General features: G+C 40.8%; 4 protein-coding genes across 8 annotated transcripts; all 4 read right to left on the bottom strand.

Moving 5' to 3' along the window:
• Positions 1–8,947: 8,947 nt before the first annotated feature.
• Positions 8,948–28,641, bottom strand: LOC103478064 (myocardin). Of its 4 annotated transcripts, XM_008431546.2 has the most exons (17): positions 28,118–28,641; positions 27,021–27,158; positions 25,009–25,158; positions 19,659–19,712; positions 18,112–18,167; positions 17,579–17,645; positions 16,697–16,822; positions 16,394–16,584; positions 15,151–15,291; positions 14,452–14,617; positions 14,194–14,365; positions 13,393–13,537; positions 12,725–13,312; positions 12,546–12,641; positions 11,682–11,804; positions 11,550–11,604; positions 8,948–11,467 (listed from the first exon to the last, which is right to left on the bottom strand). In XM_008431546.2, exons 3-17 carry the CDS (start codon positions 25,061–25,063, stop codon positions 11,052–11,054), a joined length of 2,451 nt encoding a protein of 816 aa, XP_008429768.1. In that variant the 5' UTR covers positions 25,064–25,158; positions 27,021–27,158; positions 28,118–28,641; the 3' UTR covers positions 8,948–11,051. The 4 variants fall into 4 exon arrangements, with proteins under 4 accessions (XP_008429768.1, XP_008429767.1, XP_008429766.1 ...); XM_008431545.1 differs by lacking the exons at positions 27,021–27,158; positions 28,118–28,641 and adding an exon at positions 26,065–26,371; XM_008431544.1 differs by lacking the exons at positions 27,021–27,158; positions 28,118–28,641 and adding an exon at positions 25,307–26,003.
• A 3,033-nt stretch (positions 28,642–31,674) lies between these two features.
• Positions 31,675–38,776, bottom strand: LOC103478065 (zinc finger and BTB domain-containing protein 38). 2 transcript variants are annotated; one of them, XM_008431548.2, is made up of 3 exons: positions 38,315–38,776; positions 35,452–37,719; positions 31,675–33,252 (listed from the first exon to the last, which is right to left on the bottom strand). In XM_008431548.2, the coding sequence occupies exons 2-3, from the start codon at positions 37,693–37,695 to the stop codon at positions 32,893–32,895; spliced, it is 2,604 nt and encodes an 867-aa protein (XP_008429770.1). In that variant the 5' UTR covers positions 37,696–37,719; positions 38,315–38,776; the 3' UTR covers positions 31,675–32,892. The 2 variants fall into 2 exon arrangements, with proteins under 2 accessions (XP_008429770.1, XP_008429769.1); XM_008431547.2 differs by having other exon boundaries at positions 38,660–38,776.
• Positions 38,777–38,872: 96 nt separating this feature from the next.
• ntd5 (ntl-dependent gene 5) lies at positions 38,873–54,631 on the bottom strand. Its single transcript, XM_008431549.1, has 8 exons — positions 54,525–54,631; positions 52,680–52,817; positions 51,595–51,786; positions 45,423–45,546; positions 44,885–44,961; positions 42,092–42,274; positions 41,790–41,987; positions 38,873–40,534 (listed from the first exon to the last, which is right to left on the bottom strand). Exons 1-8 carry the CDS (start codon positions 54,592–54,594, stop codon positions 40,452–40,454), a joined length of 1,065 nt encoding a protein of 354 aa, XP_008429771.1. The 5' UTR covers positions 54,595–54,631; the 3' UTR covers positions 38,873–40,451.
• A 2,355-nt stretch (positions 54,632–56,986) lies between these two features.
• dbpb (D site albumin promoter binding protein b) lies at positions 56,987–66,326 on the bottom strand. Its single transcript, XM_008431555.2, has 5 exons — positions 65,357–66,326; positions 64,916–65,197; positions 63,945–64,400; positions 60,910–61,169; positions 56,987–59,030 (listed from the first exon to the last, which is right to left on the bottom strand). Exons 2-5 carry the CDS (start codon positions 65,103–65,105, stop codon positions 58,815–58,817), a joined length of 1,122 nt encoding a protein of 373 aa, XP_008429777.1. The 5' UTR covers positions 65,106–65,197; positions 65,357–66,326; the 3' UTR covers positions 56,987–58,814.
• Positions 66,327–67,478: the final 1,152 nt, after the last annotated feature.

Below are 67,478 nucleotides of genomic sequence, written 5' to 3'. Positions count from 1 at the left end.
TCAGAGTTCAAACGAAATATTTACTTCTGTTCCTAAATGAATATCAACTTGTTTTCTTTGCATTATTTGAGGTCTGAAAGCTCTGCTTCTTTGTCATTATTTGGACCATTTCTCATTTTCTGCAAACAAACACTCATTTTTTTGCTTAGCATTTTGGAGACATGGTGTCAGTAGTTCATAGAATAAAAAAACAATGTTCATTTTACTCAAATATATACCTATAAAAAGTTCAATCAGAGAAACTGATCATTTCAATTGGTTTCTTAATTTTCTCCATTAAATATGTGTGTGAACGGGGGTTGTTTTTTACCATAATTTTACTCAACAATATCCCATTAAATTCATAATTTGAATGAGAGCATAATTAATATAATGTAGGTGCTCATATGAACCACAGCAGACTGCTTTTAGAGTGCCTAAAAGGAAGTTTTTATTAATGACTCACGCCCCAATGTCTCAAATTAGTTCAACATTAGTGGAAACAGAGGAGGATAATTGAAAACTAATTGTAGCACAAAGTAGATTTTTATTGGTGAATGGTAAATTCAATTAAAGCTTGAAACGTGATTAACAGAAGAAAAATCATTCCCTTCACCGTCTCCTGGATCCAGGCTTTCAGACACCGAAGTTGGTAAAATGATCAGTTTTTAGTCAATAATTAGGCCGTATTGGCTTCACATTTTATAGGCTGCATGATTTTTGATATGTGCTAGCAACGTTGTATCATTCACATACTGTCACTTTAAAAATAAAAAGCTGTGGACCAACGTAATGGATAAAAACACCTTAAAGTATCGATGCCTGAGGTCTTAAAGATAATCTATAGTTTCCCCAACAGACTTAGTCGAACTTACAATCATTTTCTTGGACGGTTGTGGGAGGAAACCGGAGTACCCAGTGAGAACGCAGCCACACAGGGAGATCATGCAGAAAGATCCCAGGCCGGGATTCAAACCCAGGACCTTCTTGCTGCTACCTGAAGTCTGTATTTGAATAACTGGAAGTATGTTGTACTACGTTTTTGCCATGACTGTAGAGCTATGAATCATTAAAATGGCATAATGGAGTCCCAGTGTAGCAACACAGAGAAGAAGAGCACGAAGGTCTTCTTTAAACACTTGTAAAAGCCCGGGGAGACCTAAAACAAGCTGTCTTTGGGTTGTACAGCAACCTAAAACTGCATGTTGATAAGTGTAACAATATCCTAACTGTCTAGAGACAAGGCGCAAGGAGAAGATGAGACAATCTACCCTCTTTGACTTTTACACCCAGGGGTGAGTGTGTGTTTTCGGCAGAGTAATACTCCAACACTGTGACCTGGGTCTAATCAGACATTTTCTGTTGTGGGCCTTCTGGCCGTTCCACATGACTTCCCTTCTGTTCTCTCTGGTAAAATAACTCCTTCCTGCACGATTTCATGGGGATTAAAGGGTGTTCTTCTTATGTAAAGCAGGTAGCTCCATCTGCGGCGTGATGTGTTATGTGTGGATTCTCGCTCTGCCTCTTTTCTCCGTCTTGCTCTCTTCTTCTTCTTTTTTTATCTCCTGGGTCGAGGTTGGGTAAGCTTTGATCACTGGCAGAGGGTCGCTGCAGTTCGATTTTCTGTGGCTCTCCACTGAGAGGTTTTTGCTCTGCAATTAAAAATTATGTGAGAGACGGCAGGGATGATCATTTTTCTGGAGCGTCTGTGGTTTCGCGCGTCAGGCAGCGGAGAATGGTGACCATGCGAGCGTGCAGTCTGAGCTCGAAAAAGAAAAAAAAAAAAAAACATTTAGCATATCAGCATCACAACCTGCCATCATCTGCTTCTTAAGGCGACGTTTGGTTTCAAACAGGCGGCAGAAGATTAACGTTTGCACATAATTAAAATATATTTGGTTATATATAACAAATGATCTGAAAGTAACTATTCTTCAGCTCAAGCCAAAAAAGGTTTTTTAATTATCTGGGGGAATACACTCACACTCTGCAAGAGGCTACGAAGGTTTAGCTTATTAAAAATATTGGTTGTTTGCTCTGGACAGATGGTGGAAGAAATGTTTTTAATTCTGTTTACAGAAAACAAAAAAATGGTAAAGTGAACCTGGTGAACAACTTACAAGCAGCAGTGAATAAAACCATTTATTATGCGAGTTACAGCAGCATGTGTGGCATTTCTGAGTTGAGACGTCGATAATTTCTTGGCACGGTCAAAATCATCTGAGTTACGCGAGTGACGCTCTGCACTCGTGAGTTTTTGGAGAACTTTAAAAATGGTTCGGTTTGCTTTCTTGGTGCATGTAAACATAATCTAACGTCTATTTAGAGATGAATAAAAGAATTGAAATATATTTCTCAACAACACAGTTCGGATACTTTGTGCAGAAAAGAGAAGCAGCCGTAACATTTTTCCCTCAAAGCAAGCAAAATGCCTCCAGACTTGATGTTTTGGCTTCTCTGTAAGGGCCGAATTTATGGTCTCTGCTCTTGGCTTTAAACTTGGGATATTTTTATTTATACATTTTTTAATGGAAGAATTTTAACACAAAGCTTACTTTAGTCTATTCAAAGCTTGGCTAGTCTTGAAAAGTCATAGTTTAATTTGAGCTTTTTTGCTTTCCTTTTGTATTGTATAGCTTGTCTCTCAGACCATCGAACAGGTAAATATGGATAAAATTACAGCATATGTGTCGTCTTTAATTTACATAAGTGAAGTTTAATATGCTATAACAGAGAGAGGGTTTTGTTAAAGAGGAAAATTGTGAGGCTTTATGTCTTTTGTGACCAAAATTACACACAGACACCTGGATTTATTAAGCTTGTTTCTAACAGTTTGAAGTGCGTAACGAAACAAGCTGTGTGCTCTGAAAGGACAGTAAGAACAGGTTGAAAAGTGACCACAGTTACAAAAACTTACTCTGGAGAGACAACTTAGCTGTCAAGATTTCCTTTATGTTGTTTTCCAATAATAAAAACGTAAAAATATGTGAATGAGAGCAGTGTTTCATGGGGAAATTTGGTCATTAAGAAATAAAACCTATGCAAACAAAGACAAAAGCTGCAAATACAATGACATAATCCATATGCTGCTGATTGATGCCATGAGCTACGTTTCTAATCTGCACTGCAGACGACATACGATTAACAAACTCCAACCAGGTTCAGGCTGGACCTGTGAACTTAGCTGAATGTTTCGGTGGTTAACTATGAACTAATTTATCTCAACTTGACTCAACTGAATTTTAGAAATAGTTCTCGTTGCAGATGAACTGGCCCAGCACTCCGCAGTGCATTGGCTGCAGAATCAGACGTGTGGACAGGCGGTGATAAATCTTCATCTGGCAGAGAAAGGCAGACAAGCAGCAGTGATGCGGCTCTACAAAATGCTCTGGGTTTGATCATCGTTCAGGTGTTACAATCAGATAAATGTGTTTCCCCTGCAATTTATGATCAGTCAACGGGAGATGGTCACAAAAAATGTTTATGAAACGTTCTGAGATTTAACTTTTTTCTAACGTGGATTATATTTACATAAGTGCAACTCGTTATTCTAAATTTCCAAGATGATTGGTGTTTAGGTGTCACTTTAGTTGTATTGTATTCCTTACAGAGAGGGGGCATCAGAATGGATCAGTTAATTAAGTAATAAACTCTCCTGTTTCAATAGAGTTAGCTCATTTAAAACAACATGATCCGAACCACTGAGGAGAACTGCAAGTCTGATGATGAACAGAAACACTCACTTTCATGGGATAGCAGGAGGAAACGTCTGGCAAGACATGACAGCAGAAAAAACACGACTCATCTTTTAGGCTCACATAAATCTATTAGCTCCTCTATTCATTATAAGATGCAGTTTAAAGAAGAGCCAGTTTGCAGGAATAATTGCAGAAATCATGCATTTTACAGAAAACGCCGGCATCAAAACACATTAGTGAAGCAGCTTTACCGCTGAGCTTGAATATATATTTAAATATATTTGAGCCGTGCGGCCACGCTTTGAAGAAGCATCAGCTACGTAACGATGATTTATGTAATGTGTTTAGTACAAGCGAGGTTTTAATCCATCAGTCGGTTTTCCTTTGTTTTAATTAAAAAGCCATTTCTGACTTCTTTTTTTAAAGTTGTGAATCCAGATAATTGATGTGGCAGCCATTTTCCTACGGTCAATTTCAAAACCTTAAAATGCTGTTTTCTGAACTCCACCACATTTATTTACATGAGACTCCGTGTTTTTTTCTGTACATGGTGGTCCATTAACGGTCCATGAACCAACTCCTACTAGTAATGTTCCATGAGAGAAACATGTGATTTAAAATAAAAGTGTTAAGCATAATTAACTATTTGGAAAAAAGCAGTGCAGTCTAAAACCCAACAAAACAGCATTATTGACATTTACTCTGCTTGGCCACTCTAAATAAATAACACATCATCTGCAAATTAAATGGTCTGCGCATGGTTGGTTTTGAATGCTGTAATTAGAAACCAGAGATGAAAAACAAAAATAAAGTCCAAAATGGGCAAAGTTTGATTGTCTGAAGGAGGTTAGTCAACCTTAAAAATGATTATGTGAAGACTCTAATGGCATGGATTTATTAGAACAAAGGAATGATTTACTCAACCTGACAAGAAGAGTAAAAACAAATCTCCAAAAAACTCTGAATACAGTTTCTCTAAGAGCACACAGTTTCCTATATGACTTTATAACTTTAGCAATAAGACAGTATTTTCTGCAGGTTCACTCTTTCCCTCAGCTCGTAGCTTCAGTGTGTCTTTAGCCCTGTCAGGCATTCACAGCTTGTTTTCTGTTTGTTTTTGTTGCTCATTATAAGGCTCTGTCTTAGGAATACGTTCCTGATGCCTCAAGATCTAATTTGCTATCCGACACTACAAGTTAAAGCTAACGCAAACAAAATCCCCAGAAATAAAATAAAGCTTGTCCATTTATTTTATTTCAATACGCTGTGCACCCCGTCTCACACTAGCTCTGTGAGTGACACGAACAGTAACTTTTTTTTAACACCAGACTTATGTAAAATGAGAAATGCTAAATATTTTTAAAACTCATCATTGTCCAAAACAATCAAAAATTTAGATATGTTACTTTTATGTGTTCTTGTCTGTGTTTTGTTACAAAATAACCCAAAGCATTGCAAGCTGAGTCAAGATCACCTTTCATGATTCCACAGTTCAAAAAATATGGCAAAAATGGAAAAGATCCGTCTTACATTTGCCAAAAAAACGTCATGGTGATCTTTAAGACGGAGAAGACAGCAGTGAATCTCATCGTAACAAACATAAAACTTACAAAACACTTCAGATAAAAAATATTGTATCAAACATGGTGGTGGCAGGGTGATGGTGAGGGATGTTGGAGCATCAGAACCTGGATGACTTCAAGAATCCCGCTCTCTAAAAGCAAAACACTAAAGGAGAACGTCAAAGAATACTTTTTATCATATTATGCAATGATGTAAAGCACACCAACACGTTCGCCTCTGAATAGTAAAAAAAAAAATCCATTTGAGTTGTCGTCTCATGACCGTAAACAGCTTGAAAACCTTGCAGTGTAGATACTGTAAATCAAAGCAATTCCTCCAAGATCACGCAAAAGACTCACTCGCAAATTTCTGACGGTGGTTGTTGCCACAAAGGTTGGGACAACTTGTTGCAAAGTGTAGGAGGCGATTACTTTTTCACGTAGTGCCTGGTTGTTTGAACAGCTTTTTCAGCCAAAAACAGATGAATCTGTTAGTGCAGAAATAACCACGTCCTGCAGTCACTTACATCAAACCTAAGCGTTTTCTACCACAGTTCAAAATGCAAAACTAAATCCCGTCCCGTGTTTAGCTTTGTGTACAGCGCACACGTTACATCGAGTGGTTTTTACTTTTAATAATCACACTTGATGACGCAATCCCTGTCGGATTGGCCCGCCTCCGATAACAAATGAGTCTGTAAAACCCTCTTTAAACGTCTCTATCCTAATTGTATGAACATTTAACTGAGCTAGCATAAGTTATTTATAATGCACCATAAAGCTGCACCAGCTGTGCCAGAAACGCTTCAACAGGTCTAATAAATTTTTAATCACATTAAAGGTTTATTTCTCAGCTCAGAATCAAGAGGACTATAAATAACCTCTTTTGAAAAACATAATTTTTGCAGAGAGAGAGGCCTTTCACAGAATAAATATGATTATACAACAAATTTTGCATTTCGGTTCCTCAGTGGAGCCAAAGAAGTTGCGCCTTCAGATTAATCAACTGTGTCATTACGAAGATTAACTATCGAGCTTTGTCTATGTTACTGAGGCTTTAAGAAAGTTTAAGAACTACACTGGTACAAATGAATGTTTAATTCACTTTGTGATCATCCATATTTGATGAAACAAAACGGGACGGCTGAAAAAAGTGATCATCAGTTCTGTTCTCACTCGTGGCTTGAACACACGAAGAAATACAAAAAAAGAGCAGAAACGGGAAGAAAATCTATTAAGACTTTAATTTTTCCCTTTTCTTTTAAATACATTTTGCACAGAAATTGTGTTTTTCCATTAATAAGTTACATCATAAATAAAAGCGAACATACAGTATTTTGTCTTTTCACAATAAGTCAATTGTAGCAGCAACTGGCAAACCGGATCACATTTATCTAAAACACTCCAACGTACCCAGTCAAAAATCTCTGTCGTTTTAAAATAGAAATATTCAACCGGTTACACTTTCACTGAGGTTTTACAGCAAACTCTGCCCTAGTTTTTTTTCTTTTTTTTTTGGAAATGAAATAAGAAACAATAAAAACTGGAGCATCAGCCCTTAAAGCAGTGGAAGTCACAGGAGGTAGCATCTTACTCTCCCGCCTATCAATTTTCCTGTTTTTTTTTTCTTGCAGCAGGCAACATTTATTGATCGCTATGATTATCATAGCCATCCATCCACATTTAACTGCATTTTTTCCCCGTGTCTCCATAGTGAAAGCTGCACTAGAGCTACTTCATCATAAAGCTGTAGCTCCGTGCTGAAGGTTTGCCGATGTACAGATAATCTTATTTTGATTCACTGTCCGTTATTTATCATGAGAAACAAAAAGGCAGAAACTCTGCATGGGAGCATCATGGTCTGAACATTCGCGGGAAGGTGGATTTTAAGAAGTCTGCTTTCCAGAGATCGCAATGCAGATGACATTTTCCTTTAAGGAGAAGGAGCCCAGCAGAATATAAAGTGATCCCACGGAGAGGGTGGCCAAATGATTAAAAGGATTCAGTCCAAACCTTCCTACATAACAGATGGGACACGCAGCCAATTAAAATCAAAGCATAACTGAGCTAGGTTATGTTCTGTGGATGAGATCCTTTATCTGGATTACATTAGTGAGGCACAGAAAGGTTAATGCTTCCTGACCTTCGTCAGACTTTGGTTCATTTATATAGTTTTGTTCAGCAACGTTGGAAAAAAAAAAAAATCTACATCGGTACCTGAATGTTTATACGCAAACAAATGACAAGTGAAACTCCTCAGTCAGTAGACTGCATGGATTATGAAATCAGCAGGAAAACAGGCTGGAACACAAAACGTTTGATTCGTTCATTAATCTATTTTTAGCTTCAGATCTCCCTCAATTCTGGCCTAAAGTTAACAAGGTGATGGAAATTTTCCTCAGGTTTTGGTCCATATTAATGTGAAGTTGCTGCAGATTTTTTTAGTTGCACATTCATGATGTGAATCTCCCATTTCACCACATCCAACAGGTGCTCTGCTTATTAGAGATCTGATGACTGTGGAGGCCACTGGAGTGCAATAAAATCATTCAAGAAACGACAGGAAGATTTGAGATTGGTGACATGGAGCCATCAGAAAACAACCACATTGTCATTGTAAAGAAGTTGACACTGTCAGCAACGGTTCTGAGGCAGCCTGTGTTTTTAAAAAAAAAATTTTTTATTATGCTTTGTTGATAGAAAGGGGTCCAAAATGTGCCAGATATCCCTCACAGTATTACATCACTACCGACTGAATCGGGGATAAGAGGAAAAACGGATCCATGCTTTACATCAAATTCTGTCTCAAACATCTGAATTTCACAGCTGTGATAATTTCCCAATCTGTTGCTGTCCAAACGTGGTAAGTCTGTGTGAATTGCACCCTCAGTCCGCTGTTCTCAGCTGACAGGAGAGGCACTGGATGTGAACTCTGGCTGCTGTCGTCTGCAGTCTCTGCATTCAGAGATAGTATTCTGCACACATTGGTTGTAAGAAGTGATAATTTTTCCAATTTTCCTCTAACATCAACAATGTATTTTGTGCCCGCAAGATCTTTGGATTGATTTCTACAAATCCAAAAGATGAAAATCCCAGTAGCTTCTGAAATACTCCAAAATGTCAGCCTTGCACAAACAACCATAAAAGTCACTTAGAACCTTTCTTTCCCAGCCTGATGTTTGGTTGTAACTTCATGCCAACGAAACAACAAACAAAGTTTCTGTCATGTGATTGGCTGGCCGCTGATGGTGTTGGCAAACAATCCAAATTGTACACCTAATGATGCATTTTGTGTTTTGCGTCTTATGACATACAGCAGTCATTTCATTAACGCATGATAACATCCATCCATCCATCCATCCATCCATTTTCTTGACACCCTTGTCCCTTTGTGGGGTCGGGAGGGTTGCTGGTGCCTATCTCCAGCTAACGTTCCGGGCGAGAGGCGGGGTTCACCCTGGACAGGTCGCCAGTCTGTCGCAGGGCAGCATGATAACAGTTGTAAGGAATTAATTTTCACTAAGTGAACAGGTGTCACCCTGGTGTTTGGTGACAACTTGTGCTAAAATTGGATTAAACTGCCATGGGGTGAGCACTCAACAGGAGGCAGAGGCCACTGAAGGTTAATCAGGGAACAAAATGACCACCTGTTTTTGCTACACGATGAAGAAACTCTTACTCAGCTGATTGGTGCATTTGTATAAAAACTTTTTTTTTTCCCGGTGGTGGTTGCCTGATTGCTCTCCTGTGGAGTCATGACTTCAGGAAGGTAATGTGTTTTTTTTGTGTTTTTTTTTTCCCCTTCTGATTGGAGTTTGTGCTGTAAAAACACCAGTGACCATAAAGGAAGTGAGGACACCGAGGTTTTCTGCATCCTGCTTCATTTCAAGGACCCTTTAACGGTAAGTAAGCAATTAATTTTGCATTACTTGTAAGTAAACACGGAGAGTTTGTACATTTATGCAAACATAAGCAGACTTATGTGCAGAGTACCACATTAAGAAGAGCAGTAAAAGCATACATACCTTACAGGGATATACAAGTACATTCGCAAGGCAAGCGCACACTTCTTGTTCGGGGAGTCTGCCAGGTTTTTCCCTCCGCATGCCGACTGTGCGTCTGGCAACAAGGTTAAGGTCTGGAGACACACGCAAGCTGTGTGCTCTGTCTGGCTTTCACATACTCTGAATGGGCTTTATGAATGGCTGTGACTCAAAGACTGAGTGAACACCGGGGTGCCGCTGCACTCAACCCAATCCGACAACGGGTTCTGGAGGAAAGTCAAAAACCCACTTGTCTCCCAGCACAGCCAGCAACCGTGTTCAACTTAATACCCCGACAGGTTTTCTTTTGCTGCTTGAGCCAAAGTGCTTTTTAACACCCCTCTGCTGCGTCTCAGTGTTCACGGGGCGCATGACTACATCTCTGTGTTTGTTCTCATTGTCCTGTCGGAGCGGCGTCTGACTAGACGGCTGCAGTAAAGTCGGCTCTCGACATTGCGTGGAGCCGGTGACTCAGTTCTGCAGGTTAGTCGTGGAACGTACGACGAACACACTTTGTGCAATTCATTACAGTAAGAAAACTATCCACAGTTTATCATACAAAGGAAACGCAAACACGAAGCGCCTCGCAAAAAGTATTTCACATCCCTTGAGATTTTGAGACATCATGTTGAGAAAACATTTTTTGTAAAAAATAATCTCAAACATGTGACGCAAAAATGTATTCAGTCCTATATACTCGCAAAAAATAAAATAAAATCCAGTGTAATCATTTGCATTCAGAATTCACATTATAGGCGAAAAGAGTTCACCTTTGTGCATTTTAATCTCAGCTTAGATACAAACTGCTCTTTCGAGACCTTAGAGGTTAGTTAAAGGATATTAGTGAACGACCAGCTTCATGAGAAGCGGATGGCATGACAACTTAAAGACGCGGTGAGCCACTCGGGTCCAAACTGTTTCCCCTTCGAAGCCAAACCTGGGAAATTTAAACCTCTGGTGCATCACAGAACTAATTAAAAACCAAAATGCAAAATTATTTTGTTGTAATTTTTTGTTGTTGTCGTTTTACCTGCTCAACAATAAACGACATTTTTATAAAATCTGTATATCTGCATAAGATCCGGTACATAAAAAGGTTGTTTTTATGTCTTACTAAAAGAAAAACAGAGCATTTCCAAATGTTTTGGGTCATCAAATCTTGACTTGTGGTCAGGGCTCAAACAAAATCATTTCAAGGGCCACATGTAGCCCCCGGGTCACAGCTTGGACACCCCGGATGTAAACTATCAGGCTGGACGAGGGGAGCATAGTTTTCAGATTTCAGAGAAGGTTGACCTTTTGACAACTCTAAAAATACCGCCCCAGCGCCCGTGTAATGGTTTAGATGAAACATGTTCATATGTTAGAAAGGCCTGGTTAAGACCTAAACCTAAACTCAATTTCAAATCTACATGGTGTTGAAAGTTAAAGCTCACAAATAACATTATTTCAGTCTTAAGGAGCTTAAGAATAGACAAAATGAGACATACCTCCAGATGCCCTGCAGCTGTTTTGCACTGAAAATTGGTCCTCTCACTAAGAAGGGCTGAATCCAAATACCTGCCACACTTTTTAGATTTTTAAAGTAAGGTGTTTTGAAAACTCCCTCCATGTTATGATCATGCACCACTTTGTGTTGCTCCATCAAAATGCCGATAAATTACAATTGAGACTTTTGGTTGAAACGTCAAAATATGTCAAAACGTTCGCGGGATATGAATACTTTTTCGCGGCGCCGTTTTTGCACACCAGCTTTGACATCTTCATCTTCACCATTGCTCTATCAAAAGATCAAGCACACGATTCACATTCAGATCCGAATCCAGACTAAAATCAGACTCGACAAACGGAGGTTTTGGCGGGGTGAGAGGGTGGAGGCCTGACGTGAGGGTTTCGAGCCAGTCGGCAGCGTCAAACTGTGCAGGAGCCCGCCGTTTCCGAGACCTTCTTGTCAAAGGCGAAGGGGAGGTGCAGATTGGGAGAGGCGGAGGCGCAGGGACGACCTGGCTTGGATTTATTACAGCAGGAGACGGAGGGAGCTCCAGCAAGAGAGAGGAACAAAGAGGGGACGGCAGGAAGTTGTCATCTTGCTGCTGAAAAGGCTGGAGCTGCTCGGCTTGAGGGGCAGGGGAGCGGTCAGGAAGTGAGTGTGCAGCAGATTTATGATCAGAGGCCTCAAGAGAGCCTGGAAGCAGGGTACAGTCAAAAGGATTAGACAGATAGGACGACATTAAACATGTATTTCCAGTTCCCTATTCGAGACTCACCATCACAAATAAGTGGCTCATCTAGAATATCATCAATAGACTGTGGAGGGTCCATCTGTTGCAGAGAGAAAGAAAAGATTCAGTCCTGAGCTCAAAGATCTTTTAGTGACTTCCTTTTTTCCTCAGACCAACCTGGGCTTTCTGAATGGCCTCCTGCAGCTCTTCCTCTAAGCTGCGAACGCCAGGTGAGGTCTGAGCTGGACTCGCTGTAATCTGCAGTGGCAGCTCAAAGTCATGGCCAATCACATCACACGGCTAGCGGCAAAATCACATGATTGGACAAGACAGTTTAAATCAGTTGACAGGTGAGGATGAGTGCTCATTCACATGAGGAAATTGATAAATGTTTTAAGGCACAGTGATTCAGAGTGCAGCTTGGGGTAATTGCTTTAAATGTTAACAGCACTTTGCCAAAGTATTCAACAAACTTCAATGTATTTTACTGGGGGATAATGTGACAAGTCAAATCTTTGAGAACTACTATTCTGCACCTATTAGCTCGCACCAGCCTAGAGTTTGACACAGTGCAGCGTTAAAGCTAACCACAACAGCTGAAAGTGTAATAAATGATGCAGTTTTGGTTCCCAATGGAACCGCCTACCAAAGCGTCAGGTATGTGGCATGAGGCATAGTACCAACTGGGAGTCTTGAGGATTTTTTTCTAGGATCCTACCAGATTTGTGGAGTGTCTGACTATATTTGTCCTGTTGAAAAATTCTTCCACCTGACCTGTCAATCTCAGCAGCTCCTCCAGAGTTACCATGAGCCTCTTGGCTAATTTACTGCTCAATATTCTCCTCATACTGGAACCTATTTCCAGATTTTGTCAAAATTCAAACACCATGTATTACTTTTCTTCCACTTCACATTTGTAGACCAACAATTGCTGTTGGTCTATAAAGTCCCAATAAAATACTGACGGTTTGTGGTTGTAAAGTGCTAAAATGGGAATATTTTGTAAAAATACTCTATGTCTGCATGACCTGAGCATATTACCTGAGCAAACACCTCTGTTTGCGCATTTAGCTCTGCCTTCCTTTTTAGGCATCCAGGATCCTGTTGCAGGAACGGATGAAGGGATCCCTCCCCACACTGGTTGGGGAGAAGTCACATTTATGCAGCACTGCCACTAATATATCACAAGCTTCCCAAATCTTCTGTGGCAAAACACTCACCTCAGTACCCACTTGCAGGTAGAAGTCAGTATGCCGGCTCCTCTTCCTCTCCCGCTTCTCCAGCTTCACGCTCAGCTCTAGATGCTCCTGCTGCTGCTGTTCTCTGTCGGTTCTCCAGGGAGTCCCACACTGTAGGGGCGAGGAGGACGACATGGGCAAACTGGGACTCGGACTTCCTGACGCAGTGCTGGCGGGATCCAAGAACACAGTGCTGCTGAGTCCACACTGTTCACCTGCCAAACTGACTGACGCAGCATCTGCGAACACTTTTGGGACGGCGTTCAGAGTCCCGTTTGGGTCTCTGTTGGGACCGTCACTGAGAATCCCATTAGGAATCCCCCTGTCTTGGATGTACAGCTGTTGGTTCGGGCTGCTGCCGGGCGAGCTCAGCCTGAAGCCGGGGCTGGAGCCAGGGCTCTGACAGGGCGGCAGCGGGGCACAGGGAATGCTGGTGCCCAGCTCGCTAAGAGGAGCCGGGGCGGGGCAGGCGTGCTGAAGCTGGAAGGGACGAAGGCGTTGCAACAAGGCCGGCTTGGTTCCAGAGACAGGGAGGCCACGTTTACGCAGCTGCTGCCTCAACTCCGACACCTGGGGGAATGGTCAGCGAGCGTCACCAGCTTCTTCTAGTCATTACAAATGATTAGTGGGAGAATATGTGTATATTTTACCGTTAGATCAACAAGATTTGCAGGAAGAGGCTCTGGTTTGGAAGTAGGATTTACGTCCGTCTGAGTTTGGTTTGTTGTGGCAGGAACAGGTTGGAGGCTGAGCGGTGAGGCTCCACAAGACTTCACCAGATCAATGTGATCTCCACTGGAGGAGTGACAGAGCGATCGACTCAGGAAAAATGTCTGGATCAATAATTCAGATACCTACACTGCTAGATGTTGGTCAATTCACCTGATCTATGACGATTCATACCTTTTTCATTTTGGTAGTTTTATGCAGGGTTTGTTTGGAGTCTTTGCTTTCAACTTTTCAGATCTGAACAAGTGCGGAAAAATGTTGCATTTTCCAAAATGTTTTTTTCTGTTATCCCACATTTTTTTGGTTTAAATTTGCATTTCAAAAGAATGAAGTGTTTTTAGAAATATTTATATTCAGTTTAAATCTATCATCCTTGATTTTTCAACTTCCTTTTTTTTTGCTTTAATGATACTTAATGAGAGAACCCACGATATAAACGCAAAAAACTACAAAAAAAGCATTTTTTCTGCTTTCTTGCTACCTTGTCCATGTTTGAACTTGTTCAAAAAGAATAACAGCATCAAAATGTACAAACTCTGCTGCAAAAAATTTGTCTTTTGTATAGAAACTAAGCTAACTGTTGCACATTCGCTGATTTAACTTCCGTGAAATACAATATTAATGAAGCTGGACTGAAAGCAAAATGCAGGTACCAAAAAAAGTTTTTTTGATTAGGTGCAATGGTGAATTGACCAGACAGCTCATCAGTATTGTTTGCATACCTCGGTACAACTGCAACTTGCTGCGGCGGCTGTAGTCGCTGCTGCTGCTGCTGCTGCTGTTGACTCTGCAGGATTTGAAGCTGGAGGAAGACCTGCTGTTGTTTCAGCAGATGGGAGTAGGCAGGGTCTAGCGGCTGCGCAGGGGCAGGGCTGCTCTGCTTAGCTCCTCCCGCTGGAAAACATGGGAGTGAAACATGTTAGCAAAACGAAGGAATATTTCTGCAATAAATGGAGAGAAGCAGAGCTCAAGTTTAGCACCTCCAGTCCCAGACGCTCCCTTCTGGTCTGGAGGAATGTACTGATGATACTTGAGTTTCTTCATCTTGGGTTTGATGTCCCGCGGTTTCCGTGGGCGGGTAAGGGGATTGAAGTTTAGGGAAGGGGGCAAAGACGAGGGGCAGATCGGGCTGGGAGGCCGAGCTGTCTGTAAACACACACATTGCCAACATTTCCCTAAACAGTAACCATGTTACCTACGACCAAGCGAATACATTCCACCTGCAGAGTTTCATTGGAAATGTCAGCTCGCCGTAAAATATTTGACATGTTTGGCCCTTGCTAAGGTTACATTCTTTGTGTGTAAATGCCTCACAAATGTCCTGATGACACGGTGTGCCGCCTCTGACCTACACCACCGCGGTTTATGTGTGAATATGTTAACCTACATGGGAAGCGCTGACTCCCCCCTGAAGTACACATTGACAGTAATGACTGCAGGGCAGCTTAGAACAGAAAAAACACCACAGGATCGGCCATCCTGTTAGCTTAAAGACCGCCACAGAACTCCACCAGAAAATATGCATGAACAAATTAGATTACTTATAGATATATTTATTTGTGTTTTGCTATAACTGCATCTTCCAGATTAATAAAAAAATAAATAAAATAAATACAAAAACGTTGATAGAACCAACAAAAGCCAAACTGAAATGATCTTGTCCAGAGACTGGATGATACCTTGGGCAGCAGGGGTGTCGTCTGAGAGGTCAGGAACGTCCCATTCGGTCTTCCAGTTGGTGCCAAGGAGTTAGATTCACCCAGCGTCACGCTCAGAGGTTGTCTGACGCCCGCGGTTGCTGGAAGCAACGTCAGGCCGGACTGAAAGCGTAAAAGAAACAAAGGGCATTTCAGAAAATGACATTTTTTCTGTTTGTAAAGCAAGAAGAAAACAAAATGCAACCTTTACCCATTTTTGAAATTAATCACCTTTATTGTATTTCAAACGTTATATGTTTTTTGATAATGTGTTTATGATATACTACCAAAATGTACAGTGTGGCACACACTCAGAGTATAACTCGTCTGAGAGCAGACTTGAAGGATACAAATAATTAGTCTTAACTAAGATTGTTAAGAATTATACATTTCCAGGTGAGCGGGGCTTCAATGATTTATGCTGGATTATCATAACCGACAGTCTGAGTTTATACAGAAATGTTGTTAAAGCTATTGATATGTTTGTTTAGGTTTCAGAAATACAGAAGCACAGTTGGGGTAACTGGAGCAGTTAAACCACTGAGAATGTAGATTTAAGGGCTTTGAGGGTTAAATGTTAGTTGTTTTTTTTAATCATATGTTAAATCAAACCATCTTGGGAAGAAAGTTCAAAGATCTATGCACATGCTATGATCACCCCCTTGTGGTTAAAGTAAATAAATCTTTACCTGGCACCTTTCGAGATAAAAATCTCAAAATACATGAACAGTAAAAAAACACAACAAAATAAAAGTTATTTTAAATTGATAAATGAATATTCGGTATTAGCTGAATTAATCAAAATATAGGTTGGGCTGCAGTCAGTTGGAGCCACTTCAAGCATTAAGCTTGCAAAGACGGCTACTATTTTAGAGTTGAGAGTGTTTGCATGGGGTAGCATCGGGTTGAGTGATGATCATACTGCGCAACTGACGCGACATTTGTGTAGCACTTGCATACATTTTATTGCAGCGAGTCTTATTTATATGTGGCATCTCAAAGCTACAATGCGCCTGCAACAAGATTTTCATCCCAGGACTGTGTCAGTCTGGAATAACTTGTGATATAATTACAAATGTTCAGTATCAGATGCAGAGAAAGACAGAGCTGAAGTATTTAAAGTTTCATGCAGCCACACGGTAAAAAAAACAATGCAGATATGCAGGTTTCTGACAGGGTTGTTCACCAGACAGTAGTGTTAATGGATTTCTGCTGTCTTCAATACCTGTGCATGACTGGGACTGTTATTAAGGGTCAGACCCACAGCTGAGCAGTCACTTAGTGGTTGGTCAACTGGGAGGCCCGGCAGGGAGGAAATGGATGCCGCTTGGAGAACGGCATGCTGCTCCGTGTTCAAAGACGAAATGGAGGAAGAGATGTCCTCTTCGAAGACATCAGCGGGGAACGAGGCAGGACCTGAGGAAACCACCGGTCAGGGGATGCAACATCAAAACAGCAAGCAAACAGGATTCTGGGAAGAATTTTTTTCCAAACGTGTCGGTATGTGTGTTGCCGAGTATTTATTTACCATTCTCCAGGGGCAACGTGTGCTCAAGCTGTTGCTGTGCGGCTGCTGGAGGTTGCTGGATCCTCTCAGTGAGGGTCTGCGAAGGGCGAGCCTTCCTCTGCCTCAGGGCCCCACATACAGTCCTCTCTACGGGTGGAAGACAGAAGGAGGAATGTTGCAGATTAAAAGGAGAGAACAGGACAGATGGGAGATCAGTGCAGACGGAGAGAGAGAGAGAGAGAGAAGATCGGAGAAAGGGAAGCAACAGGACTAGAGAACATATGTGATGTGAGTGTGCAGAACAGCTTCGCCACAGGCAGTGAGTCCCAGTCCAAACCAGCAGAGGCATCAGGAAATAGTAAACACTTTTTCCCACAGGGAAATATGTCGCCTTGGATGTGTGCACACACAGTCACTCTCACCGTTTTTTCTTTTTTTTATGTCAGAAAAAAGAGCTTTTAAAGAAATTACATCTTTTGGAAATGCCTGATACTATAATAATAGCTCTTTTAAATCAAAGGCAGGGTTAGGGGGTATGGAAATGAAGAAGATGAGAGTTTAGAAAAGGAAGAGATTAGAGGGAGAAGAAATGATGACTCCGATTGTCAGATTGGCGCGTTTATCATGTGCTGTCAGTCACTGATGTGTCGGCTTCTTTTAAAGCAGCGTTACACTATGCAGCAAGGTCACATCTTAGTTTCACAGATAGTGAAGCACGCGCACACACACACACACGTACACGCACACCCACACCCACACACACCTCCTCAGCTACTGTACAGCAGATGTAACGCAGACAGAGACGGAGTGCCAAGAGGGCAAATCTGTTATTGTGCACAAAGCTGAAGGCGGAGAGAGTAAAGCAAGAAGCAGACAGCAGCTTCACCGTCGGCTTGGCATCACCTTGTGCAGTTTCAGTGCTCAGACCACCAGGGGGCAACTTCTGAGTGGCGCTGTCCTCAGTTTGACGCTGCATCAGAAAACATCAGGCCAGTTTATTCAAATGAGTCCAGCTTTATTACACTGCTTTCTACATTTGTGATATGACTGGCATGACACAGAGCTGCAAAGATTTTCAATTTGCTCCAAATGTGTTTTTATCAAACAAACCTGTTGTCTCTTCTCTAAATAAATGGACCTTTAGTAGTTGCCCTAAATATATAAATATCCTCTAAGCATATTTATAAAAAGCAGTCTTTTTTTGGGGGGGTTGTAGTCAGATGGCCGCAAAAGCCAAATGCATCAATTATGAAAGATCAAGAGATGTTTCAAATTATTGCATTGATTTGCTAAAGTTACAGTTTTGCAAAATTTGAAGAAAGTCATTTTTTGGGTGCTACGCTAAAGTGTTTATTATATTCTCCCACATGCAGTCAACTTCAGAGGTTTGTATGGCTTAAAATACATGACTTGTTATATTATGTTGTACGACTTACATGAGCTTCACTCCGTTTCTTCTCTGTTTTCTGATGAGTGGAGGCAGATTTCAACCCTGCAGACAAAACATATGAATAACAGAATGTAAAGAAAAATATTCTTAATTATAATTTTATAAAAACAAAAGCAATGGAAATAAAATCCACTGAAAACCTTCAGATTTTCCACTCATCCCTGCAAGTTACAGCATGAAGAACCGTAGAAGTGAAGCTTGTCTGATCAGCAGACTATTGTTATTTTTTTCTATTTCAACATTTCTAAATACATTCAGATGTTGACTCCTCTATGTCTTTCTAATAGAGACAACTGGCAATGTGTTAGGAGCATTCTGTATTTACACTTGACTTTAATAAATCTGTACGTATGAACCAACAAAAGAGAGGATTACTTCTTAGACTTGAGCAATTTCTTTCAAATCTGGTTGCCGACAGTTTTGCCAACTTTTAAGTTGATTTCAATCCGTCAGGCATCAACAAAACCATTCAGTCCTCAGGATTATATTTTGACTTACACCATCCTGAAATATATTCATATTCTGCTGCAGAAGTGCAATCTTACACTCAAAACAGTTTATAAAGTGGAGGGAAAACTACCACATACTAATTGGTCAACAAATGACCACAAGAAAATACCTAAACTTCTCAGTTACAGCAATAATTTCAAAGTTTAAATGAACTGGAGTTGTTTCAAGCAAGACTAGGTGAGGTTCACCTCCCAACCACAGAATAAGCAGGAAAGTGTAAAAAGTAACAATGTCTAAAGTTCACATATAGAGAACTGCAGCTCAGAGTGGACACTTGGAGCTCACTGAGCCGTACAACACAGATCAGTGCAGTTTAATTTCTTCATATTGATTTAAAAAAGTGCTAGTTTCACTGGGAGATTATTTCACTTACAACAAGGCATTTTTGTCACGATATAATCATAATCTGAACTTTTTCTACATTAAGGAGTTACTGACATAAAGAAGCTCCTTTATTTTGCTGAAAAGTTACTTGAAAGATAATTTTGTCATTTTTCAAGTGTACTAAGATATTTGCACTTGAAACCAGACATAACTTGGTAAGATGTGTATTTGCAGTGCGAAAATGAGATAAAATCTCCATAACATCCAGTGGACACTATCTATAATTTGAGAGTCACGGCAGAAAAAAGAAACGATTCTACTCTACCATCGAGGTGTAAATGGGTGGAGGGTTAGGGTTGGGTGCTGTGGGCATGTTTCTCTTTCACAGGCCCAGAGAGCCTCGTTAGTGCGTCTACATTTCTCAATTTGGGATTCTACTGCTGCAGAGAAAGATGAACAGTAAAATAAATGCTATAACAATATTTCCTCTGCCATTATTGCCATTTATTGCATCACGCTGGTGGATTAAAACATCATGTTTTTAAAGGTTTTGCCATTTCCACAAAAGGTTAATATGAAAAAGTAAATGAGATATGCATCGTCTTTGATTTAAAAGCGGTGGCTCTGCCGCGGTTAACAACACATGCAGCTTGCTGCCAGAGCAGAGCACTCAATCAAAGGTTAATAACACAAGCTAACCTGGGTCTGCATTGATTTCGCTCAGCCTTCGGTTCTGAATCCTCAGCTGCAGGACTGAAACAAAAAAAAAAAAAAAGAAAAAAGATGATGAGCTGTGCTGAGAGAAAGACAGATCTGGTAACAGAAATTCAGCCAAAGAAAAGCAGAGAGTAATCAATCCAGGGCACTTTACGAACAGCTCAATAATGCATGCTTGTGAATCATTAGCCTGTAGATGGAGTATATATTCTTTAATGCTTATCACATAAAACACACAGGTGAAGCACAGGGTGCAGCTGGGCCTCTGGTACACTTTGGTGTGTACTGAGACCTGAGAAAGCAGGTGGGGAGGGGGTTGAGGTTTCTATTTATCCCTCTGTAAATCTATTTCTGTTGGTCCCATCCCCCCTTCAGCTGTCCCGCTCTCTTCACGAGTCTCTCATACATCCTGTCCTGCTCACGTCATGCTCGTTTGTGCTGCTGGCCGCAGTCTTCCTGATTTCCTGTCTCGCAGTACGAAAGCGTAGGAATCTGGAATTAAATTGTTGTTTGAAACAAGTTTGTTGGCTCAATTTCAATTATTCATTTGTCGTTTGCACTGCAGATGCCATGCAAACCTTTGACTTCGCTTCTAATCCTCTCAAAACTAAATATTGGTAAAGGTCAGGATCAAATAGGGGAATTGTGCTTCTTCAAAGTTCTCAAAAACTAAATTTGCCTCCCAGTAAAACTCGAAAATGAGCATTTGTGATGAAGGCCTTACTAATAAAAAAAGATCACAGCCCAAACAGACTACAATATTCCCAAACGCCCAGTCACGACGCCTCCTTCGGAGACGTTTACTGGAAGCAGCTCATGTATGTACAGACGAGATTTGGAGCAGAGCAGTTGCCTAAAGAATCCCGTTTTCCAGCAGCTGTTTGAACACCTAGGGGACTGTCATTTTCTCGCCTTTCTATTTTGCAGCCATTCACGACAGCTGCCTGGGAATTCAGCAGCCGCTACAAGTTGTAGGAAATGTAGCATTAAAATATGCAGTGATGGAAAAGTTGTTTGTGGCAGAGTGGCTGTTGAATCCTAAAAGGATGTCACGCAAAAGCGCCGTTTTTAGGTGTTATTGTTAGTAAAAGCAAGTGGCGCGTAGTTTTTTTTATTATTATTTACAGTATCAGGTTCAGTGTTAGTGTAGAGTTGTGTTCACTGGCCCAGTTTAGAAATCCAAACTGACTTTTTTCCAAGCCCTCCAGCCTATTTTTTTATGATTATCATCTTAATGCAAATGACAATGACTAAATTTGTGCATAGCAGCCAAATTCAACCAAGGCTTTTATTTTTTATTGATGACATCAGTGTAACACATTTTTTAACACTCTTATCTTCCATGTTTTGTGTTGGTTTTACACCACCTGAATCCCGTGGGTGCACATTATGGCAGTGGTTCTCAAACTTTTATGACAAGAATCACTGCAGTAAACACTAAAATTTTAAAGTAACGCTATAATGAAAGACATTTTAAAGCAGTTCAACAAAAGTCATTTTGTTGTAGTCTGCCTTAAAAAAAAAGAAAGAAAGAAAAGCAAACTTATCCAAAGACACTGCAAACCCATGTGTAAACTATAAGTTGTGCCTTTGAAAATGGCCAATACTTGATTTAAACCAAAGGTCTGAAACACTAAGATGTTCTGCATCTTTTGGAGGCATTTTCACTGTAACACTATCTTAATTATCTCCTCGGTAAAGACCTGTTCAGTAATCATTCATTTGATTCAGATATGTCTGAGCAGCGGTGCAACAGAGTGGTGTTTTTAAGCACCACCTGGTATCATCTGTGTTCTCTTTGTTTTTGCTTTAGTTATTTTGTTTCTGACTCTCAACCTTCAGCCAGTCACAGCAGATAGCAGATTCTGGGTCCGGGTTAGCTGGAAGTATCTTCCTGTTGAAAAGGGGTAATTCTTTGTCTCATTCTTCCTGGAGATCCTCATCCTCAGGTTTGCTTTAAGGTCAGTGACTTGATGCAGTCAGCTACGCTTCCTTAGATGGACAGCTTTAGCAACTGGCAAAAAAAAATGATCCACTGAATCTGACAGGATTCTGATTGTAATTCTGTCTAAATGATTTGAATGGATCAGAATGAATACGATTCAATCTGGACCTAATTTAATTTTATAGAATACAGTCTCCACTTTTGTTGATTTGTTTCTCAATGAACAAAAATATTCAGCTGTATCAGTAGTTTGCAGGATCCAAGTTGCAACTTACAACAGAAAATGCGCTGATGCACTGAAAATCTGCGCCTACAACTCAGATTGAGCCACAGCAGAGACCAAGTCTGTCACATTGTAGATGCTCTAATCTGTTGACACGGGAATTGAATAAACCGCCTCTCACCGCAAGGTTACACACACGCTACACACACACCACGGCGGCCGAGTAAAGTCGGCCTAAGGGAGAGACCTGTCACTTGAAAATCCTGATTTGAAATCTTCCTCCAATGTGAAGATGACAAGTGTTTGATCTGTTCCTCCCTGTCCAACCAATTCTGCTGCACAAGTGCACAGAAGAAGCCAACAACAAATTCAGCGGTGCAGCGAAATGCTGTCGCTACGGTTTCAGCGCTCAGTTCTGAAAAGAACCACATTTTATCCTGTTAACGCCAAGATTTCAAGTCGTTTTATACATCACTGGTCACAAACGCATAACATGGACTGGATACTGAACAAGCCCCACAAGTCACTCAACTCTTTTTAATCAAATCGATTTGATAATGTTTAATTTTTTGCTTGTTTTGTTTCATATCTTTGTGTAAATACTGTGATATTCTGATATTTCAACACAAAATGAAACCTTGAGAAGGCATTAGTCAATGGCCCATTTCATAGAGAAACTTCTAGTATCTAGAGAGAGAAAAAAAGACCATACAGTTGTATTGAAATCTGTGCAGTTTGGTTCATAATTCATCCACTCTGAATCTGATTTTTTTCCAAAAATGTAAATTAGTTTTACACCTAAAATATATCCATATCGTCAAATTTTATGCAGATTTCTACATGACTTGGCCAATGTTTTGAAGACATCTTCATTCACTCCAAAGTTTACTGTTTTTCATTTTAGTTATTGTTCACTTTAGTAACTAAAAATGCAAAATTCCATCATTGTTTTTGGCTTATTTGGTAATTATTTAATGCAGTTGCCACTTATGAGGGCATCTCTCCACCAGCTATTGACATCTGGAAACTGACTTTTCCCCCTCAATTTTTGCAAAATAGCTAAAGTATTATGATTGATTTTTAACTGGATTCATGTCTGGACTTTAACTGAGCCATTCTAGTAGGTGAATTTGCTCCGAATCTTCAGCTCTGGCTGCAGGTTTTGTCCTGCTGGAAGGTCCAGTCCAGTTTCAGATCATTTGCAACCTGCAACAGGTTTCATTTCATGACTGTCTTATTTAGATTTGTGAATTTTCCCATCAGCTCTGACCAGCTTCCTGGTATCTCCTGAAAAGAAGCATCAAAACAGCATGGTGCTGCCACCACCGTGTTTCATTGCAAGCATAAAGTTTCAGGGTAATGGGTGGAGTTAGTTTTCCACCACACACAGCTTTACAAGGTTGAAAATAACCTTCAAGCAGCCACTTTCTTCCACTTGTTTTTAAGCTTCAAACCAAACTTCGTATGACTTTCTATCACCAGTCGTTTACTCTTTTTTGGCTGCTTCTCTGACAGATGTTCTCCTTGTCCGACTTTGCAGTTTAGATGGACAACCATGTCTTGATAAGTTTTCATTTGTGCCATAATAAGACTTGTTTTGTTTGGTGGTTTGAACTGAGCTCTGCAATTTTCTAACTTTGAGAAACTGCTTTATAATTTAATTCTGGGTTAAATGTCTACACAGATAATTGGTTAAACAGGATTTTATTACATGGCACCAGAGTGTAAAATGCTAAATACTAGAGGTGTGCCGATCGATCGGTCACCAATCATAATCGGTCGATTTCTGTGCAAAAGTGTATGATCGGTGATCGCCGATCACGGTCTCTTGCTGCCGATCACACAAACCGATCACCTGCATCTCATTTCTCAGCCTGCCTGTGCAGCTGGTCTCCTCTTTCCTTCATACTGCGCAAACGCGCAGCAACAAATCCTAAGCGATGTGAAACCATATAACGCACTGAGTGAATGTGGAAGTTTGCGTGTTGCGGCGGAAAATTGAAGCACGTGGGGTGAAGCACATCAAAATGCATCAACACGACGAATCTAATATGGCATAAGAGCAATGGCATACTTGACGGAGTTTGGCTACATCGAGGCTCACTGCATTAAAAAAGACATATGGAGGATCAGATGGCAGGTAAAGCAGCACACAGCTACAAACACTCACCCGGATTAGCATGACGGTCAGAAAGCTAAACAAATAACCCGCAAAATTATTTAAGTCTTCGAGCTGCGATGTAAGACGCTGGTTCTGCTCTCGCTGTTGAACCGCTGCTACGCGCTACAGGTAGTAATATTTGACAGACGGAGCGCCGCTTCTGCTCCACCTGGTAGTGACTCTCACACCGAACCTCTGCTTAAAGCTGCAGCATCTAACCTAAAAAAATACATTTTACATACGTATTCAAACTTTCGCTGTCCTAACATGAGACAAATAATCTCTGAAAAAATAATCAATCTCCTCCCTGCTCTGCATAATTACTCCGCTCAGTCAGAAACAGCCAATCAGAACTAGCAGTAATCAGCTAGCCGCCATGCTTTTCATTCAGTAACTCTGGATTGTTTATTGTAATGGAACCTGTATTTGCCTTTGAATGTTAAGTTTTATACTTGAATTTTTTTGGCAATGTTGAGAGGTTTTATTTTGGCTCTTTGCATTATTTAGCCTCTTCAGAGCCTTCATATGTAATCAGTCTGTTAAAGATAGTATTACCGATAGCAGTACAATTTGCGGAATGCCTGTTTTGTTTAGTTTTCTTCTTGGAAAAAGTTGTTAAAAACAAGTTTCTGTCTAAATTAAGGTGAATTCATGGTTCCTTTTTCCACATAATGTAACCGGTAGTGTTTATGATTAAAAAAAAGATAATTATGTGATCGGTATCGGTGATCGGCACCTCTCTACTAAATACAGATGCACACAACTCTTTTTGTTTATAAAACATATAGAAAACCTTCCCCTTCTACTTCACTATTATGTTCTGCCTTGTTTTTGTCTCATTGAAGTTCTTAAATTGCTGTGTTCAGTTCTTGTTAACATACAATGACAGACATTCGCATATTTCTGACCGAAGTGAAAACTATATCTGAAATGTAAAGCGTCTGTTGTTGCAAAGCAGTTCTACCGGTTTAACCAGCATGTTTAACGTCCGGTTGGTTCTCACCTGACCGGAACTTGTTCCTGATGAGAAGCGACCTCTCGGAGGCCAGGAGAGTCATGGCGGAGCGGAGCAAAGGAAGTGGAGCCAGGAGAAAGAGGAAGTTCCTTGCGTCGCCCAACCAGGTGGAATGGGCTCCTGTCCTTCTGTCTCTCGCTGATTAGGAAACATCAGAGCCAAGGAGGGATGGGAGGTGGAGAGACAGATGCTTATTAATCTACTGATAGAGATAATATATTGATAGAGACACACACACACAGGCACAGCAGCAATAGACTGAGCAGGAAATGGAGACATCTCAGACCTGCAAGCTGACTGAACTCTATGGCGAGCAGCTCTGGAAGCAGCAGGCCTCCCTGCAGACAGCCTGTCATAATCACACTGAGTGTCACAGAGGCCCACCCACAGCCGGAGACACAGCTAACGACACACAGAATTAAACAGACAAGAGGCAGAGCGAGGAGCCAGGAAGAGAAAGAGGAAGAAGTAGAGGGGAGCCAAACTCGGATGAGTGACGGAGACAGAAAGCCCCGCGGATCCTGAGACATCAGGGCCCCAAGGAGCCTGATTGTGACGGACAAACATGAAGTCACAACACCTACAGCGCGCCGCCACATAGCTACACAGTGACAGCAGCTTGTGAGCTGAAGGAAGAAGGGCTGACTCAAACAGAGAGAGCTGGAAATCTGCATAAGCCGCATCAGCGCGCGCGCACACACAACCTATTAACAATATTGATCCGAAATAGCCGGCAGCAGAACACCCAGAGGAAGTCCGTCTGAGTGTACAAACACACACACATGCTGAGGAACGGCTGAGGCGATGCATGCTAATTCAGCTCCTCCTAGTCCCCGCTTCCATGAACACACGCCGACTTTGCTTATTTACGACACAAAAGGGTCCAAAACGAGGCCACTCGCTCGTTACCGCCATCAAGCAACAAGGAGCTGATTGAGATTTCGTGTCTGGCAGAGGCGAGGCTTCACTGCAGGGCACCGAGGGACAAGAAGGAGCTGCGAACGCTAAGAGAATAAAAGCAAGAGAATGAAAGAGAATACTTACAAGAAAAGGGAGAATTGAGTCTCTCGGGGGAAATTGGAGTGGATTTAAGATTAAATTGAGAGAGGTGCGAGACGGAGGGTAGAGAGAGAACTTCGTAGTGCGGTTAATGACACTCTCTGTCTTTCATGTTCTTTTCATGTCTTTTTCCCCTCCTGTTTCCACACTTCTTGGCTCTTTGTCCTGAAGGTGCAGAAGCAAGGAGGAGAAGGCTCTGCGGTTTCTCCGTCCCCTCACTCTCAAAACTTCTCTCCCTCTGCCCCGTCCGCCCCTGAAGCATCCCAGATCCTCGGTGCCAACTGTGAGGGACTGTCAAGCCTCACCCCCCCACCCCCACTTTATGACCTCGTCTCCCATCCTCGCCCTCCTCCCTCAAAGCCAGTCACCCTCCCCTGACACCTGCTGGCTGCTTGACAGAGGCTCAGACGGGCGAGCTGCTCTCATGTTTGTACTTGACTCTGACAGGAGCAGAACCACAGATAAAAATTAGTGCAGTTCTTTAAAGCGAGGAGCTGAACTGGCACATAATGTGATGGTTAGAAAAGTGAAACCAGGATAAGAAGACAGTTTATTACACAGCAACAGGAGAAGCCCTGGAGTGTTTTGGACTCGCATCAAATTATGTGCTGCAGCAGGACTGCAGGCTCATATGCTCCTGTCGAGATACCTTTGGGTCACCCGGTAAAGTGATTTAGTAGTGTGTGTACATGCGAGTGTGTGTATGTGTGTGTGGCACCGTGGAAAGTCACAGGTCAGTAAGTCTGCACTCTTTACAGCGTCTATATGCACCGGCCGTCAAGCGAAATCACCTGAGTTTCACCTCAGTGTTCAAGTTCACCTGGGGGGACGAAGCGGGGAGGGTCTGCCTGCATGTGCCGGCTCACGCTTTTACATGTGTAACTATAGGCTGTCAGAGGGAGGGGGGAGAAGAGGGGTAAGTGAGTCTGTAGCTGGAGCACCTGTTCCTCCAGTTTGACAGACAAGCCGGTGTGTGTGCTGGTTCAGCAGGTCATGGAGAAGAGGGAGGGGAGGCGGAGAGAGAGGACGGCGAGGAGGAGAGGGTGAAACAACAAGCCGGTTGGTCAGGAGAGAAGGTCCTGAAAGAGAGGAAAAAAAGAGGTTAGATCAATTTTATCTGAGGTGGAGAGCCTCTAAATGCTCATGTTCAATAAATGGCATCACATTTTGCTACGTTACCACTACAAACGTCAGTTTATTAGGATTCTATCTAATGGAGTGACACAAAATAGCACAATTGTGAAGTTTGTTTAAAAAAAATAAAACCTAAAGAATGCAGTTTGCATTAATATTTAAGCCTTTTCCTCAAAACGCCTGAATTAAATCCAGTTTATTTTAGTGCAACTTATTCTCAATTTAAGTCCAGGTGCTCTGTGAACAACTCAGATCAAGACAAAAAGCAGACAAGGTAAGGAAAAAGTTGTGTATAGGTTAAAGACCAAATCTAGTGCATTTGGAAGAATCACAAGAAGAAATGTCATTGCTGAAAGAATGCAATTTGTTAAAAGCAAAGATGGAAGAAGTTCCTCTGGTCATCCATCCATCATCTGTGGCTCGGTAAGACACAAATGTCTTTTGTACTCTCCACAATCGCTAGGGACCAGCATGTGTTTTTAAAAATATATACAATAAGGGTTTTTTGNATTGTACAGAATTTTCACAACATAAAGATCCTAAAAGTGCCACTAATATATTTTTTGGATCTTGTCAATGTGTTGGAAACTGAGGTTTTTTTACATCACAAAAAACATATAGAAGAAAATATATCCACACACTTTTTTTCTATTTTTCCCCACTTTATTTTAAAACATAAAAATAACAAAATGGTAGTTCTTTAGAAATTGCAATAACTTTTGCAATTGCAATTTACACGAAGGCCCATAAGTATTTGTGGGTTCACACACGTTTGTTAGCATGCTAACAAATTAGCATGCATACTTTTGAGCTGTGGATGAAAACCAGCGTACCAGTAAGCAAACTTCGTAAAGAGAATCCAGGACCTTCTTGTTTAATCTTGACAAAATACAAAAATACTTACAATACAAATGCGAAGCCGATAGAGATGCTCCTGCGCGTGAATGTAGCCTATCACAGTTTTTGTTGTTGTTAGCCAAACAATTTTGGCTAACAATTTTGTTAGCCAAAATGTACATTTTAAAAAACGTAAATTTCTTGTAGTAATTTGAGAAAACATTTGGAAATAGTTAGAGGGGGTGTTAATACTTTTGCGAGCCAATCTATTCTCCAGCGAAGGTTGCAGTGAAACAACTAATGGACCACAAACTGGAAGGGAGCCTCACTTTAATAAATCGCTAAAGATAAAACCACTCTTCCAGGTACCGTCCACCCACTCTGTCTGTGTTAGTCTGAAAACCTTCTCCTCTCATGCTCAGAGAGTGCATTTGTCAAACACTCTCACGAACAAAACACATTAATAAAACCGGCTGCAAAGACTGAGAGAGACACAATATTGTTAGAAAGGTGATGTAATCGGTTTTCCTCTCCGGTCCCCCACCCCAGCTATGCCCTCTCCTCTGCAGCCGGGACTCCCTTTCTGATTAGCACCTGTTACCCTCCTTCTTTCTCCTCCTTCCCTCCCCCCAATACACACACACGCTGCAGGGTGTTAAATCCTGCACTGTGTCTGACGAAGAGGCAGGCTTGCACGGAGTTAACCTTCTCCCTCTAAAGTATCAGGTTTCTCTTGGTCCTTTAAATGATGCGGAAAAGCAAAAAAAAAAAAAAAAGGGGGCGGGGACTTCTGGTTGATTGAAGAGTGTGAGATAAGCAGAATCAGGTGGTTTCATATTTATGTCGCTCTCCGTTGATTCTGCAGAACGCAGGTCGTGTTCTTCAGTGGCTGCACAGCTGTAAGTATCCCTCCACCATTTGACAGATAACGAGCCAAACACGCAGCTCATCGTAAGTGTAAGCGCGCCACCACATGGTTCAGCTGCGCAATAGCAGGCGTTCAAGTCAGCAAAGAAACATTCATGGTTAGTTTAGCCTCCATTGTTATACTCTCAGTGGCTATAAGGAGACTTTCTGATGCAACATTACAGGAAAGTAGGAATTTATGAACGGCCAACATTTATATTGGCGAACAGAGAGCTAAAGCAGGCCGCTGTAACACTTGATTACATCTGCCTGCTCATTTATCACCGGCTCTATTCTCAATCCCCCTCCTCCCTTCTCTACCTTTATTACTTCAATCACTTGGCAATGTGCCTCCTGCCACTCAGCAGGCCCGCTGCCCTGTTTCACTTCACGCAACCCAAACATGCACCTCACACGCGCGCTCCCATTTCAAACACGCTCTCTGTCCGTCATCCATCTGTCTGTCAGTCACTGCACTTTGAAGCTCGGTGCAATCTGGACCTGCACACACACGGAGGGCCATGTTCTGCACAATGCACCAGCTGGACTGCTGATGCCACACACCCAGCCTGCTGAATATTCACCATCATCATCATCGCTGTGCTGAGAGCACCTTGTAGGGTCATTGTTGCAGCAGCTCCAGCGGTGTCAATTACAGGGGACAAAATCTGTTTTGTGTCAACTTGTTCCATTTCTTCCTGACAGAACCGTGCTGATTTAATGGCTGAGCTCTCAGAGAACTCTCTGCGGTGCGAATGCAGCACTTTCCTTTTGTATCGACTCTTGTCACTGCTTTTGTTTTAGGTGTAGGACTCAATGAAAGAAGTTAAATTAATTTGCAATAAATAAAAAAAAAAAGTGGGTAAAGCATTACATGAGCAACAATGAGGCAAGGGGAGAGCAGAAATAAACAACCAGTGGAGTTATAAATACTGACTGAAGTAATGTCAGATAAATGGCTTCAGTGCTAATGAGCCAGAAAGAGGAAATGCACCGTTCATAACAAACATTCAACCCCAAACCTCAATGCATTTGGGATTTTATGTAATAGACCAACACAAAGTAGTGTGTGATTGTGACATGAAAGGATTTTTTTTTTTTATGAAAAATTCTGAGAAATGCACGATAAATATGTATTCGTCCCCATAATTTACTGTGCAGAACTGTAAATACAGGTTCAAGCTTCTTTTGGGATACCTGTGCTTTGCACATTTAGAAACTGATTTTTAGCTCAAGCCCAGTCACATTTGTAAAAACATATGTAATCAGACTTTTCACTCCTCATATTCCCCGCTATATCTTGGTCTAGACTTTGATTAGGTCACATAGTTCAAAGAATTCCCGACTGCAGAAATTTTAACAAGGTTCTCAGGATCTTAGGAAGAAAAATACCCCGCAGGATCACAGACCTTCCACCTTGTTAAAATTAAAGTTTTTCCTCAAATGCATCTTTTGTTTCATGCACAGATCACCCAAGGTGTTCACTTTTGAAAAGTTCAATCTTAGTCTAATCTGACCAAAGGAAGCTGCTTCAGAAGACGTTTCAGGACTTCTTCTGCTTCAGAAGAAGTCCTGAAGTCATAACTCAACTTTATGATAGTTGAGTTACTATCATAAATCTAACTCAACATGGTTAGGTTTATGATAGTAGGGGAATAATGCCTCTTTTCTGGCAAATAAATTTTTATACTCGGTGTACTTAAAATTAAAAAAATATCAGTCTATTGATCTTCAGAGGCATCAGGAAGTAGAATTATGTATAACAACCATTAGCAAAAATGGAAATACTATTGATAAATTTATGTAATAAGTGCATAGTGTGTATATGAATATACGTGTTAAATAAAATTAACTTTCTGATCTTAAACTACTGACGTTACCCTGTACCCCTGGACAGCTATGTGTTTGTGACTGAAATGCTTATTGGTGGATTATTTTTAGATTTTTCTAAAATTAATTGCTTCTTTGCTTATTTAACACTTTAATTTTAGACTGCTTTGACATCAAACACATAGCATCTGCTTTTGCAGTTTTACTGGAGCAAATCCTCACTTCTCTCCTAAAATTTATTCTCCATTATGGCAGAAACTGGTTAGTTAACCTTTGAACATCTGCCGCCTCTTCCGCTGATCCCCTGCAGATATTATTTTACCAAACTCAAACAAAGCCGCTCCCAGTGGCCAGGAGCTCGTTTTATCCGTGCAAAGACCAGCTGAGGAGCGAGAAAAGGGACGACCATGACAACCCAGTCGGGTCATTTCTGCCATTCTGTATTTAAAGGCTTATCTTGAGCTCAGCTCCGGTAGGCTTCATGGCTTAAATCGAGCAGAAAATTCAAAGAGCACCAAAAACAGAGGGCTGCCGTCCTAACTCAATTACTCCCTGAAGGCAGTCCAAGTGGCCAGCTTGCACACTCAGCCATCCACAATCTTTAATCTTTTTTTTTATCACAAAGATCCATGCAAAGCCTCCTCTTCGGTGATTAATGTAGTGAAGAAAATCAAGGCCAGGGATTAGCCTAAATTAGAAGAGCGATATAGACCCTTGCTCTGGTGCTCGTTATCTAAACGAGTTTCTCATCATTTGGAGGAGAATTTGAGGAAAAAAAATCAAGGTTAATCAAACACTTGATTCTGCTCAGCAGCTGCATGACAAAAACTGGGGGGGAAAAGAGAGAGAGAGATGAAAACCGATACAAAGATGTTGACAAACAACAAAAACGGTTGCAAATATTTTATTCCAATAAATTAGCATAAATCACTTGTGGAAAAGAAATCTGAATGTAGTGTTAGAATATCCCCCCCAAAAAAAAACATTTGGTTAAACTCTTACTGGATATGGATGAAATCAGGACAGTCACCTAAATAAGAGAAGAAAAACAAAACAGATTTCTGAATTTAAATCAAACAAGTGCAAACAACTCACAGTGTCTCAGACGGTAGGAAAGATTACATCTTTCAGACGAGATAGTGCAGGAGTGCAGCTTTCACAAATACTTCTCTTTCTATGTACAGCTAAAGCATGATCTACGGAGCCCTCTAGGGGACACGGAGAACGTTTTTTTCTTTTGCGTTGCATCGCAGTGGAGTTTTGCGCTTGCTGGCATATTTTGTATACAGTCACGGATGTCAATTTAAAATTTCAAATACATTTAAAGAGACTCGGTGAAAACGTGTTCATATATTCTTAACTCTTTGGCGCAAAAACAGATTGAAAGTCGAATGTTTATGTCTGTGTGACACAAAAAGACAATCGAAATGGTCAGATATGATTTCAGTACCCAGTGAAAATAACTCAGAAATAGTTCAAATAGTTTGGATGCAGTTTTTCTTTCTTTCTCTCCTTCTTACGGAAACATTTGTTTACATCTTAGAAGGGAGATGAAAAGCTCACGTGTGGCCCGTTTTGCTTTTCCACATGTGCTTGTGGTGCATTTCTATCCTAAAGAAAAAGATATAAAACTTCAGATATCTCACAAACGAGATACTAAGACGCAAGAAAAAACTTTATGAAAACCTTATATTATAGCAGGAAGTATGGTGGCCACCGTAAGAAAGACTTAGTATTCGGTTATCCTGCATGAACTGATCAGTACATTATTGAGAGAGAACGCTAAAGAAATTTTTTTTCCCCATGTCCCCTAGGGAGCTGATTAGACTAAATAATCTTTTTTTTCTGAGCACTTTAGGGATTTATCAGATTGCATGAAAACGCATCATTACATTTTGATATTTTAAATAACATTTAGACTCATATGAGTATTCCCTTTATCTGCAAAGCAATAAATTCTTCCTGTGTTTGATTTTGGCCCATCAATTGGAATGGGATTAATGCACATTAATGCCTTTTACATCTAAAACTGGAATACATATCGAAAGTGCTCTCTTCTTTAAAAATCGAGGTTCAGACCCAAAGTGGTGACGAGTGCCTCTCCCTTCAGTTTGCAGCGTCCTCCTCGGACTCAGAGTTATCCAGGGTGGACACGGCGGAGCTGTACCACTCCGCACTCTCCTCCTCCTCCTGCCTCCCTCCTCCGCCAGCGCCTCCCGCTCCGTCTCCTCTGTCTTTTCTCTCGTTCAGCATTTCCACCGCCACCTGGTGGTAAGGGTGCTTGCGTTTGGTGTGCCGCCGCAGGGTGTTGCGCTCCGCGAAGCGAGTGTGGCAAAGCTGGCACTGGTAGGGCTTCTCTCCGGTGTGCACCCGCTGGTGGCGCTGCAGCTCACCGGCCTCCCTGAAACGCTTGGAGCAGATGGGGCACACGAAGTTCCTCTGGCCCGTGTGGATGTGCTTGTGTCTCTGTTGAGAGAAATTGTGAACTTTCATAACAGGCGCCGTGTGTTTCTGATGCGATACAGAGGCATTCGTGGATTTTCCTTTACGTTTTGTCACATCACAGTGGCTGCATGTAGTGAAGTATAAGTATTTTTTGTTACTTTTTTCAGTAGATTTAATTGTGTGTACTTTCAAATTTTGCTCTACTACATTTTAAATGAAGTATCTATACTTTTTACTCAACTAGATTTCTGTAATGTGCTGTGCTACATTGCAGTTTTTTCATTTGTTTATGAGTTTGAAAGCAATTAATCACTTATTTGAGCTAACTGGTTAAAAGAAACGACTGTATGTGAGCCAACACTCGGGTTTACATTTTGAAACTGGTGTCAAGAAATTTAAATATTGTTCACTATTGAGCCATTACAAGGTTGAATAAATGGTATTTTTTTAAACGAGTTGATAAAGATAATAATAATAATAATAATAATTGTGAACTCAAAACCTTGTTTCCTTCATATAATGTGTCTGAAAATAACTAGACTTATACGTCCACCTGGTCAACTCCAACATGAAGTTGCACTAAATTATTCCAGCAGAAGCAGAAAAACGTAACTCTATATGAATATGTTGACTTTAAACTGGTTTGACATTTTAATAAGCTGCAGCTGTTTAACCACTATAAACCTAAGGATCCAGGCTAAACCTAATACTGCAAGTTGGAGACAAAGATAAAAACCGTAGAGCCTGGAGAAGCAGAGAAAGAATATCCTGGAAAACAAAGGATAAAATCCCATTTTTTTCCATTAAGCTGGAAAACAAATAACACTTTATTTTGGAGAATTACACACCACCTCTAGCTGTTTCCGTGCCTCCAGTAGATGGAAACAAATAACAGCTAAATAATAGTCTGCAATCACATTTGCTAATGAGGAAGCGACTTTGATTTGAGCCGTCGTTTCTTTCACGAGCATCCGGGCTCTGAAACGTCTCTGTTGCAAATTAAGAGGGAAATAATGTGATCTGGACGAGGTAAAGAGTTGCAATGTTCCATAGCAACATCCACTGGGAGCTTAAATGGGATTTGTGGAAAAGTAGTGTGACTCAGAGATGGATCCTAATGTAACATGCAGGGGACATCCTGTGTGTGCATCAGGCCTGAAAATCTACGGTTTTCTAGCTTTTTCTAAAGAGCAGAACATATGTGCTACACATTTATATTTTCATATGTGATGTCTTCTTCTTTAGATGTAATTCCAGAGTTAAATTAAAACAAGTTCCTATATCTTGTAGAAAATGTAGTTGTAAGTCAGTTTTGTCTCGTTTCAAATATATGTTGATATTTGAACTAGAGACTTTGGACAGGAGTGTCCAAAGTGCAGCCCAGAGGGCATTTGTGACTCTTGGACTAATTTTGTGAGATTCTCCGGTCTGAAAGATACAAATCGATACAGCAGGTGGTTGATACAGATGGAAACACTTGTAATCAGAGTGAAGGTATTACTGACTTAGTGTTCAGTACAACACAAAGTATTTGTCTTTTTATCACCGAGTTATCAGATCCAGGGATTTTTTATTGGAAAGCCGACTTTGCTGCACCAAATCAACTTTTACTTAGTTTATAGAATTTTGCTGAATATAGCAAGCTTTTTGAAAGAAGGTGACCCAAATCCTCTTCTTATAACCGAGAATGAATTTGTTCAATGAAGACAGTTTTTAAGGATACGAAAACTAGACGCCCTTCAGAAAATGTGCAAGATCCTTTGTAAGTTCTGGATCTACAATGACTAAGATCCCTTTCCAACAAAAACTACAAAACTGCTTGATTTTTGTTTTTGTTTAGTTTATTTTCTTAACATGCTAGAACTTCTGATTCAACAATACTGGCCCATGTGATAAAAAGTTTGGAAACCCCTGGAGTAGACAAAAATATATATATAAAGTAACATTTTGTGTTGTTGCAACCCTTTGTAAAACCATTTAATAATTTCAGCTACTTTTATAAATTGAAAGGTGTAGATTTTGTCCTCCATTTGTGAGCAGTTTAAGTAAGCGATTATTAAATAATTAATCAGCAGTAATAAATCTTTGCTGCGTCAGTCTGCTCAAGATTGTTTCTGCGGTTCCCTACAGAGAAAAACAATCACTGTAATAAGTTGTGCCATCCCTTAAAAATGACGCCTGATGAGCCTCCTGCTGCGCGTCTAATGAAACTATAGTTACCTGCAGATGGCTGGAGCGCTTGAAGGCTTTGCCGCACTGTTGGCAGACATGAGGCTTCTTCTGAGAGTGTGTGATGGCGTGCCGCTCCAGGTCGGAGAGGTAGAAGAAGATCCGTGGGCAGAGTTGGCAGCACAGCACCCTGCGAGAGCCCAGGTTGGTGGGAGACTCTGCCGGAGAGAGGGGCTCGAGGGCGTCGAGGGCGTCGAGGGAGTCGAGTTTGCCCGACGGGAGGAGGGGTCCGATGGGAGGGGAAGGAGATTGAGGGGGAGGAGCCGTGCTGCTGGAGAAGTAGAGGTGGTCGTCCAGAGGAAGATGCTCTGAGTGGAGATCTGAAGAGTCAAACTTGGATTCAGAGGCCGGAGACCGGGCCTCCGTCTCCGAAGCGGAGGGGTCGCGTGTCGGGGACTCCGACTGTGCAGGGGGGGCTCCAAAAGTCGATGGCTTGTTTTCACTGGTGACTTCTTCAGCAGATATGGCTTCAGTTCCTGGGTTTGATTGAGAGTAGCAGATCTGAGTTTGGATAAGATGGTCGTCCTGCAGACCCACGGCGGGCGTGGGGACAGCGAAGGAGGCGAGGACGGGGCCAGAGGTCACGCTGTTAACACCTGACAGGATGAGGGGGGAGCTGCCGGCGTCCAGTCTGATTATGGGGTTAGGAAAGGTGGGAAGAGCCGATCCGAGCGCGCTGACCTGACCTGAAGGCAAAGGAAGGGACACTTGAGCCGAGGCTGTGGTAACCTGGGACAGCTGACCGGTGGAGGGGTCGAGGACAGCGATGGGGGTGGAGGTAGAGGTGGAATCAGTAGATGTGGCAGGGACAGAGGAGAGGAGGAGCAAAATGGGCGTGGAAACACCTGGTGAGGTCACTGAGAGGGGAAGCGAAGAGAGCTGAGGCGACGGGGAGGAAGACAGCAGCAGGAGAGGGGTGCTGGCTGAAGGGCTGGTCAGGATCTGGATGGTTTGGCTGGACAGTGAGGGGAGCACGGCTAGATTAGCCTCCTGAGCAGCTTTAACATTCAACTCTGCAGCAGCTGGAGCGTCAGAGTTTGTCATCAGTTGTGTCTGATCACTGCCTTGTGGTGGCTGATCACTGGCAGAAGGTGCATTTAGTGCAGTCTCTAAAGTTTGGCTAAAGCTTGAACCTGCCAAATCTGATGACCCGTCTTCTTCTTCTTCATCCACCTGAACCTGATCCGACTGACGCTTCCCCAACACGGAAGCGTCGATTTGCGGCACTTTGAGTCCCTCCGGACTGAGCGTATATGGGATTCCCTGGTCGTCGATGAGGAGGAGGTTTTCATTGTCACAGTCCTCTGAAGACAGAGACGTGGGGACAGAAGTAGAAAAGTCCTCAGAGCCTTCATCGCTGTCTTCCTCCACCATGTCTCTGTCTCCGTCTCCCTCGAACTCATCCACCTCCATGATCAGGGGCCCCTCGCAGCTCAGGTCCTCCAAGAAGCGCCCGCAGGTCCTCTCTCTTTTCTTGGGCAGACTGAGGTCCAGCGGCTCCGTCTGCTCCTCCACCTCCCTGAACATCCTCAAAGACCTGCAGTCCACTTCTTGCACAGTTGGAGGAATATTTTGCTCCGTTTCTGTCTCTGTAGGTTCCTGTTTAATCCAGTGATGGCTCAATAGTTTAAATCTAACAGTGTTTGAGACGAGGTCAGTCTCTGACCCTTTCATGTGTGTGATTTTAACTTTTCCCTCTGTCTCTGGGGCATCTTCAGTGAACTCTTCTTTATTCCCAACAGCTGATATGTGGATTTGACCGCTGCTGTTCTCTGTGATTAGTCCTCCAGCAGAAACCAAAGCAGCTCCCCTCAAATGCGACCCAGCACAGTCTTTGGTCTGGCTGATGGCACATTTCGTGATTGGCCTCTTGCACTGCGGCGGGACAACAATTCTGATCCTTATTGGTTGCTTCCCCAGGACAGGCACCCCAGACTTCACTCTAATTGGCTGCCTGATCCCAGCAATCTTACTGGTTTCCTGAGAGACCGGCTCCGATGTCCCGCCCACTTCTGCCTGTTCCCCGTTGACTGATTGAGCATCTCTGCTGATGATGGTCACCGCAGCTCTGACGGAGCAGGTCTTGAGGTTACCCGGTTTGGTGCTGGGTGGGATTTTTTTATCCTTTGGGTCCAAAGCGACCTCTGTCACGGGCCCCGGTGCCTCTGCACACTGGCTGCCATTTTGGACTTCCAGGCTGCCACTTGTCAGGACTGAGGCCAACTGAGAATCCATTTTGGGGCATAACTATTCCTATTTCTATAAAATAAAAAAAAATAGAAAGTTCAGTTAACAACATTAAATCAAAATAAAACAAATGTCGTAAATTACCGAGTCAAAAACTCATTATTATTATTATTATTATTATTATTATTATTATTATTATTATTATTATAAGGGTCAAGTCAATATTCATCCAGAGTTTTGGCATTTTATGATATTTAGATCGTGCAGGATTCTTCCTCAATAATAAGAATCGCCGCGTATGACCCAACATTACAACCTTCTGCTGCTCCTTCTGTTTATTTTTGCTCTATTTCTAATTAAACTTCAGCATATGACCAACAGAGACTGAACTCGAAACGCGACGGAGCAAAGAATCGAGAGAATCTGCATTTTCCAGCACCATTCTATCACCTGAATGCAGCACGAATAAAAACGCTTAAGGTTGATTTCGCGTCAGAATATTGCTCGGATTATTCTCGGATGGCCAGTATGTGGCTGTTCTAAATTATCACTGGGGATAAAACCGAGGAGAGCCGTCCGTGTAGGACGCCATTACGCACAGCCCTAGGTCCGAAATGACCATTTATTTCATCCTAAGGGAGCGTGTGCGCTGTGACAGCTGTCGGACCTGGGACAGCAGCATCACAATCGCGTCAGTCGGAACTGGGGGGAAAACGTGTCAGTTCGCAGCCGGAGCGGATCCCGTCCTCCTCGGTACCGCAGCTTCCTCGGACCTACAGCCAGCCATTTTATGGAGCCGAAGGTCCGAGCCGCCGAGAGCGCAGCTTTCGGGGGCAAACTTTCCCGACGCGCTGTCCGCCTAATTCCTGTCTCTGCTTGTCCAGCAGCCGCCGGCGCCTGGATGGATCGGACACGCTTTACATACATTTAAAAACACTGCATTAAAAAAAAAAAAAAAAAAAAAAAAAAAATATTCTCCACCCATACTCTCGCTGCATTGGGACTGGCTTACCCGAGCTGTGGATATTTCCGGAGGACCAAATATGACTGTGCAGTGTAAAAAGGGGTGATGCTGCGAATGCTGAGGGAGGGAGGGGTCAAAGGGAGTTGCTATGGTGTCGCAGCCTACCGGGTCCGAGCAGTAGCCATGTTCAGCCTATGAGTACTGTTGAACCTGCAGCACAGGAGGGTTTCATCATGTGGCATTAAAGAGCCAGAGAGCGGATCGCGTTCACGTCGTTTTCCTTTTATTTTAAACATCAAAAATATAAAACTCACAAGCCCCGCAGGCTTGATGTCTCAGACTGAGCAGAAAAAAAGGAGAAAAATAAAAAAAAGATCTCACAGTGAAATATGTCACAGAGTCAGTTCATGGATAATGTATCATCTGCTAATGAGCTATACATCCAGTGGCGGTTTTTGATGTGGACAATATGGCTCTTTTACCAGGGCAGCACAGTCTCAGGGGCGGCACATGGAGAAAAAGTTATACTCGAAGCAATCCTGTTCACTCCGACCTTTAGAGTCAGGCAGATCAATCCAAATTAAGGATGAGGTCAATGCTACGTCAGCATCAGTAGCAGATCAGTACTAGTGTGTAAGACTGATAGTTTAGTTTCAGATTGCCTTATAAAATCCTATTTTATTTCTTTCTCAATTCTGCCTCAAAAAGACTTGGTTTTGATTGTAATTTTTAGGAAACAGCACACACAAATTAGCTTTGTTATGTTGTTTCTGTTGATCTTGTTAATATGTATTTTGTATAGACATTTATAAACTTAGCACAAATTCTTTATAAGGTTTTAACAATATATTTAAAAGGGGAAAAAAACACCTAAATGTTAGAGGTTTGATATATTAAACTTGCATAATAAAAATTATTTTGATCATTATTGGTATCGGTAATACTGGCCCCTTGTTTATTTGGCATCGGATCAATACCAAAATATGCAGTATCACTCCCCTCTAGTCTGCAATTTAATTTAAATATATCCCAGGGATGAAACAAGATCTCTAAATGTATCAGTCAATTTATTTATCTATCTGCTCCTTTAGTTACCATTCACAAATCCTCATCCCTGCATATCCATAGGTTCACAATGAACCTTTGGTTTTATACCTTTAACATGCAATTCCCCCACATTTTTCATGTCAATATCCCCCACTTTTTTCAGACTGAATTTCCAGAGTTCTCAGTAACTACATTCTGTACGGTAACAAAAATCTGACTGCACTGACTATGCAAATGTTTGGATTTGATTTGCAATTTGAGTTTTGTGAATAATTTGTACTGCGCTTGGTCATCTCCAGTTCAAGAGCAAACATCCTCATCCTGATCAAATCAGGTCCGGGTCGTTCTGCACTGCAAGCAATCTTTAAAACAACTTGAAACTTGAAATCGTAGAAAAGACCTGAGGCCATTCGTGGCAGATAAAGCAGGGTAGGCGACTCGCCCTGGGTGCTGTGCAACCAAGAACCGCCACTGCGTATGTCGTAATTAAAGTCTCTACTGTATGGAGCAACTCAAGCTGCAGCAGGGTTTGAATATAACTTGTAATGTTTGAATGTAATAACAATGCCTTTTGATTAGTGTGCAAGAAAAACAGAAGTATACCTAAACCCAAAATGAAGAGCTTAGACTAATTCACAATAACTGTCAAAAAAAAACCAAAAACAAAAAAAACTAACAGATGTTGAACAAAGAATATCTAAGTGACCATAATTAAAGTACATGAAGCTGTGCTGAGTGTTCAGGGGGAGTTCTTAAACGGATGCATGTCTCGGTGGGTCGAGATGTTGGGCCGTCACTCCACGTCACCAGGCGCACATGTTTCGATTTCCGACACCAGCCGATGTGGGAAGAGTTTGTACTGCAACCATGTAGGCTCTGAAAGATAAAAGAAGAAGAGAAATGTAGCGCCCGGAACCATATGTACAAACATCTTTAAACATTAACCAGTTTCATGTGACGGACCAACACAGAGCAGGAAAAAAAAAAGCATGTTTTAATTAGTAAACTGACAGGCCACACAAGGAGGATACTACTAGAGCTAATTTACATCTGCAGCGCATGGCAGGTTGATGCGAACATGAAATCACACATGTAGATTAATATGAAGGAAAGTTGAAAGCACATGGGTGACAGAGTATTACGTTCACAAAAAGAAATGAGAAGGAAGTTTTTTTTATTTATTTTTCTCACCAATTTTAGATCTAAGACAACATGATGAGAAAAGAGCAAAATAAGCTACACAAGCAGTAAAGTTGAAGTGAAACTGGTGTAAAGTCCTGTGGCAACCAGACGTTGTGTAAAAGAGTTTGAAACTTTATACTGTGGAAGAAGATATAATAACTAAGACATCCTTTCTCTTTCAGCATAACCCAGCAGTTTCTGCCATTTCTTCAAGATTTTATTTCCACTTTATTCTCAATACTTTGATTTTAACCAGGAAAGACCTTTTTTTTCCTATCAACATTTCAACATTATTTTCTGAGGGACTCTTTGACTTTTAAACTTTAATCTGTAATTTAAAACGAAAAATAAAACACCAAAAAACATCTATTCTTTATTTTCTGCTCCAATTGACCCTAACACTCAGTAGCTACCAGCCACTGGTTGATGGATTTGGAGAATAATCCAAGCATGACGTGCCGGTCAGAAGAAAGCTAAGAGAAACTTTTCATGAAAACTCACAGTCTCCTTTAGTCATTGCATGTTTTTTCTCTGTATTTTCCTCTGATGTAGCCCTTATGAAAGTCATATAATCTAAACGAACTCATGTAAGGAACACAGCAAACATGTGGAAGAAGGAGCTCAGGACATAGGAAACCAAAGTCTATGCAAAAAGTTACGTGTTTCGGTAAAAATGAAAAGTGTACATCATCTTGAATGCATCATCTCAACACGCAATGCTAGTGGTTAAGCATGGTGGTGGCAGCATTAAGCTGTGGGACTGCTCCTCTTCAATGTGAGCTAAAAACAGAGTCTATAAAAGGCTGCAGAGGCAGAAATTCATCTTCCTGCAGCAGGATAATTAAGGACTACTTTGGAATAGTTCGAGATGTGTTGGTCTGTCGTTTAAAATAAGAAATAAAACAAAATCTCTGTTGTGAATAACTGGAAACGGCCTGTTTGGGTTTACCAAGGTAGCATTCTGGTGTCTGCAGCTTCCCATCAAAGCAGGCCTGGGCTGCTGTGAAGCTGCACTGCTTCTTGGGGTGTTTGCAGTAGAATGTCACGTTTTCCCCGTGGGGAACCATGGCGTCCGTGACATCAAACGGCCAACGCTTCACCCCACCAATCACAACACGGCTCCGCTCAGCAGGGATGACACAGCGAGCTGCGTTACGAAAACATGAAAGCGTCACGAAAACATCTATCTACACGTTTATTCTCAGAAATTCCAGGATTCCCTGAACCCAGACGCACTGATCCGCTCCTCACCTCGGCAGTGCGGCGGAGACGCGCTCCAGCTGCCGTTTGACAGACAGGTGATCTTCTGGGGTCCGTCCAGCCGGTAGTTCTTCTTGCATAGATAGTGGATGTCAAAGCCGACCTCATACTCAGTCTTCTGGACTGCGACCACGTAGCCCTGCTGCACTTCCTTTGGAGGTTGGCAGAACAGTTCTACAAGGCAGAGTGGTTTTATCGTTGTTAACAAATTCATTTTATGATAGAAAAGTGCTGAATGGAAAAAAAAATCAAAAAAATCAAAAAAAAACTTAAACATATAATCATTTATGATGAGAAAATGTTGGGAACAATTTAATTCAGAATATTGTGTAACAAACTCCGCTCAAAGGAAGTCAAGCCCCAATGCATGACAAATATTCAACTCTGAAGAATTTTGAATGAATATCAATTACAACAACATTGAAAGTATTTTTGAATTTGAATTGAATTTTGAAATCCAAAAATCCAAATATAACTTATTTTTTTAAAAACGGCAGGTTTGCCAAAACTGAAGACAAAAACCAACATATAAAGCTAATCCTGCAACAATAAACAATTAATCAATGATAAATTCAAACTAGCTCAATAATTTCCATTCTGATTATTAATATTTTTTGAAGGACATTTTTGTGTACATAAACATCATAATATGTTTTATGATGTCAGTTGTGTGTGTTGTTTATTTCCATTTTATTAAATGTCTTTGGTTGTTGTGTTTTAATTTGGGTATTTAAAATATCTTCCAGTTCCAGTGTTAAGTGTTCTTTAGTAAATTAAAATGTATTGTATTCATCTTTGAGAGAACAGCATTATTATGCCATTATCAACATAATACTTGGAAATGGTCTAAAAGCAACAGTAATATTGTCTACCGCAATAATTACTGAAACAGAAACAAATTACAAAAAAAAACCAAATATTAAAATACTTGATTAAACAGAACAGAGAAAATAAAAACAGCATGTTTTTAATTTTCACTCTGGGCCAAACTCTTTTAAAAGACATTTAAAAACACAGGAAGCGAGGATGGCGGTCTAATTTTTAAAGACGACGCGTTTCAAAGTTTGGGAGCCACAACAGAAAAATCTCCATCTCCTCTTAGTTTCTGCCAAGTTTTTGGTCTAAAAGCAGCTGGTTGCACCTCAAAGGAGAGTAAATCAGAGAGCAGCTAGATCATCTAGTCACTTAAAGGCCGATATTAGCACATTAAAATAAACTATTTGACGCAAAGGGAGTCAGTGAAGAGGTGAGATGTACTCATGTTGGTGTGTACCAGCAGCATTGTGAACAAGCTGAAAGAGAAACTTGACTGACGCCCTCATAAACTGCAGATAAATTCAAGCCTCAACAAACCTGGCTTAGATTTTACTATTTGCCTGAACTAGAAGACTTTTTTTTTTTTTTTGGTAAACTGAGCTGCTGTGTTTATTAAATTTAACATCTGAGTGCATAATGACTCACAAATTTGTAACAGAATGTTTGATGAATGACTCAAGGCAACCAAAATTAATAAGGGTGTTGCATGAGGTTCTGTTAGGAATGAATAAAATAACCTTTGCTTACTTGATGTCTTCAAGGCAATTTCATGGAGGATGGATGGTGCATAGAAATAGGTGCTGGAGGTAAGTAAATCTGGCCCTCATCTGTGAATTAGTGGAAGGAAATGCCATGTTTTCTTAAAAAAAAAACAAAAAAAAAACATGGCATTGTCATTGTAAATTTTGTATATTCTGTATGTAAAAAATGCTGCATTTTTAAGAATGTTTTCCGAGTGGAAAATAAGGAATGGCTTCAAAGATAAGTAGTTTTGTGCTTTTACAGCGAATAATGACACTGCATTTTTGCATTTATGGACATCTTTACTGGACTGACAAGCTGTCTTTTAAGTTAATTTAATAGTGAAACTAATTCGTCGTTCGTTTATCTTCACCAAAAGTCTCTGCTTAGCTGCGCAGTGTTACAGTTCGTAGCACCGTTGCCTTGCAGGAAGAGGATCTAGTTTGTCTTTCAGCATAGAGTTGCATGGATGTTTTTTCCCCATTCTGCCGGTCAGTCCAGAAAGTTTGAGTTTTGACCACTAGAGGGCAGGAGAGGACTTTGAAACGAAGTTTGGCGCTTGACGCGTTTGTGTGTGTGCGCGTGTGTACTTGTTCAGCTATTTTATTTAGGACCATTTCTGGTATATTTACTAACTTTATTAAGACTGATGAGCCCTTTGGGGACCACAGCCCCGTCCTAATTCGATGGGCCCCCTTGTTTAAGGTCAGAGGTTAAGTTTTCCACTTTCACAATGTTTACCTGCAAAGGGAGGCCATTTGTGACTTTTTCTTTTTTTTTTTTTTTTTACATTTCTACTCTGCTCTACAGGTTAGATTTAGGGTATGGTGTAAATTAAGTTTGGGTTAATGTTACTTCTATGGAAAATGTCTTGGTTATAAGTGCAGCTACTAAAATGAATGGAAGTCAATCCAAACTAGTCCTCAGTTTGCATAGAAGAACAAGGATGGGTGTGTGAGCGTGTCTTTTTTTTTTTTTTTTTTTTTACACCACGCTGATAGTGTAAAAAAATGCAGTTTCCAAACTAACACCTATTTTCAGTCTCTCACTCACTCACACATGATTCACTAACCTTCAGAAGTGTGTAAAGTCCTGCTGAGAGTGAAGTGGATGTATCACACACACGCACGCACACACACACACACACACACACACACACACACACACACACACACACACACACACACACACACACGCATACACACTGTGGTCAGTCTGCACACTTACTTTTACAGACCGGGTGAGGATGCATCCAGGTCTGGTTGTCTTGACAGAAATTTTCCCTGCTCCCAACTACATCCGCCCTGCAGGGTGGGAAAAGGGGAAAAGTGAAGGAAGCAGATGGCAGGATGACACATGCAGCAATGCCAACTGAGGAGCTTCATGAAGCACAAAAAGGATATTTAAAAAACAGTGTGAATGCATCCTTTGCTTGTGCGTCTTGTCTAAAGTGTGTGTGAGTGTGTGTGTGTGTGTGTGTGTGAGCATGAGTGCAGCAGCTCTGGCTGACACATCCACTCTGGCTCATCCTTTCCTGTGAGATGACTCAGTGTGTAAAAGGGAAGTCGATACAAGATTTGACTGTAATGACCTAGTTAGCTCAATGGAGGCATGATCAGCTGGGAGATCAAAATGAATTCCCTGCCATTCATCGCTCATCACACCAGCCTTCCTCCCCCCCCTCTTTTCTTTCCTTCACACTCCATCTATCACTTCCTCCGCTCCTTTCTGTGTAACTCAGAGCCGCACTCGCTCACTCGCTCACCCAGACAGGCAGCTGTAGCGGATTGAAGTCCCCACAGAGGCGCCGCCGTGGACGCTGAAGGTGTTGATCACCTCCTCAGGCAAAGGGCAGGTCGGCGCAGGAGTGTGTCCAGGTGACTGAGCCTCTGTGGTTCAAGGGAAAAGCAGGAGGTGTCAAAGAAGGTGAAGGAGTGATAGGAGATATTTACAATTACATCATTTGTGATCAAATCTGAGCAAATTTATAGGACATTATTCACTTCATTCATGTGCAATGAACCAGGCTCACCGCTGGTCTTCAAATAATGAATTCTACAGCTGAAACGATTAGTTGGATTCATCGTGATGAATCGATTATTGAACTAATCGTCAACTTACCTAGTAATCGATTAATCGTTAACTGAAGAATAGAGACTCAAAAAAACAAGTCATTCAGAGCATTAATTAAAGTAAAACTGTACAGAAAATATATACATTTTTCATTTAAGATAGACAAAAATCTTTTGCCTGCTAATACGTTCTTCTCAAAAGTCCTCAAGTGGCAAAGAAAAGTAATAATGCCATTTCACTGCAATTTAGGCAATAAAATATTTGCATCTTTTAATGAATTTCTAATATTGTATTTTAAAAAAGGCAGACTGTAAATTTTTTATCTGACCGCTTGTTTACTTGTCAGACTAATCAGTTGAATAATCAGTTACTAAAATAATTGTTAGTTGCAGAAATTTACATGAGAAAATTCTCCTGTAAAGTAGCACAAACAGTTTTTTGTTTGTTTGTTTTTTTGTTTTTTTTTTACATATGGCTCATACGGGCATTTGCCCAGGATGACATTAGAAAGGGGGCGTAAGTGCATCTAATCAGCAATCAAAGGAGAGTTGGCACTCCGGTGTGCTGAGTTGCTGAGTTGGTTTGTTCCTTTCCTCCATTTTGAATGATTTAGGGCAGCAGGGAATTCAAAATGAATCAATGCAAACACTGTCATTCCTGTCTTACTGATGAGCTTCTGGTATTCTGCAAAGGAAAGTGAGCAAAAGCATCAGCCTATGGACGTGCAATAGTTGTAGAAACACAACCTAACAGACAAAACAGTTGTGATTGTTGTGAAAGATGGACCATCAGAAAGCCTCCCCTATAAAATGTATTGAGGTTTGTGGTTGTTATGTTACAAAATGTGTCTATAATACTTCGCCAAAGCACTGCAGAACCACAAAACCTGCCGGAGCCTTTACCCTGCACACTTTAATTATGTAATTTTATTGGGTGCTGAGTTTTATTGCAACTTTGTTTCTTTTACTTAACACGTGTATGTACGCATCTCTACAACCCTGTAGTATTACTAAACTGTATAAACCCAATATATTCTGAAACCTGTCTTGTTTAACCTTCCTGCGACCCAACAGAGGCGTTTCACCCAACGTCTCATTCTATTTCAGCAGAAATAACCCGTCTTAGGTAATAAACCAAAGTTCGACGTGCAGGTGAACCACCGCCTCAAACCTCTCCAAGCTTTCAGGTTGTATAACTCGTGGCTCTGATCGTTCCCGCAGCTGAGAGCCTCACGCTTGTGCAAGTAAAAATATCAAGAGTGGTGCTTTGCAGAGAGAGGCTGGAGTGACCCGAGCGGTTTTGAACAGGAGCGCTGCTTTGAAAGGCAGAGACTGCTCTCGCCTGAGGACGATCTCTGCCTCTGAAATGGAGAAACGCAGAGATAAGAATGTAAAGGCACCTATGGGAGAGGGAGATTTTTCTTTCTTTCTTTTTTTTGTTGGAGTCAGATGAGAGCCGGATGCCAAGTTCTGTTTTCACATACCGCCCCTCTCCTGCCTTGTACTGCTGCCGCCCCCACTCACAGTCTCTGGCACCAAACTGCAGTGAAACAGGTATATCAGATTCATCTCCTTAAAACTACAAAAAAAAAAAAACTGCACATTTGAATGAAACACGGCGAAGAAAATGCATCATTTCTGACTAAAAACGGATCTGGTTATGGGGTTTCACTCGCGCGAACGTGCACCTTGGCATATCCACGCTATGCAAACTAAACACCCCGAAGCTGCACGCCTGTCCTTGGCTCCTATTGTGGAGAGAGACCTTATCGGAGGCCTCAGATGCAGAAGGATGAGCACAGAGAGCGATGAGAGGAGAGGAGGAACGGACAGAGAAGAGAAAGGCCTGAAGCAGCATGAGCAAGAGAGCTTTCTGACTCTCCCGTCTGTGATCTGTCGCCCACACACACACACACACACACACACGCAGACACACACACAGACACGCACACACACGCACACACACACACACACACACACAGACAAACAGTGTGACACATCTGCAGCCCACCCCTCTAACACATCCACATCCAATCTATCCGGAAAAATACCTTCCTGGTAAACACACACACACACACACACACAGACGCTTACATACGTAGGCAAGCAGTGCACAAGGCACACACTCTGACAGGGACCCACTGCCCACCGCCTCACAACAGACACGGATCAACTCTCTCACACCAACACACACGACGCTCTCACACGTTCAGAACCCACCTACCTTCTGCCCGTCTCTCCACGGCAGAGAGCGAGTCGACGATTTTTATCCTGATTTCATGTCTTCCGAGAGATGAAATGCATATTTTAAGAGAGAACGCAGCTCGGATGAGGACTTTCCTCGGAGAGCACGTTCGGTACAGCTGGAGGTGGGTGACTAATGCGGTCTGTCTCAGATGGTAAAAACTGACAGCAGTGACAGGTTGACCAAAGATAGTCAGGGAAAATTCAAGATAAGTTCTGATAAATGACTATTCTATTTATTCATGAGCAGTTTCAGGTTTGTGCCTCCTGCTATATTTTAAGAAACATGAAAACACACAAAAAAAACTAGTTATCAGTTGTAGATATCCAGATTTACTTTAAATTTTAAAATAAATCATGTTTTATTGTAGCAGCATCATCTCACACTGAAAAATATATTTTCAAATTATTTGAAATTGCTTGTTCAATGCAGAAACAGCACCTGTCAAATATACTGTTGGCACAGAGGGGGTAAATGCAACATGAAATTGATCAAAATATTAGATGTTGCAAGTACCAGTAATGTGTGTTCAATCTATTGTGCAGATCTGGAGTCTTACAAAACTAGCCAATGAGGTTGAGTCTTCCTGAGCAGTGCAAGTCAAATAACTTGAAATGTCTGGAGTATAAATGAAGATATTTGTGCTTCATTTTTACTTCATTTTTTTTGTCAAAAGGGGAATGACAAACAGATTCTTTTCCTCAAAAATGAAAAATGTTCCTGCTTTGTCTTAACTTTTAAGAGATGCCTATTACATTTGCAATCAGAAACAAACTTCTTGGTTAAATCAAATACATCTAAATATTTCAGTCTACAATTTCAGCAGCTAAAGTTACTTTGTTAACAAAATCAGTGAAACTGAAATACCAACAGGTGACTAAATTGTGACTGTAAGATCACAGCATTCTAGTTGTAAGACTAAACTCAGATCGCTTTCATACTTCAGTTTCTCTCATCCTCATTGCTTTCACGCCAATCAGTCGACTGCTGCAGTTTCAACCCTCGTCTCTGGGAAAGAAACCTGCGGTTAAGTGCCTTACCCATTTGACAACTCATGTTGTGAGTTGTTAAACTCACAACATTTCAATTGAAAGATGTTTCTTCCCATGATCCTTTAAAAGACAAACAAGCCCACAGCCTCACAGATCCACCACTATGCCTGACATTTGTCATGATGTTGAAAACCTCAACCTGAGACTAAAACTCAACATAAACACTCACGTTTTAATGACAAAAAGCTTGAGTTACTCAGTTTTGTCTCCACACAGAATAAATGGACTCGGATAAAACATGTGGAGTGTGGAATTGTCCCGCTGCAATAAAAGACTCTTTAATTTGAAGCCAGAATTATTGCTTTTTACATTTAGAGAGTAAACTGGTTCTAAGTAAACAAAAATGAAAGATGTCTAAAATTGAATCCGTTTGAAGCTCAAGTCGCTCGTGTGCGACCGTTCACTTAACCATTAATTTAATTTGATGCCATTTATGTGCAATTCACGTGTTTAGAGGCACTAATGGTTCACAAACAGCAGGTAAGTTGAACACAAAATGCTGCTGTTAAACTAATATGTTGTTGGAAGTCAGATTTATTTTACTTTGATGCTGTAGTCGTCGCATTGTGTTGATTGATTCCATTATTCTCAACATGTTCAAGCAACAATGAAATTATATTTCGTCCACCACACAGCAGCTCACAACCCCCAGGATATTTTCTTACCTGTCCAGTTTGTGAAAAGTCGGTTTGACAGAAAAACATTTTGACATTTTGTTGGACTCTTATATTTTCTGAATTTGTGTCCATTTGCTACTGCAGCTCATCAGATGGAAAAAAAAGAAAAGAAAAGCGACAGTCCACAAATATCTAGAACCGCAAGAGTATATTTTTGTGTCTGTTGTGTAACATCCCACCCATAAACTGTAAGAGCAATTCACACATATTAGCAACTCCCTCTGTAAAACATTTTTGACATTTCTCGATCAATTTGTACTTGTGAAGCAGGTTTTTAGCACAATCGCTTGTCATTTTGTGGACGATGCTAAATTTGTGACTTCTTTTGTGTTTACTCGCAGATTTTTGCTCATTTGTTCCTTTGTGTGGCTGCAGAAACAAACGCGTTGAATTCACACGCACAAAAAGGACAAACTCAGGAAATATACCATAGCAAAACTGTGCAATGTTTTTTTATGTTTGTTTTACAAAGCAATGTTGATTTAAGACAGTCAAAGGGTTGAATTGGTCAGAAGAGGGGGAAAGTGACTTGTTGCACTGTTAAGGTTTTTAAAAAATGGTTTTGAATGTCGCAAAAAGTACGATTTATTCTCCCTTCCAGTGTGGTCTGCCTGAAATTTGTGCTTAAAATTATGTTGTCCCTTTTTAAAGTGCATAATCCAAACCTAATCACTATTAAAAGGATCCAACAGATGCTTCAGATACCAAAGTTAAAAAAAAAAAAAAAAAAAAAAAAAAAAATAATAATAATAATAATAATAATAACTCCTCTTATGAAGATTTGTCTCTATTTTCCAACTAGGATCGCTCAGGAATCTCTGTTTAATCAGTGCAGAATCATCAGTTATTTCAAATATTTCGACTTTAGCTGACACATTTATTTAAATGAACTCAAGTTCGCTGTTATGTAAAATATCTTTAAGAAGTAAAATAAATAAATATCTAGATCATCTTTTCACTTCATCTTCTGTGTTTTAGGTTGAAAGGAGAATTGCATCCCTTCATGATCACAGACCAGAGATGTTGTGTGTTACTGAGATTGCTCAAAAAAAAAAAAAAAAAAAAAACATCTGCTGAAAGCTGTTGGTGCAGAAAAAGAAAAGCGACCTGTTGTGCTGTTGGGTTCACAAAACATAAAAGAAAAAGGGTCGGGGGTTGTCACAGATTCACTGAGGTCTGCCTGGTGTATTTCTAATCACATAAATTGTATTTGAAATGACGCTTGGAGGCCTGTGTTTACAGTGTTCAGGCAGGAAGTGAACAGAGACAAAATGTGCTTTAGTGTTTTAGTATCATGAATTGAACCACAGACTTTTGAGACGTCCAGGACTAAAATTGATGAGGTTTTCACTCTACCTTCCTTGAGAAAAAATACAAATAGTTTGATTTTCTGCCATTTTTTTTCTTTAGTCTGAGGGAAGAATGATTTCAGAACAAATCTGTAAATTAAAAAGAGTTAAATGCTTAACTAAAAAGTGTTGGTATTGACTGAAACCAAATGAGATTCATTCAGAAAAAGCTTCTTTTTTTTATTTTTATTAAGTCTGTTTTCATTGAGGCGACTGACAGCCTGATAAAGACTGGGCCACTTTAACAGTTCAGCAGCAAAATCTTGGATCTCTGAACGCTCTGGTTGACATGGTGACGGGGAGAATAGGTCACAGTTGTGCAACACGTTTAAGTCGGCACATTCACAGAGGGGTTTCAGTAATGTTTATCTGCCTCTCTCTTTTTCTCCCCATCTGGTGCAAACACACAAACTCCAATGCTCATTCCATGGGCATAAAAAAACAGCCACACACTCGTATTTTAAAGTGTCAGAACTAAAGAAGACAAAGGAAACCTTTTCTGTAAATTTCTGGACATATAAAAAAGTGAACAATAAACCCACCTGCGCAGATGGGCTCATCCCCACTCCACTGCCGGTCACCCTGACACCGACGAACCGTGACATCCGGGCCATCGGGCAAAGTAAAGCCCGGCTTGCAGCGGACCTCGAGCAGGGCAGAGAAGGAAGGAGTGGCAGACACGAGGCGAAACATCAAGTTTTCACTCGCGGGAAGAGGCCAGGGACAAGTACGACCTGCGGTGGGGGGAGAGGGAGAAGATCCAGGAGGGGAGAGAGGGCAGAAAACAAGAGGGTCGGGAACAAAACAATTCTTAGGAAGTGTTGGATGGCAACCAAAAAAAACAGTTACAGCTGAATCACTTTAAAAGAGCACTAATGAGGTTGTATAACTAAACTGCTTGCAATTACAATGCCCTACTTTATGACACACATACACAATAAAAAGCTTGTGTTCTGCTTTCTGAGGGGTTGGGGTTGTTGGGTTTTATTTTATTTTCCAGAAAAAAAAACCCAAAACAGATTGTGTGTTGGCTCAAATAAACAGAGGCAGATTTATTATGTGCGATTGGGCTCACAACCCAAGGCGTTATTTAGTCTGGGGCGTCAACAGAAAAGCTCATGAGGTTTTTGGTATCAGATTGGAAGCACAATATATATATATATATATTTATTTATTTTTTAATAAGAAATGCTTTTGATTAAGGGGGAAGGCGGGGTTGGAAACACATGAAAACTACAAAACACAGAGTGGACAGACTTGGAACGAAAATACCTTAGAACAGAACTTTGATTAAATATTCTTTTCATGAGAGAACAAAACGACAAAAAAACTTAAAAATATAACAGTCAGCTGTGTGGAAGTAAATGTGTCTGTCCAGTTAAGACTTTTTGGAGAAAAATGTGGGGCTGTAAGCTCACCATACTGGTAATTACTTAAAAAAAACACACACACATAACCTGACAGTGAGAAGACTTTTCAACTTTTTTTTTCAGAACTTTGTTTATTTTTGATTTCGGGGGGCTGCAGCAGGAAGAGCCTGCCCAGGTCTCCTCTCAAGCAAGAGCCGCCCCTGCAAATGCAGATGCGCATAAAGCCTTTCACAGTGAATCGTAATGAAGCCAGTTACCTGGAGCCACACAGCTCAGACCACACTCGCCGTCGCACAGGCACTGGCGCTTGCTGCCGCATTCTGCGTCAGATTTGCAGGTCCGAGGACAGGCTCTCGTTTTCCTCTCTCCTCCCTGAAGTCTCTCCACACACGACCCTGTTGTGACACCAACACTCATCACACACCACCGCACTAATCATACGACTGCTCACATCTTGAGAGACTCTGTGTGCCAGCTCTGCTTTTGTCTTCTTTTTGGAGAGGGGGGAAACATTTGCGTGGGTGCGTGAGTAGACGAGTATTTCCATGGTGGGTTTTGTTTAATCCCTTCTGTTCAGCTTTCGGTCTCCCTTCTTATCTAATAATGTTTCATCTGAAAATCTTACAACTGCACTTAATTTGAACAATCTATTCCTTAAAATGGTGTTCATATTTATTGAACTTTTTCCACATTTTCACAAGGTACAACCGCAAATTTCGTCGATATGGCTTTTAGGTGAAGAAAAACAAAGGAGAGAAAAAGTCAGAGCAAGCATCAGAAGTAAGCTAATTAGTTAATAGAGTCAACCTGTGTGTGTAATTTAATCTCAATATAAATGCAGCTGCAATGAAAGCTTGAGAGATGAACAAACAGCATCTCACAGATCACAGTTTTAATCCGTCAGAGCAGAAACAGTTTGGCACAACTGCAAGCCTACAAAATAAAAAAATGACTGCGCGAAGACGGCATTTGTCAGAAAAGCAGCCAAAAGGCCCAAAGTAACCACAAGGAATCTACAGGAGCCCTGGAGATCTGTAGACACAGTTATTAGTTGTGCCCTCAAAAATAATCAGTTTCTTATAGAAGAAGACAAAGCCAAAAGGAGGCATTGCTAAAGGCAAGAGGTTTGCTATTGTGAACATGTTTTTGGCAGCAGCATCATGCTGTGGAGATGCTTTTTTTCAGCAGAGGCAAAGAAGCTTCTCAGAGTTTATTGGAAGATGGATAGAAACAAAGCAATATTGGAACCAAATGTACAGACAACATATAACAGCATGCAAACACAGCAAACACACAAAGGTTTAGATCTAAACGTGTGCTAGAGCGGCCCAGTCAAAGTCCAAATCTAAATTCAACTGAACATCAGTGGCTAGGCTTGAAAATTGATGTGCACAGTTACTATGTCTGATCTACGAGTCGCAGACACACAGCAGCGACTCGGCTGGATGCAAATGCACACCACGCTTTTGAGATTTTATTTGTAGAAAACATTGAAAGCCATGAATCATTTTCCTTCTAATTTACGATTACAGACCACAATGTGCCACACAAAATCCCAATAAAGTAGTTTCAAAGTGGCAACATGTGGAATAAATCAATGAGCAAAAATGCTCTTGCAAAAGCGCTGTATGTGCAGCAACAACCACCTTCTTCCATTGACAACTGCGCATGTTAAGCATCAGTTTCGTGCAACTTTAAAAATGTTACAGAACGAGAAGCAAGGGTCATGCCAGGACCCAAACTTTTCAAAAATACTCCTAGAAAGTGAGGCAAAAAAAAACACACACACACACACACAGCTACATTTATGCACAAATATTAACACAGAAAAAAATATGTAGATATTATGTGTAGTCTATAACATGTAATATTGGGTCTTAAAAATAGAAGACTGTTTTAAAAATCTGCAATCGCCTGATCAAAATGCTAGTTTTAGGAAGTTTTGCAGAAGAGTGTTTAGTGCAAACTCCAGGAGTTTGGTGCTTAAATTAAAATGTAATGTGTTTTATTGACACAATAAGATGTGCCGATATATGCTTTTATTAAACCTCATTTAGTGAAATTTATTTCCAGCTGTGATTTTCTCTGAAGAGGAGCCTTACCTGAAGCCTGAGGGGAAGCCGTTCCAGTCAGAGCCCAGAGGAAGAGCAGCAGCAGTGCAGAGTCCATCATTAGAGCCAGACCTCAGGATGATATGAGTGAGGGACAAACACACATGCAGCTTTTTTAAAGAAGTAGGTGNGGGACGGACACAAAGGGTGGGACAATGCAGGGAGTGGGTGGGGGGTGGTTTCAGAGAACCCAGGAGCTCACATCTGTTTTGTGTTGAAGACGAAGAGAAATGAGGAAAATTCCACTCTGAGGGACCTTTCACCCATTTCTGTTAAGACAGCACAGACTGACAAGCTTATGAATAGACCTGTAAACAAGTTTTTATTTTGACAACACAGCTGTGGTATAGCTGACACTTTCAGCTACATTCAGCAGGTTAACCACCTTGGGAGAATGTATATATCTTGGAGTAAAAAAGTATTTGGTGAAAAGTATACTCAAGTACTGAGCAATTGATCACAACATCTGATTTAATATTTTAAAATGATGTCATCAGATAGAAAAAAAATATCAAGATATGTTCAAATTCTGGTATCATAAAGAACAAAAGTTTTTTAAAATAACAAAATATCAAATTCAATTAGAATTTATTTTTTCAAATCCCTTTTTGGTAACACTTTATTTGAAGGGGTGTGTTTAAGACTCACATTACATGACATAAACATGACACAACAACTGTCACGAACACGAGGGAGTCTTCATGAATATCTATTACTGTGGTCATGAAGTGTCTTTCAGTAAATAATGACACTTTTAATACAGATTTGCATTAAAGGTTGCATTAAAAGTGCATTATTTAGCATTATTCGGTAAATAATTACACTTTTATGCAAAGTTGCAATAAAACGTACATTAAAAACCAAGTAAAAGAGTCAACTTTGCATTAAAAGTGTCATTATTTATCGAACGAGACTTCATGACAAGTCGTAAGCATTCATGAAAACTCCCTCGTGTTAATGAAAGGTGTTATGTCAGGTTTATAACAGCGTCATGTCAGTCTTATGCACGCACCTTCAAATAAAGTGTTACCCAGGGTCTTTTTTAATAGAACATATAAATCTAATACTTACAGACGTTAATTTACTATATGTTAGCTAGAAGATATTTAAGTACTTCCGGTGAATGTAACAAAGATTGTGTCCAAACAAGAGGCCTCACTTGAACATAAAGTGTAGACATGTAACTTTTTACTCAAGTAAGAATAACGATACTTCATAATAACATCACTCAGGTGAAAACAAAAAGTGTGGTGATGTAAAACTCCTCTTAAAAGTATTTTTGTTTGTTTGTTTTTATTATTATTATTATTATTATTATTATTATTATTATTATTATTATTATTATTATTATTATTATTGTTGTTGTTGTTGTTGTTGTTGTTGTTGTTGTTGTTATTTTAACGGTACTCAAATAAATGCAACTAGTTACTACTCCTCACCTCTGGCCACAAGTCATAAGGGAACTTGTAGAAGAATATGTATCATTCAAATGAAACTGAAATATAACGTTTTGGGCAACATGCATGGGAAAAATTTACATACCATAAAACATTGAATTCATCCTCCCACGGGGATACATGGTGGTGATAGCATTATGCTTGCAAGTTAATAATTGGCTAATATTGATTTTAAAAGTACTGCCTTTACCTGCAGATTATTTCACTTATAAAAATGTTGTTTAAGTGAAAAAATCCACCAGAGGAACTAGTACTTTTTTAATAAACATTAATATATTATTGATTTAATTTTGCTGAGATGTTACTTATAAATTAGTTTTGTTTTATTTCTAATATACTAAGATTTTGCCCTGGAAACTAGCCCAAAAATACTTCATAAGATTTTGTGTTTTTGCAGTGTACTTGAGCTTAAGCTATTTTGCAAACAGACAGGCAAATATTTCAGTCTCTATATGTGCAGAGCGATGTCCCCAAAAAGACTTGCAGCTGTAACTGCAAAGAAAGCTGATTTATACAAACCAGTAGATGTTTTCCTTCCACTTTACAGACATGTGCTCCTTGGTGTTGGTCTATCACACAAAATCACACTAAGATGCATTCAGTTTGGCTGTTTCAAGGGTCAAAATATGAAAAGGTTCAAAGGAGATTAATACTTTTGCAAGGCCATATTTAACACCATCTCTAACGATGGTGTTAAATATTTCCCAAATATCCAAAGGGACAAGCACAGAGTTTGTGAGACAGCTGACAGGCTTAGGAATGCGTGCAATGTGAACAAACAAGAAGAAGATCAAAATATCAGAACAGCCCTGGAGCATCCCAAGACAAATCACAGTCTGGCTATCACTCCGAACTTTGACCGACTCTTTTCCCCCTCTAGAAACCCAACTTATTTCCAGATGGAACTAATGTGAAACACAAACTTGTGAAGAAACAGTCAAAACAGAGCAGCAGTGGATGAGAACAATCTTTTATTGGTGTTTTTTTTTTGTTTTGTTTTTTTGTTTGTTTTTTTTTTGTTTTTTTGCTTTGTTTTGTTTGGGAAGTTGCGACTACATCCAAAACCAGCCAGCTCAGACTGGCTGGGGAGAGGGAGGAGGGGTTGGGCACCATGAACACTACTTATGCAGCAGTCACTACAAGGCTCACCAACCACATCTGTGAGGATATTGGAAACCGGATCTCGTTGGGTAGAGCAAACAATCACTGAGTGAGATGATGATACAGGCCGTAAGGAACCGCCGAGGAGCATTGCAGTCGTGTGCACAGTCCTTACGCAGCTCGAAAACAGAAGACGAAGGTAAAATAAGTCTGCGTGAACGTCACGTTCAGGCCCATGAGTCGAGTTTGTGAAACCCACCGGGGCGGAGGAGACGGTGGTGGTGTTGGCGGAGTCCGGAGCAGAAGTGAACGTCCGAGGGCGAGCATTTCAGAGGAACACTCAAAAAGATGTTTCTAGATGCAAAAGATCATGTCTCTCCAAAGAAAGAAAAACATTCAGTAATATAGAATAATAACAATAAGAGGGTAATCATCATAATTATAACAATAACAATAGCTGTAATGGTAACTACCATCATGGTCATTAAAGGGATTAAAATCACACACTTTCGCTAGTCAACCCTCCCCCAGGAACATAATAACACTGTGTACCATGCCCTTGTGTAGGTGTTGTTAGATACAGTAGAAAGCAGACAGGTGGCTATTGGGAAAAAGCACTAAATAGCAACAAGCTCTGTGGATCCACACGGGGAATCTTGGCTTTTATTTGTCCCAGAAATCTGGGAAAATGTTATACTATTCCAGTCAACAGGGGGGAGAGGGGTATTCAAAATGTTTCTCCTTCTATAGTGTGATTATTTAATACAGTGAAGTATCGGTGTGTGCCTAACTGGTGGGGGGCTGGTTTCAGAGTATGTTACAACACTGTATGGGAAGAGTTTAACCGTGGGAGCAAGCAGAAATAGAAGCATGGATATATGGATTCAAAGAGGATGCAGAGGAGCAGGACTATCCAGGGCTCCATAACATCACAAAGCACTGCGCTGAGAGAGAGAAATAAAAATAAAAAAAATGTAAAAAAACAGATCCAGATATAAACGGATTTCAGAAATATGCACCAGTTGACAGGGTGAAATTGTCTATTAAAAAGATAAAAAGGAAAAAAAAAAAAACACAAGACCTGGTCAAGACAAGTGCTGAACACACCTTGTGTCTCTCATTCTGTCTCTACTGAGCATGCTCAGTGACCTTTACGTGACAGAAAAAAAAGAAAAAAAAAAGGAAGTGCTCGAGAAAAAAATCCACAAAATGCTCAACAATACGATTTTTAAGATAATTTTTGCTCTCTATATTACAAATTATTACATACGTCCTCAACCGTGCTGCTGCATCGTGACTAAAGCATCAATGGCTGACAACTCCAGACTCATCTAAAAGAAAATGATGTTCACCATGGCTTCTCTGCATCTCTGTGTCCAAAACATGTAGAAAATATACAAAATTATTCTCTGCATTTGCTCTCCCTCTAAATTTTTCTTAAGTATTATAAAAATATACAATTCTCCAATAACAAAACCCTTAAAAGTCACATCTTTTTTTAATCAGTTAAATTACTCTCTCTCTCCATCAATCACTTTTAATAGCTCAACAAAACAAGACACCTGAGCTTCAGTACACAACCCTTTTCCTTGACTTATACATTCATCGTTTTAATCGTCAGTGTCCTTCTCTTTATGATTTTCAACTCATTGAGTCCGTCAAACCATCCCAGTAATTTGGAGTCTCAAGTTTAATTTGTCTCCTCTTCCTGATTTTTCCTCCATCACTGGTCGCCCAGACGGTTCTCGTATTTACTAAGGATGTTGCGGCAGCGGCCCAGTTCTTTCCGCATCTCGGCCACTTCCTGTCGGAGGGCAGCGTTCTCTCGCTCCAGGTAGGCGGCCCGCACCGAAATCTGGTTCTCCTTCAGGCGGCGAGCGTCCCGGGAACGCTTCGCCGCCTCGTTGTTTTTGTACCTCCTGGTCCAGTACTTCTCGTCCTAGGAGGGGAACAAACACAGGAGGGACATTTGGTGGTTTTAGCATGTGAGTGAGCTTTCACCAACAAACACAAATGAAAACTTGAAGACAAGGATCTACAGTTTTCCCCCTTACGGAGTTCTTCTGTGTTTTGCTTGTTTTGTCAAACTTATTTCTTTAATTAATTAGTTAAACTTGTGTAAAAACTATTTGCCCTCATGGTAAAATCATGAATTAGCAATGATTAAAAACATTTTTTGGTTTGATTTCACTTACCCTGATCAAATAGGAATCAATTAAGATATCTCAAAAAGCAACACATCATGTCCTGATATAAGGACTAGATAAGCCTACAAAGCCATTTATAGGGATTTAGGACTTCACTGAACCACAATGATAGTCACTATCCACAGCATAAACATGCACCAGGAGTGGCTGGCCAATCAGAAAAACTTCAAGGTGGAGCCAATGGCTCATCCAGAAGGTCACCAAAGAACCTTAACATTGAAAGCTCTCAGTTCAGCTCAGTGTTAATCATTTTTAGATGTTTCCTTGTTGCCAAGGGCCTAATTTAAATTAATGAGTTATTATCAGGTTTCTGCAAAAGTTGACTCAATGCAACCAAAAAACTAATGCAATCATATAAATCGTATCTAAAACATGCAGGATTGTGGGACCAGTGGATCTGAGCTGATGACCACCAAACGTCTTTCCTTTTATATGTAAAAAAGGTAAACGTGGGACTGACAGCAAATAAACAAATTTCATGTCCAGCATCCAACTCTTGGTAAAATCCCCAAATTAATAGAAATCCTACTATTAATTCACTGTTGACCATTATATGTTGTTCCATCACTTGTGCCTGATTTCTGATCTCCAGTCTTCGTAAAGCTCTGACCTGTTTATATCGATTTTGGCCAATTTCAAATTTTCTGTAAGAATTGTAATACAATAAGGTACAGCAAAAACTTTCAAAATACTCTTCATGCATTAAGCGTTATTGATTATTTATAGTAGAGGAGACGTCACACCGTGTGTCAGAACAGTTTCTGTGTAACAGGATTTAACCATTTTTGACAAATGACTGCAGACTTTACATTTTAAGCTACATTTAGAATCTGCTGAAGGTCTTGCTCTCTCACGCTGTCTCGCAGCCAAAATGAACCTCAGAAACACTGTAGAAAATACAACTTCCGACATCTCTGTGTTTATACCTTCTTAACACTAAAGATAGCCAACAAAATAACTAATATAAGCAACAAAATAGCTAATAGTCTATAGTAAATGTAGTAAAAACTTTCACATTAAGGAGTCTTGTTGGAACTTACGTCTACTAATTGGAAAAAGATTTTGGGGTTTCTGGAAATCGGAGTGATTCTTGGTGCTTTGCTAATTTACTTCTTATTCATAAAATAACATATATTTTTAAAGCTAAAACATATACAGAACAGATTATCAGCTAAACAAACTTTTGCAGTTTTCTGTAAAGGCAACATTTCTGAACTTCAGATTTATTTGTTAAATATGAACAGAGATCTCTGTGACCCTTTTTCTGAATAATCTGTTATGAAGGTCAGCTATTTCTGCACTGTGTTACTCATTTGTATCACAGGTTAGTTTGTGATTCATTTAAAAGTGAATCACAGCTAAAAGTGTTATTTCCTCATTTGTCGATTGAGCAGAGGGCGTCTGTCCAGTGAAAATCCAATGTGCAGATTTTGGTCTCTTGAAATGTCATCGATAACACTAGAAAGCTCATTTTCGTGTGCATTTAACAAACAATCAGTAAAATCCTGCAAAAGTTGATTGAAATATGTTCTCCTTTGTCATTTTGCCTCTAACCTAACATCCAATAAAGAAACAAAAATAACAGAATCTGAGTTTTCTTTCTGGACTCACCTTCATGTTATCAGGCACCAGGATCTTGCGTGCCTTTTTGATCATCGGCTGTGGTTTCAGCTCTTCCTCGCTGAAGGAATGCCTTCTGGGGTCAAAGTCTTGCTCTCCAGAGGTGCTGGACATGGCCATGTCTGACTGATCCATCTCAAACATTCCAATCCCATCGGGTCCGCTTCCCGTGGGCGTCAGCAAAGGAGGACAGGAGGAGGAAGAGGAGGAAGAAGGCGATTCGCAGGAGTCGTTCATACTCGTCTGACCACCTGGAAATAAAGGAGAAAATAAATTAAGTCAATTAATGAGCAATAATCCTACAGAGGTTAAAGTGAATAAATTGGCCAGAGATTTGAATCTGAGAATCTCTCCCAAATGGTGACAGTGTTGTCATTCCTTTAATTTAGATTTAGATTCAAAGCTACTAGTTCCATCAAAAAATAAATTAAAATTAGCAGCATGTTTTTCATTGGCTATGCTAACGTTTAATTAATTGGTGAAAATTGGAAATCGGCACAATCTGAGCAAATGTAGTTTAAATAAGTACTCACACTGAGATCATTTTTCTAGTGGTAAACATTTAAAAGACGTGAACATCGCCATGATGGCCACCAGAGAGCAGCAGAGAGCTGCTTTTCTCAGTGCCAGAGACTTGCAAACATTCCTGAGCCTGCAGCTGATTTAGAGCTGAGCTTTTTCCAGACAGCCTTCATGAAAAGGTGCGCACGTTTTTCAGAGTACCTGGATTATTTACAAAAACTTAACGAATAAAAAAAACTATTATATAACATAATATACATCGTACTAACTTTTAGAATAACACAAAATGGGCTTTATTTTAAAAAAAAGTAGCCTTTTAGAAATGTTTTTCTGTTTTGTTTTGGAGATTAAAAATAAACTTGTGTAAATATGACTTAACAACTATACAAATTGCCTACCAAGAGTCGTACTGTGTGTATTTGTTCCGCTGTGTAAACTATAACCACAACAACAAATTAACCTGATCGATCTGAGTCAAATAATCAAATCAGTTATCAAGGCAATAACCGTTATATTGTAATAAAACTTAGATCAAAAGAAAGATTTACAAATGGAAGTGTTATATAACCACCCACCTCTCTTCTTAAAATCTCTGTCTTTAGATGGGGCCAATACAGGGCCATACGCTAAACCCAACCAACTTTAAGTCCACAACTGGTTACTTTACCCCAATGAGTGCACAAATATATACACTGATTTAACTATCTCTGTACAAAAATAAGTTTTTTAAGAGTCTAACCATAACTACCTGTTAATCATGTGAAACCACATATCTATTGTGCACTGTGCCAGTATAATGTGCTGGTGATATGAGGGCATAGTTTTATACAAGGTGTGTACTGTTTACTTCTAATCTCGGTGTTCAAAAATGCCAACGCCTTAATCACAGTAAAACAATGACCATATTGCCCAATCGGCAGGATTACCATCACTTTACAGCAGGAGAGCTAGACTACTTGTGCCATGCTTCAGCAGCCCAACATCAGGAACCAGTTAGCCCAAACACCTGGTGGAAGGTTTTCTTGAACTGCATGCCCTTTGTTCTGGGTGGCTCTGATGCTGGATGATGTGCAAACTGGTTTTGGTGAGCTCTGTTACTCACATGTTCTGATAGTAAATATCTGGATTTTTTTATCTAGAGGTGATGTGATGTAAAAAAAAACAAAAAACTATAGAACTTGTACAACAGCATTCTAGCAATGACAGAAGCCTCTCTTTTTTTAACTTATAAAGCAATTAAAAGCTAGTCAGTTTGATGATCTTCCACACAATCCCTACAGTCTTCTCTAATAACACTTTACACTTGTAAATAATCGTGGTAATGCAAAAACAGTCCAGCAGCACAGGGAAGGAAACTCTTCCTGTTGCTCTGTTTCTCCCCCCTCCTCTCTGCGGGGCTCCTCCTCCGTCTCGGCCTGGCCCTGCCTCTAGTTCCCTCACTGCAATACTCCCATCCTCTTCACGTGTACCGACGCGTGCACATGGCCGTGGCGTGTGAAGCAGGGAGAGATTAAAGACGCACCACTGCAAACACTCTGCACACTGCTCTCACTGTGTCTTTCCCTCACCAGGCAATGTTTTGACCCTGATGCACATCAATTATTGGCTGAGAGAGGGAGCTTGCTGATCGCACTGTACACTGCTGTACATAGATCGCATTCCAAGCTACAGCAAAGCCTCTCATCACTGCTGTGGAGTTGACTCATCAAAAAAGCCAAAGAGTTTTCTTGAGTACTATCCCTCGGTGGTCTTACAGCTTCTCCAAAAAACTCAACCAACTTTTCACTAGGAACCTAAATCCTGTAGTTTATGTTTAAATTAGATTTTGCCTTTAGGGCCATGTGACTCTATCTCATGCCTTCACTGTGACTCCAGACCACAGAAAAATGCCTTGTCACTGGTATTTGTTTAAACTCAAAGAAGAACCGAACGACAGACACTACATAACCTTGGCTGCATTTAAACGACCATTAAATAATCAGTAGTGTGGGACATTTCGTCCTTTTAAGCTTGTAAACTATTAAAAGCTGTGTTGAAGTATCTTCCATCGCTGCTGCTATGGACGATACTTCCATAGCTTCCATAGAAGATGGAAGATATGGAAGTATCAGATGGGAGATCTGCTATGGAAGATATGGAAGTATCTTCTATGGAAGATAGCAGATCACAAACCATTTTTGTGAAGACAAACCTGAAAAATGGCGTCAAGAAATGGGCGATATGGAGATAAAGTTTGATTGTTATATTTTGTAATAACCATTGCAATAAACAAAAAAATTGCACACTTTTTAAATATTAATGAGGGTCATTTTGGCAATTGTTCTGGTATTGCATAAAAGTACAAAATATTTATATAATATAAAAACTTCACTTGCGTTCAGTTATTTTTCCAAATATACTGATATTTATGGATGCTTGCATGGAATAAAAGCGCGAACTCAAACAACCAGAGTCAGGATAAATCACAACTTTTATCTTTTTTTTTCCAATAACCACCAACTCACCATGTAGATAGTCGCTTCCTCCTCCTTGACTCTGCGGCTGGGCCACCTCCAGGCCAATGAGAGATGGCGAAGACGAGGAAGAGGGCGACGAGGACGAAGATCCAGGCGGCGACGAGGGCGGTAGGCACTGGGAGCTCTGGTTGGGCACGGCCGACTGGGAGCTCTGTGAGGGGATCTGGGCCGAGCTGGAGCTGTTGTTGTTGTGCATGCTGCCCATTCCGTTCTCGGTCAGAAACTCCTCCAAGTCCATGTACTGGAGCTGAAAGAGCCCGCCGTCTGCAGGCAGGGTGCGATCCCACATGAGAGGTCCCAGGAACTGGTTGAAGCCCGAGCCACCATTTCCTCCAGCACTGCCACCTCCACAGCCGTTACTGCTGTTGTTGCTGACTATCCCATTGCCATTCCTCATGGAGCACACTCCCAAAGAATCCTCATCTAGGTCCAGCCTGTCTTTGTCTGCCATAGAAGAAAAGCACAAAATAAATAAATAAATTGTTTGTTTTAGAGATTTTGATTACAAATGCATGCAAGAGCTACTCAGAGTGGCAGGTGGATGCACTTATTCTCCAAATCTCTGTTACACAATCATAAACACAAACTCCCAGATGGACCAGATGGTCGTCGAACTGCAGTATAATTTGCTACAAGAACATGAAAACAAGTTCCTGAACAAATCTCACAATGACTGTACTTCTGTCTGGCAAAGAAAGTGTTTGTGTGCATTATGCAGAGCAGCTTAAGGTGAAACATCTCAACAACTCCATTGTAATCTGGATCCTAACTTTAAACTGCAGCCGGGTTTATAATCCAGGAGAATACTCATGAGGGTCATGGAGAAGTCATCCCAGGCATGTGCGTTGGCACATGAGACTGGGGTGTGAAGCTTTGTGAGTGAATCAACTGCTTCAAGGTGATACTACAACAAAAATGGGTGGAACTGGCATAACACAAAGACAGACAAAGTTCCTCACCTTTTGAGTCACAAGGATTCTTCAGCCGGTGGTCTCCCTTCATGGGTTGCTGCAGGAGGGACTTTAAACCGGCCATGGAGTTAACGTGGCCCCCAGTGAGGGAGCCTGCAGGCTGAGTACAACTCCCAAACTGTGGGCTTGCACCAGCTGGCAGGTCAGGGGTCGGAAGCTGGGAGAGTTGCCTGGACATCCTGGACTGGAGGGAAGGGAGGGGGGCTTGCACCTGAAGTACTGAGGCAATCTGATCAGAGAACCTACCAATAGGACAAGTATACTGGCGGGCTGTTTGTTTGTATGCAGGAGGGGTGAAAGGTGATGGACACACAGAGAGAGAGAAAACTTGATTTAAGATGAATTCATGATGAATAAAATAGCTTTCATATCACAGTTACACTGTGTAAAATACTTATAAGACATTATTAATGAGGTGAAACTATTTACCTTGTAGTTGTTGCTGTAGAGATCCTTATTTCCTAGTATAAAAATTCTCTTCAAAGTACTCCATTGTTATTGGATGTTATTAAACTGTAGAGTAGATCGAGACGTTGCAGTGAGAGGGACAGTCAGGCTGATACCGTCTATAAAATAGCAATAAAACCGCACAGCGGAGGCAAAACAAAATGTCACAACTCAAAACTGCGAAGCGGTATCCCGAATTTCTCGTCCTGGACTCAAAAAAAAAAACAAATTTCCCGAAACAAAAACCAAACAACAACAACAACAAAAAAAAAAAAAATCCTTCCGCCGTTACTGCAAGAATAACCTCGTAGGAAAAGTGTGCATGTAGAAAAACAAACAAGAAGCAGCAGCGGTCAAAGGAATAGCTGTGTGTTGGTCAGATGACAAGTTGTGTTGCTGCTTGTCTTCTCTGCTGTGGCGCTCTGCTGTCCGTCAGCGAGGGGGAGGAGGAGGAGGAGGAGGAGGAGTAGGAGGGCGGCTCGTTTCTTCTTTCTGTTTCTACTGTTTTTTTTTCCTCATCCGGTGGATGCAGTCACGGGCGCACGGGCTGGGATCTGCGTTCGGGCCGCGCGACGTCCACGTCCGATCGTCCTCTGCCTCTCGCGCTCAGCTGGAACGGACACGGGCAGTTCACGTGACGTCACGCCTCGCGGAACAGGCGAGAGGGGCGTAGCCGAGGATTTGGCTAGCTCACTCATTTATTTATGAGACACACCTACCCTCGTGCGCACCTCGAGGAGAGCAGGCTGTGTATGGCAGGTCGTTGTGACATAAAATCAAAACAAACTTCCCCCTGGCCTCAGGGTCAATTCATCACTCCTGCCAATTTCTGCCCGTCTTGTTTCCATTTCTTAGAAACCTTTTCGTACTAATGTACTTAACCACTTAATAGTCAATTATATTCTTGAATTATGGCGTAGAGCAGAGGTGGGTAGTAAGTTACATTATACTTGAGTAACTTTTTTGGGAAAAGCATTACTTTCTCGATTAGTTTTACCACACTGTACTTTTTACTTTGACTTGAGTAATAATTTTATATTTCTACTCTTACTTGAGCAAAATTTCTGGATGCTCTATCCACTGTGAGTAACTTCAACAAATGAAGAAAAAAACCGAGTGAGAAACAGACATGCATACAGCTAAAATTAAAGTGAGATTTCTTGTTTGTGTACAAGGTTTGTTTTTCTTCTGTTCTCTTTTAGCTGCTGAGTCTGCCGTGCCATTTAGCACTGGAAGTACTTCACCCTGTTGCACAACACAGAATTACTGACGGTAAGTATTAGTTTGGAAAAACCTGAATCTGTTATTTTGTAGTCATGTTATGTGTTTGTTTGTTTGTTTTTTATTTTAGCCTATAAAATACCAGAATTTTGACATAGCATTTTTGTCTAATGACACCATTTTTATATATTTAATCACATTTTTTGATCAGTTACTCAATACTTGAGTTGACTTTTAACCAGATCATTTTTTACTCTTACTTGAGTAATATCTTGGGTAGTTACTTTTTATTGCTACTGAAGTGGAGATTGAAAGGCAATTATGTTTACATATTTTTCACAAGGAGTCTTAGTTGCACACTTTGAAAAGAATGTGATCAATATATTAAAATAGAAAAAACATACTGACACAAGATGGGAACTGAATATTTATATTGAAACTAAAGCTTGGAGTATCAGTAGAAGATGAAAGATTTGACTTTATTTATAAATGTCTATGTCTCTGAAAAGTAAACTGAAGTTCTCACAGACAATTTGGATTTCTAACTACCTGACGTAAGTGAATATGGAACCACTGCATGTTTATTCAATCTGACTACAAGATTGTCTCGTCAGAAAGACAACAGCTGTTTTCATGTGGCACAGGCATTGTTCCTCTCTTTGGAATTCCAAACCAAATCATGGACAGTAAGTAATTCAGTACGATCATCTGGGTTTCTGGTGCACAGAGGCAAAACAAACAAAGTTGGTTGGAACTCAAAGATTAAATTATGAAAAAACAAAACATGAAGTTAATAATTTTACTGAGCTCTCGCGTGATATTGGTTCTTAGTCCCTCCTTGTCAGTCAGGGTTCTCTACATTTTTCTCTCTTCAGCATTAGAG

This window comes from Poecilia reticulata, linkage group LG16 (assembly GCF_000633615.1).
Source record: "Poecilia reticulata strain Guanapo linkage group LG16, Guppy_female_1.0+MT, whole genome shotgun sequence".
In the NCBI taxonomy this organism is placed as follows: Eukaryota; Metazoa; Chordata; class Actinopteri; order Cyprinodontiformes; family Poeciliidae; genus Poecilia; species Poecilia reticulata.
Note: the sequence above shows the minus strand (reverse complement) of the source record. Positions and strands in the feature narration are given on the sequence as shown.

Excerpts from the sequence above, each read along its gene's own strand:
- LOC103478064 (XM_008431544.1), bottom strand. The coding sequence starts at position 25,703 with ATGCGGCTTATGCAGATTTCCAGCTCTCTCTGTTTGAGTCAGCCCTTC. Across the intron at positions 13,313-13,392 it reads CAAATCTTGTTGATCTAACG|GTGTCGGAGTTGAGGCAGCA; the intron begins GTAAAATATACA and ends CCATTCCCCCAG. Across the intron at positions 11,805-12,545 it reads AAACAGAGGTGTTTGCTCAG|CCGTGTGATGTGATTGGCCA; the intron begins GTAATATGCTCA and ends TTTTGCCGCTAG.
- LOC103478065 (XM_008431548.2), bottom strand. The coding sequence starts at position 37,695 with ATGGATTCTCAGTTGGCCTCAGTCCTGACAAGTGGCAGCCTGGAAGTC. Across the intron at positions 33,253-35,451 it reads AGCGCTCCAGCCATCTGCAG|AGACACAAGCACATCCACAC; the intron begins GTAACTATAGTT and ends TTCTCTCAACAG.
- ntd5 (XM_008431549.1), bottom strand. The coding sequence starts at position 54,594 with ATGATGGACTCTGCACTGCTGCTGCTCTTCCTCTGGGCTCTGACTGGA. Across the intron at positions 51,787-52,679 it reads TCTGAGCTGTGTGGCTCCAG|GTCGTACTTGTCCCTGGCCT; the intron begins GTAACTGGCTTC and ends CCCCCACCGCAG. Across the intron at positions 42,275-44,884 it reads TCCTCACCCGGTCTGTAAAA|AACTGTTCTGCCAACCTCCA; the intron begins GTAAGTGTGCAG and ends TCTGCCTTGTAG.
- dbpb (XM_008431555.2), bottom strand. The coding sequence starts at position 65,105 with ATGTCCAGGCAACTCTCCCAGCTTCCGACCCCTGACCTGCCAGCTGGT. Across the intron at positions 64,401-64,915 it reads GAATCCTTGTGACTCAAAAG|ACAAAGACAGGCTGGACCTA; the intron begins GTGAGGAACTTT and ends CTTCTATGGCAG. Across the intron at positions 61,170-63,944 it reads AGGAAGCGACTATCTACATG|GTGGTCAGACGAGTATGAAC; the intron begins GTGAGTTGGTGG and ends CTTTATTTCCAG.